The sequence below is a fragment of the Loxodonta africana genome, chromosome X (genome assembly GCF_030014295.1).
Source record: "Loxodonta africana isolate mLoxAfr1 chromosome X, mLoxAfr1.hap2, whole genome shotgun sequence".
NCBI lineage: Eukaryota > Metazoa > Chordata > Mammalia > Proboscidea > Elephantidae > Loxodonta > Loxodonta africana.
In genome coordinates this window covers 53,676,246-53,745,350 of record NC_087369.1, presented here as the reverse complement: position 1 = coordinate 53,745,350, position 69,105 = coordinate 53,676,246, and the positions used below count along the sequence as shown (strand labels likewise).

Sequence of the window (69,105 nt, the reverse complement as noted above, 5' to 3'; positions counted from 1 at the left end):
TACCCTTTAAAAAAAAAAAAAAAATTTTTTTTTTTTTTTACCCTTACTCACTTTTAATTTACATGTATTATTACATATGAAGTGAGTCTTTGGTAGACAGCATATCGTTGGTTCATATTTTAACTTTCATTCTGACAGTTTCTGTCCTTTTTGTATTTAGACTATTTGAGTTTAATGTAATTATTTATCTCTACCATTTTTTACTTTCTGCTGATTTTCTCTTTTTTGTGTGTGTTTCCTGTATTCTGTCTTTTTTTGAAGTATTTGAATTTGGTGTGTGTGTTTACCTCTGTATCTTTTTTTTTTTTCTTTAAGTTGCTTGCTGTAGGGATTACAATATACATACTTTTCACGGTCTACTTAGAATCAATATTTTACCATGTGAAGTGAGTGTAGAAGCCCTGGAGTCCATGGGTGCCGCAAAGGGTTAAGCACTTGGCTGCTTAACCCAAAGGTTGGTGTTTGGAGTCCACCTAGAAATGCCTCACAAGAAAGACCTGGCAAACTACTTCCTAAACATCAGCCATTGAAAACCTTATAGAGGACAGTTCTACTCTGACACGCGTGGCGTTGCAATGAGTCAGAATTGACAGCAACTGGTTTGGTTAGGTAGAAACCTTACCACCATATAGGTTCCTTTGTCTCTGCTTTTTATGTTATAATTATCTTATATGCTTTATCTGCATATATTGAAAACCTCATCAGACATGTTATAACACTTGTTTTCAAATGTCAAGTGTGCTTTAAAGAACTCAAGAAGGAAATACAGTGTTTTACATTTACCTTGATTTTTACCATTTCTGTTGTGTTTTCTTCATACCCTGTGTTTCAAGTTTCCTGTGATATCAGTTCCCTGTTATCTAAAGAACTTTGTTTAGCAGTTATGTTGGAGGAATTCTGCTGACAACGAGTTCTTTTTGTTTTCCTTCATCTGAAGTTGTCTGTATTTTACATTCATTCCTGAGGGATATATTTGCTGGATATAGAATGCTGTGTTCACAGTCCTTTCCCTTCAGTACTTTAAAAATGTGCCACTTCTTTCTGTCCTCCATGGTTTTTAATGAGAAGACCATCACCATTTTAACTTTTTGTGCCCCTCTATGTAATATGTCATTTTTCTGTCACTGCTTTCAATATTTTTTTTTTCTTTTTCTCTTGTTTTCAGCATAGTTTTCTTTGGGTTTATCCTAGGTGGGGTTCACTCTGCTTCTTGAATCTGTAAGTTTATGTCTTTTGCCAAATTTAGGAAGCTTTCAGCCACTATTTTCTCAAATACATTTTTTTTTTCTGTACTGCACTCTTTCTCCTCTCTGGGACTTCAGTGACACAAGTGACAGACCTTTTGTTATTGTTTCTGGGATCCCTGAGACTCTGTTTTGTTTGAAATCTTCTTTTGTTCAGATTGGCTAATTTCTGTTCATCTATATATTTTTTTTTTTATATTCAAGTTCACTGACTCTCATCTTCATGCTGCTATTGTGCCCATCTAGTGAGTTTTTAATTTTTTTATTTTGTTTTTCAGTTCTGAAATTTCCAGTAGTTTTTCATATCTTTTATTTCTTTAGTCAGGCTTTCTGTTTTTCCGTAGGTTTCAGGACTGTTTATGATTGGTTGGAGCATTTTTTTAATGGCTGCTTTAGAGGTTTTGTTGGATAATTTCAAGCATCTGTGTCATCTTGTCGTTGGTGTCTGTTGATTGTCCTTCCCCATGCTGAGTACTTTTACATTTTATCTGGGACATTTTGAAAATTATATTATTAGACTCTGAGTCTTGTCTAAATCTTATGGAGAATGTTGATATTTTTGTTTTAACAGGGAGTCAACCTGGGTAGCTTCAGACTGCTAGTTCTAACACGCCTTCTGTGGCTCCAATGTTAGTTCAGTTTTCAAAGCCTTTGCAGTGCGATTTGAATGTGTCATGTGTGCATGCCTCCCATTGGCCAGTGTGGTACCTGGGCGATTCGGACCTCAGATCTTTGGTATGCTGTTTAGGGTGAGATCTATGCATGCAAAGGTTGGAGGAGAGCCCAAGAGTTCGTGAACAAATTTATGGGGTCTGTTTCCTGAGCTCCTCTCTCTCTTTCTGTGACCTCTCTGGTACTTTCTAGTGCCATGGGGCTCCTCTTACTAATAACTTAGCCAGAAAGCTTGGGCTTCAATTATTCCACTCTGCTGTGTACTTCTACAACTGTGTCCACCTCTAAGGCCAAGTAATGAGAGGACAGAGAGACTTTGGTCCCACCTTCTTGGAACCCCAGATCCACTGGCTCCCTCCCTGAGTTTTGGTCGCACAAGCTCCCATTGCCACTGGCTGCTATTGGATCACTGTGTGACAGAGTTGAGAAAAGAAAAAAAAAAACATGGGGATTTCTGTCCTTTGTCTGAGGAATAGAAGTTCTCTTTCCTGCTCCTTGAGCCAGAACTTCAGAGCTTCTCCTGGATCCCTTTGTGCCCCAGTGCCACTGACAGTGTGTTAAGTTCAGGCTTGGGGATACTGGGGAAAAATGTAATGGTAATCTCACCAGTAGTTTGGAGGTATTTTGAATTCATAACTTCTTACCTAATCTGTCTGCTAATATTTACTTCCCAGAGTCCTCAAATAGCTGCTGCATGTATTCTGCTCAGGTTTTATAGTTATATTCACTGGGAAAGACAGGATGGAGTGTGCTGACTCCATCTTACCAGGACCTCTATGTCTATTTTTGAATATGTCAAATAGTATGAGTCTAAACAATGGATGCATTAACTTTTCCTTTGGTGTCACTCTACCTGGCTTTACATCTTTGCTTAAAAGCCATCCTTCGAACCCGAATACACATTTTAGGAGGAAGAGAGGGATTAATACTGCCATTTAACAGCATTTTTTTCCATCTTCTGATGAAACAAAAAAAAAAAAAACTAGCTGCTTTCTTGATTTTACAACTAAAATGAAATTGGAAATGATTTTTTTTTTTACCTAGGTGTTCATTAAAATAAAAGGTTTTTTTTTATCAAATGCAAGAGTTATGTAAGTCAAAGATTTCTGAATTCCTTTTTGTCCAACTAGAAAAGGACAACAAAGATAAATGCTTAAGTAAATCTGATTCCAATAGGCACCGTCTCTACTTAACTGAATTGGTTCTTCTTTAATGAAGAAAGTGTTGTGCAGATTTTTCAGTGACACATTTTGGATTCTAAATATTTCTGTGTGTTTATAATTACCGTAGAAGTGATCGTTGTGGTAATAGAAAAATTGGAGAACACACTCCCATGAAAATTTGAAGTGAAGTAGTGACTACCTCCCTTAATAGCGAAATGGTTAAAGGTATTCCCAGGGCAGTGAATGATATTCAAAGACCTGTTGTTCAGGAGGGGTGGAGAGCAGGAAGCTCTGTTGGTGTTAGAGGAGAATGGAATGTTTTAGGGAGTGGGGGTTTGTCATTTCCAGGAGCAGGGCGGGCTGCACGGTGGGAAGGTCTGGCTCCAGCTTGAGCCCACTCACAGGATGTCAGGGGGAAGTGTGACTAAGGTCACGGCCATGCCACGTGGTGGGCCAGCTGGAGCCAGAGCAGGAGCCGCTGTAGCCACACATCCTGAGTTTCCATGGTCTAACGCAGTGGGCTTGAAAGAAAGGGTGGATGCAGGATGCTGGCTAGGCCTGCGGAGTGCGTGGGCAGTATGTCTTAAATGACAGTGGGTGGGGATTACAGCATTTCATCTTGCTTTTCCTCTGACACCTTTTAAAGATACAACCCATGATTTTCAAGGATTTATGCCAATATCTGCTAGAGGGATCTTGCAGTCCATCTTAAACCCTTTAGCGTTCTTAGGTGCACAAAGAAAATTTCTAAGTCCCATTTACAACAAATAAAGGAGTTTAAAGTTAGTTCTAAGAATTTGCAATGCTGTTCATCTTAAGCAGAGTTTATTAGGTGGTTATTTTGAAATCATTCTTATATAATTTTCAGATGTTTGCACATCTGAAAAATAGATATACATTTCTCTTTTCTTTGGCTAAGGGCTGTTCAGGATGTTTAGCAGGTTGAGTTTCAGAATTACAGCAGGTTTATGGTGTTGTCATTCCAGTTTGACAGATTGAATTTGCACTTAGAGGAAATGGAATGTAATTTTAATCACTGGAATGTATTGTACCTAAGAAACATGGGAAAAAGTGTATGTCAGGTTTCAGCTGTGATTAAACTTTTACTGATAATTTTTCAACTGCTTAGTATGTTTAAACTCTGCTTCTACTTTAAGAAATTCTAGTATTTCTTGATTTTAAAAAAGTAGAAAGATTCTTAGAAAATAGGTATAGAATTCTTACCCTTGGGCTATTAATATTTGAGAAGGTCTCGGGTGAAATTTTTCAATTTGTTGAGTTTAAAAAATTTTTTACTATTAAAAACTATGAAGTATTAATCCTTACCCTCACTCAACAAATCATAAAAAATGCTTGAAGGAACAAGGAAAGGGATTTTCTTCACATCTGCTAGGTAGTTTGAATTCAAGCCGTTTTATTTCAAGTATCACCAAAAATACTTGGGTCTATGCCTGGCAATAATTCATCAAAGTATAAAAGGCATTTCCTTTAATGTGCTAAGTATTTTTTAGTTCAGGTGTTCTTCCTGAAAATTAGCACTTGCCTTCTTCCTGTGGATAGAAAAGACAGAGAAATCACAAACTTTATAGTATTTTGAATGTAATGTCATATTCCAAGTATGTGGACTTACTTATGGAAAAAAAAGTGCTGAGAAGGGACAGCTACCTGCTTCAGAAGCCACACATTCCTTACCAGAGAGGGAGAGTATGAACCAATAGTTCTTGAGTTCTTGTTATGTACCTTCCTTGAACCCAGTTACTGACTCTGCTTATGGTTTCTTGTACATTTTTACAATGTTCATTCAACTAAAATTATCAATTTTAAAGAAAATTAATTCATAGGTTAGCGAGTTTGGCTTTTTTGGGTGGGTGGGTATGAAAGAATGAATAGAGGGTGTATATAGGTGGGTATATTTGGTGATTTTAAACAGTGTTTCTCAAATAGGGGCCACTTTGCCCCCCAGGGGACATTTGGCAATGTCTGGAAACATTTTGGTTGTCACACCTTTGTAATGGGGATCCTACTGGCATCTTGTGGGTAGAGGCCAAGGGTGCTGCTAAACACCCTGAAATGCACAGGGCAGCCCCCCATAACAAGGAATTGTCTGGTCCCAAATATCAATAGTGCCAAGGTTGAGAAACCCTGATTTAAAGTAAAATTATTGCAGAAAAGAAATTGAAACCAATGTCTTCCTTGTCTCACTAAGATGTAGGGAAGAAATTTTAGCCTAATTTACCCATCCCTGCAAATAACCATGCCTACATATTGCTAGACATCTCAAGGAGAAGAAACAAAAGGATTTACATGGGATTTCATGGGTCCAGTGTTTTTTAGGTTTTTCTTTTCAGGATGTACTTCTTTTATCCAGCCTAAATTTCTCAGTTTCTCATAGTATAGTTTTGGCTTCTTTCACTTGATCTCTCCCTCATGGAGATAATAATTAGCAGATGACCATTCTGCATAAAGAATACTTTTGTCCAAGGTATTTAGAGGCCACTTTGCCCCTTAGCTTTAGATATCATCAACCAGTAAGGAATACTACAGTGTATTAGCATGATTATTACTAAGTGTAAAAATAGTGGGGTGGCGAAATTGGAATATAATGCACCATAAAGATACTGCTTTGTTAGCATTAAGTTGCATTAATTTGTGGTTCTTGTTACTAGACTTAAAGTTTATTTTTGACTGTTTAGATTTGCCTAGAGACTCAGAGTTTGAATTGCATATCTCAGCAGTTTAGAGGTCCTATGTTTTTTTTTTTTTTTTTTTTATGGCCTCTCCTGCCATCCGAATAGATTCCCTTCTACAGCATTCCAAGTGGTCATAGATGTATATCTAGTACAATACATCATTTAGACATTTCAGAATATTTATCACTTTTAAATATCAGAACACTAAAATCAGCAAAGAGATTGGATGGAGCTGGTACAAAAGAAAGCTGGAGAGTCCAGAAAGGTGCTTACCAGGAATGGCACAGTAGGGAAGAGCATCAGACAAAACCAATACTGGTTCATTCATGCATACCAGAGATATTTTTGAGCACCTACCAAGCGTACTTGCTTTAGGTCCTGGGAATGCAGCAGAGAATAAGAGAGGCAAGGGCCTTGCCCTTTTATAGTGGTTATATTCTACATAGAGTTATTATCAATAGGTAATAACCATGGTTAGTAAATGAAAGAAATAAAAGGTGTGTTGTGAGAGAGTAACATTGGGGAGGAAGGAGTATGCTGTTTTAGGAACTTCAAGGAAGGTGATATTTGAGACGAGAATGGATGGGGTTTAGCCAGAACTGAAAAGGGCAGGCAGAGGGAACAGCAAACGCAGCACACTAGGCTGCTGATTTTATGCAATAAAATATTTTATCATAGTCCTGGGAGAAGATCAGATGTCTGCTTCTCAGTTTTAATTGCTAAGTGTGCTTTAAAAAAAAAAAATTTTTTTTTTTTTTTAGTCACCTGGAAAAGAAATGGTCTCTGCTCTCTTAAACTTATACTAAAATATATACCGCCATCATCTCCACACACACACACACAAAATTATGTGAGCATAAATAGAAATAACACAACACTAATTGAGGTATCTTCTCAATGATAGACATTGAAGATAATTTTAGAAAATACCAATTTTTTCTCCCATATTACTTTATGTAGAACATGGCAATACAGGTGGTATTGTGGTGGTAGTGCACTAAATATGAACCATTCATCTGCTAACAATTTAAATTTCACCAAAAAATGCAAACAGCCTATTTGTTTACAATAATGTTTTAGAAATGTATCTCTTGGCCTGGAAAGATTTGCATATTATGTTGCTTATCCACTTTGCTACTGATTCTTTTAACTTCCCGAGGTGAGAAAATCTACCGAAAAGTGTAGTAAATGACTCTCAATCTGTCTTTTTAAATTTTGTTTCCCCTGGGTTTTAATTTCTCAAAAGGACCTTTTACAACATTGCAGCTTGCCCTGAGTTCTAATCTTATATCTGTTCCTAGGTGGCCCTCAGTGAGGCATTTATTCTCTTAATACCAATTAACTGTTTAAAATTATTTTGTTGTTGTTGAGAATATAAACAGCAAAACATACACCAATTCAATCATTTCTACGTATAAAATTCAGTGACATTGATCACATTCTTGAAGTTGTGCGACCATTCTCAACTCCTTTTCTGAGTTGTTCTTCCGCCATTAACATAAACTCATTGCCCCCTAAAGGTTCATATCTAATCTTTTTGAGTTTCTCTTGTCACTTTGATCCAGTATAGATAGTTCTTAAAAGAGCATAATGCTGAAGGCAGACATTTTTTACTAGTTAAGCTAGACTATTGTTTGGTTTTAAGAAGACTTCAGGGGATATGTTAACTTTTAAAATGAAGGAGAAAAAAACAATGGAAGAGGGGATAAATGAAACAAGATTTGCAAAATGATAATTTTTGAAGCTTGATTAAAGGTACATGGGGTTCATTATATGATTGTCTCTACTTTGGTGTATGTTGAGAATTTCTGTAATGAAACATGTAAGAGGCTGCAGAAATAGGTAAAACTAAAGTCCTGTTCCAGGACTACCACTGGAAGTTCTTAAGAGGTCAAGGGAAAGATGAATATCCCTAGAGGCCAAGTACAGTAGCAGGCACCATATGGGGCCAGCTCAGAATCTGTCTGGGGTGATTGATAGGTGAAGGGAGTAGATGCAGATAGAAATTTCTTAGCTGTGACCAGTTATGCCTGATCTACCTAGACCTGGCTCATAATCATAAACCCTCTAATGAAGTAGATTCTCCTATGCAGCTTGTCCTCTGCTCATCCCCCTTAAAAAAAAAAAAAAAGCCGTTGCCGATGAGTCGATTCTGACTCATAGAAACACTATAGGACAGAGTAGAACTGCCCCATACAATTTCTAGTGAGTGCCTGGTGGATTCGAACTGTCGACCTTTTGGTTAGCAGCCATAGCTCTTAACGACTACGCCACCAGGGTTTCCACTCATCCCCTTTACACAATTTTTTCCCTCTCTCTCTAAAAGTTGGCCCAAACCTTCCATTGTCTTGAATGGCTACTGAATATGGTACCATCTCCAGTCTTGTAGGATGATCAAGAAATTTCTTCAGTCCTGGCAGTTCTAGGATATGCTCATTTCTGGGACACTGGTCTTTGCCCTGAAACTTTGATTAAGCATCTTACTTCAGTGGTTGGTTCCTACTCCATGAGCCATCTCCTTGTTACATAAGAGTTGGTTTGTTCTGAGCTGCAGAATCTATCTCAGATAGAGATTTTACACTGTCCATCTTATAACTCACTGACGCCTCACTTGGCTTTCTGTAAAGTTCAACCAGAGATACTGAGAGTAAAGACTCATACATCTCAAAAGCTCAGGAATGCATTTTGACCCAAGACCACCAGAGATGCTCCTAGCAACCGCATTAGTATGTACACATCCCTTCCAGTTCGCCGGCAAGGACCAGAAGTGCAGAACCCTGGGTCTTACTGCCCTTCTGAGACTGGAGATAGATGTGGCGCCACCTTGCACCCTGTTAGTGAACTGCACGTACACTCCCCATTTAATTTGTGATTTTTTTCCCCTTGGTAAAACCCTGAGTGAAGTCTTTGAAGAAAGTGAGAAGGGAAAAGAGGAAGAAAAGGACTAGTGTTGTGGTTAGAATTGTGTCCTCCAAAATTAGGTGTTGTAAATCCTAACTTCTACACCTGTGGTTAAGGAGCCCTAGTGAGCAATGGTTAAGTGCTTGCTGCTAACCTAAAGGTTGGAGGTTCGAACCCGCCAGTGGCTCTGAAGGAGAAAAGACCTAGCAATCTATTCTCATACAGATTAGAGCCTAGGAAACCCTAAGGAGTAGTTCTACTCTGTCATATAAGGAGCCCTGGTGGTGCAGTGATTAAGCATTCAGCTGCTAACTGAAAGATCAACATTCAAAACCCACCAGCCACTCCACTGGTAAAAGATGTGGCAGTCTGCTGCCGTAAAGATTACAACCCCGGAAGCCCTATGGGGCAGTTCTGCTCTGTCCTCGGTGGTGTCACTAGCGGGGTACGGGGGTTGAGGAATGTATTGGGTAACAGTGTCAGAGGGGGTGACACCAAAATGACTGTCTATAAATTTTTTGTGCAGTGTTTCAGCAGAAATGTATTATTTTTAATAAAAATATCCCTATAGTAGTTAAAACAAAAAAAAATTTCATAAGGCCAGCTTACATGTATCAATATACTTACAAGGCTAAAACTCTATGCTATTTTACTTTTTAAACCTTCTAATGTGTTACTGTCAGAGCTGTCATTATTATTACCTAATTACACTGATGCGTCGAATCAAGTGGTTTTGTCTGCATGCGCTATATGTGCTACACGCGTGCACTGTTGTTTTCGCAGCTGCCATTGTTTTTATAGTCACTGATTTTGTCAGATTTTCTGGTGTTTTAGCTACAATATTGTGGTAATTAGCATGGGAGGATGACACCAACACAGTGATACCACTGTCTGTTCTATAGGGTCGCTTTGGGTTGGAATTGACTCGATGGGCCACAACAACAATACTTGTGGATGTGATCCCATTTGGGAATTGGGTTTTCTTTGTTATGTTAATGAGCCCATATCCGTGTACAGTGTGTCTTAAACCTAACCACTTTTTTAGATATAAAAACAGCAGATTAGGCACAGAAGTAAGTAAGCAAGCACAAATGAGAGAAAGATGGCACGTGGAGATCTCCAAGGGATGCCAGCAAGAACACTGGAGAAGCTTGAGACAAGAATTCTCTTCCAAAGTGAACAGAGATCACCTTCCCATAAAGCCAGGGCCCTGACTTCAGACTTCTAGCATCCTAAACTGTGAGGAAATAAATTTCTGTTCGTTAAAGCCACCCACTTGTGGTATTTCTATTTTAGCAGCACTAAGACAATACGATAACTAGTTTGAGAAACTGTAAGCTAAAGATAAACAGAACAGCATAACAAAAGAGCTTCAAGAAGAATTGAAGTGAGATGAACAAATGAAGTAACCCTGGCACTGTTAATAGATAGTGACTCAGTGAATAACTTATACTTAAGTTTCCCTTTTTTTAGAATCTGCTACTCTACCTCCACTAAGCTGCGGGTGTTTCTCTAATGGAGGAAAGAAGTCGATTTACAATTTGCTGCCTAATCTAATATTTAATTCCCAGGTACTCATTTAATATACATGTGTTGAACACATACCTGCATTAGACCTTGGGCAAAATCCTGGGGCAAGACCTACCAAGGCCCCTCTTCTTTTTTTTGGCTTTAACAAAGAAAAATTTATTCTCTCACTGTCTAGTAGGCTACAAGTCCAAATTCAGGGCATCAGCTCCAGGGGAAGCCTTTCTCTCTCTGTCGGCTGTGGAGAAAGGTCCTTGTCATCAGTCTTCCCTTGGTCTGGGAGCATCTCAGCGCAAGAACCTCGGGTCCAAAGGATACTCTCTGCTTCCGGCACTGCTTTCTTGGTGGTGTGAGGTTCCCACATCTCTGCTCGCTTCTCTTTTATATCTTAAAAGAGATTGGCTTAAGACACTACCTAATCTTATAGACCTCATCAATATAACTGCTAATCCATCTTATTACATCATACTGATACGATTTACAACATGTAGGGAAATCACATCAGAAAATAAAATGGTAGACAATCATACAAGAGAATCGTGACCTAGCCAAGTTGACAGATATTTTAGGGGGACATAATTCAATCCATGATACCAATGAAATATATTTGGACCATACAGGGGAAACAGTAGTTTGGTGAGGAAATTACAGTAGCAAGAGCCTGTGTAAAATGGCTGGCCAAAGAACCTAAGGCTTGAGGAGGGGTAGGGGGGACTGCTGCCAAAGGGGTGGGGAATGGAGACATCTTGTGAGTTTCAATTAAAAGTCAACTCCAAAGAGCCCATGAAAATATGTTCTAGAGCATAAGCTTTAAAAAATTTGCCAGTCCCAGAGGGCGTGAAGATGATTGTGGCAGTAGCAATTACTAGCCAAGTAGGTGCAGACTTACTCTTTAGCTTCATCTCTTGTTCTAAATTCACTTTGATCGTTTAAGTTCAAAACAGTAGCTAACCAGTGGGGGAAGGAGGTGTATGGAAAAGCCAACCATGCCTAAGAATAGAGAAGTCTTACTTTTGAATGAAGATTCATATATCAGTGATCATCTTGAAGTGATACTTAATATTTCTGAATTGAAACTGTATGCTTTAACTGTAGAATGTCTACACTGAGGAGTGAACTGAAAAACCATGAGGCTTGCTTGAGTTTTCATCCAATGACTGAGGGAAAGCTTCTTCCACTAGACGCATTTTAAAGTGGCAATGGAAAACCAAAACACATTTGCATTTGGATATCATCTAATGTGAAATGCTAGTTCAGTATTACACTAGTAAGCTATAGTTAACTCAGTCATAGTTAACTCAAAGTTCAATATGGCATCAGGGTCAGAGAATGTGACTGAGATGGAATGTATTTCTCAGATTGTTAAAAATAAAACATATAAGCAATGAAATGTAATGTGATAAAAGGAGTGGTCTGGGAGCCAGTAGACAAGTTCTAGAACAAGTTTTCTCATGGAGAGGGGAATGCATAAGTAGTCATTATTATTTAGTCTTTTTCAATTTTAAAATTCTAGGCATTTAGTACAAGAAAATTTAAACAGGGCTGGGTTAATCTGGTCCAATTGGGGACTTTAGTAATAAATAAACACTTTTACTTAAATGCATACTAACGAAATATACTTAAGAGATTTAAACCTTAAATAGACTACAAAAGGGACTTTCCAAGTATTTAATTTTTTTTATTAGAAATAAGCGCACATGCAAGAAATCATAATGATTTGAATGTTCTTCTTTTACAAAGATATAGTTTTATATTCTGATTTATTTTGAAAGTTATCTAAAGAACTTAGAATTATGGAGTTAATAGAGACTTTGTAATTTATGCCCACTACAAGTCCAATTTAGAAAAGAGTAAACTGAAATGCAAAACATTTAAAACGATTTGTACAGGGTCACACAGCTAATTTATGGCACAACTACACGAGCAGGCTAGATTTCCTGATCCTTGAAGGCCTGTAGGCATGTTCTCTTTGATCAAAACTGTGTTACAAACCCAAAAGCTGCAAAGATACTCCTAGCAATCCCATCTTCATGTGGCACACTTCACAGGTATCACCTTGGGTGCCCTGAGGGAAGATGAGCCTTGGGTGACGGCTGGCACAAGAAGCTGGGTTGTAATGGGACATGTGGCTCTCTGTTCTCCCTGCCAGTAGGTGATGGCCCTGAGCTATGCCTTCATCCAGACCATTCCAGGCCACCTCTGCACAGCTCACTAGTGCTGCTTCATGATCTTCAGGATTAGAATTTAAGTCAGAAAGCGGAAGTCTTGGCACCATCTTTTTCTACCGCTTCCATCCATGAACCCTCCATTCCTGACTATTATGCTGTTAGTCCCCTTGGACATTACTCCCACCTCCATACCTGTGTCTTTGTGATTCTTCTTGCCTAAAGTGGGTTCATTGCTACGTGGTATCAGAATGCCGCCCACCTTTGAAAGCAAACACTATCTCCCCTTCTTGAACTGCTCTGAAGCCTGGGCCCTGTGAGGGGTTGAGGGTGGAGGTAAGAAGTGGAGAACAGAGCTGGTTAACAGGGGCTCTTCTGGCTTCTATCAGAGCACTTGCTATTATCTGTTTTACATATTTGGCTTTCTCGTAAATTTCCTTTGAAGAAAGCATTCCAGAGTTTAAGGTATTGTCTGCACCATTAATTTGGAGCCCACACATTGCCTTATATTCTTCATTATCTTTCCTAGTCTTTGTGCCTAGTCTCTACATTTGCATCATGAATTCTGGAGGGCAGAATCTCTGTCCTGTATGTCTTTACTCTCCCAGAGTCCAGCTCACTACATTGCACATAAACAAACCATTTGCTGTAGCGTCGTCTCTGACTCATGGAGACCATGTTTGTGTCAGCAGAACTGTGCTCCTTAGGGTTTTCAACGGCAGCTTTTTCAGAAGTAGATTGATTGTCAGGCCTTTCTTCCAAGGCACGTATGGGTAGACTCAAACCGCCAACCTTTTGATTTGCAGCCAAGCGTGTTAACCATTTGCACCACAATTTATATCACCTATAATTCTGTGCTCTGACAACAGTAATCGAAATACTAATTTTCTTATGCAATAAATATTTATTTTGGCACTGTACGGTCAAAATAAATATTGCATGAGCAAATTAATATTTCATTTACTGATTGCCAGAACACAGAATTTATAAGTAATACAAATTTAAACTCCTATGCCCTGAGACCTCTCTCTTTTTGAGGGCACACTCCTTCCCTGAGAACTTTTTCTCCCCACTACTTGCTCCTCTCAAAATGTGTGCAGTTTTGAAAATGGAAGCCATCATACCATTGTCTTTGTTTCACTCATCTGTCAGGTTCCTTTTACCTGTCTCTTTAAGTCTGGAGCTAAAAGTGTAGGACAGGTCACCAAAGGCCTGACTGGAGCATCCCTGGGAAGCCTGAGTAAGCAGGGCTGGGGCTTTGATAGGGTCAGGGTAGACCCACACCTTCTTCCACAGTCCTCTCAGAAATATCCTGGGGGTTTCTGGAGGTCATGACTCTCCCATTAAGAAACACCAGACTTAAAACATGGTATCTCTCATTGGACAAGTAAATACCCTGTAGGGGTTACTTTGGACCAGTCCCTGGAGAAGGACATCTTTCTTGGTAAAGTAGAGGGTCAGTGAAAAAGAGGAAGACCCTCAACGAGATGGATTGACGTAGTGGCTGCAAAAATGGGCTAAAGCGTAACAGTGGGCTCAAGCCTAACAATGTTTGTGAGGGTGGTGCAAGACCAGGCAGCGTTTCTTTCTGTTGTACATAGGGTTGTTCTAAGTTGGAACCAACTCAACAGCACCTAACAACAGAAAAAAAAAAAACAACCATTAACATCGAGTCAATTTTGATTCATAGCAACCTTATAGGGCAGAGCAGAACTGCCTTATAGGGTTTCCAAGACTGTAATCTTTTATGGAAGCAGACTGCCACATCTTCCTCCATGGAGCAGCTGGTGGCCTTGAACCACTGACTTTTAAGTTAGCAGCCTAACGCTTAACCACTGCACCACCAGGACTCCATAGCAACAACGGGAAGCCCCAAACCCCGAAGTGGAGAGGTGACTGAACTTGGAATTGGAGCCCTGGTTTACTAACTCCACTGCTTGCTATTTGTTTAACCTTAGGCAATTCTCTGAACTTTGCTAGGTCTGTTTCATCTACTTCTAGGGATTAAATATGGGAGCGCCCTCACAGCACAATTTACCTGTAGCTTGTAGATCTCCTGTTTTACTCAGGAGACAGAATGCTTTATGACAGTATTCCTTTTAAGTTTTCAGAAGAGGACACCAAACCTCAGAGAGTGTGAGGGTAAAAGAGCCTAAGGCAAGCACACAATTTATTTCAAGACTGTTCTAGAAATTCATGTGAATTTTGTATTCTGATCTCCACTATGTCTATGTTTCATATTAAAACATTTTAAAAAGTAATTTTTCAAATTAAGCTATTTATTGTCTTCAAATTTTAGAGTACAGTGGCTGACCTAGGGATATAAAAAATATATATATATATATATAACATGTTTATGCCCTGGTTTTGTGAATTCCCTAGAGGATCCTCATGCTACTTCTAATTTTTTGTGGTCAGTTTTAAATTCCAAGATGGATGGAAATTATGACGATAATAATTATTGCACACATCAGTTCACTTAACCCTCCCAATAACCCTATAAAATAGGTACTATTGGCTACCTTCATTTTACAGATGAGAAAACTGAGAAACACAGATGTTAAGTATCTTGCCCAAGGTCACACAGCTTGTAAATGGTGGAGCTGGGATTTGACCCAGTCAGCCTGGCTATAGAGTCTGTGCTCTCTTAACCTCATTATGCTGTCTGTCTCTAAAGTACCTAATTCAGGTAAGCCAATAGACTTTTTTTTTTTTTGTCATTGATAGTAGTCTAAATATCTTGGTGCAGCTTTTTACAGTCGATACCTGACTCATAGCATTTATACAATAAATGTCTAATTTGTCTAGAGCTCAAGAAGCTCGGTGATTGGGCCTGATGTTCTCAATTACCCAAAATTTGATCAGGCTTAGTTCTGTGGCCATAGACTCTACTTGATTATCCCCAACCTGTTAGCTCCTAAGAGATACCACAGACAGCATGCATCTGGGGTGATCAGCATTACTACTAGAGAAACACTCAGTTTGCAGTTTGTCTTATGCTTCCATATGCTGGATCTATATCAGCCATGTCGTTGGGTGTTTTCAAACGACATGACTAAGATACAAAAGGTACAGATACTATAGTTGCTGTTGTGGCTTTGGAGTATAATTTGGTATTGATGCACTTTGATTAGAGTTCATTGTGTTTCTTAGCTGTGGAAACAAAAACAAGCACCATTTATTACTCTCCGCTCTTTTGAATGTTTGTGGTTTAACATTTACCAGATATTTCAATATATAGCCATACATCACTCTGGGTGACATCATCAACAACAAAGTCTTTCTGTTTCTTTAATTACTTTTTAAAAATTTGGATTGGGACTGTGGGCTTAATATGTCCAATGTGACAACAGCAACAACAAAAAGTCAGTGGAGAACGTACTATCCCATATCTAAAGAGAAGGTCTTAAACACAGACGCATGACATAGAAATTAGACACAATTGGAAGAAGAAGCCCTCGTGTCCCTCCCATGGTACCTATTGGTGTGCTTTTGTGGGTACTTATGTAGTTATTTCCCCATTGAAGGCCACCCTCTCCATGGCACACTGGATCCCCTTATCACTGAATCAAGGCTCTGGCGATTGTTCATGCATTCCCCAGCATCATCAGCTTCTCTCATCTTTGTTGTCAGCGCCCCTTGAGTCGGCCCCTGACTTAGTGGCTACCCCATGCACAGTAGGATGGGACTGCTATGGTTGATTTTTGGAAGTAGATCGCAATGCTTTTCTTCCTAGTCTGTCTTGATCTGGAAGCTCTGCTGAAACGTGTTCGGCATCCTAGCAACACGCAAGCCTCCACTGACAGATGGGTGGTGGCTGCACATGAGGTGCATTGGCCAGGAATTGAACCCAGGTCTCTTGCATGAAGGATGAGAATTCTGCCGCTGAACCTCCATTGCCCTCAATTTAAAAAAGACAAAACTCTTCACCCACACCCATCTTTAGCTACTGTGCTTTTTCTCGTTGAGAGAGTTGTCTGTATCTCCTGCCCCTAACTCCTCTCTTCCCATTCCCATACTGTGTATCCTCACTCCATTTAGGCTTTGTGTCCTCCAACTCTACCGAAATGACTCTTGTCAAGGGCTCCCAGAACTTGAATGTGTCGAATTCAGTGGGGACTCCTCAGTCCTCACCTTGTTCAGCCTGTCAGCAAGATATGACACAGCGAATCACACTCTCTTACTTGAAATTGTTTTCTTCATCTTGCTTTTTTGATGCTACTCTTACGCTTTGCCTTCCTTTAGGGTGTTCCTTGCCAGTCTCTTATATTGGTTCCTTTTGGCATCCCTTTACTTCTGAGTATTCAAGTACTTTCTCTATTTGTCCTCGTTCCCAAAGTTTAGTGATCTAATCTTTGGATTTTAAATGCCGCTTAAACACTGATGATTCCATCTCGGACCTCTCTGTTCAATTTTACCTACCTTTTCAACATCTCTGCTTGGATGTCTAATTGGCACCTCAAATCTATCACAGCTAACACCTAACTCCTTATTCTTCTCTATGCCCCTATACCAGTCCTGCCATGCCCAGCCTGCCCCATCTCAGTAAATGGCAGCTCCATTCTTTGAGTTGCCCAGGCCAGACACCCTGGAGTTACCATTGATCCCTATCTTTAGCCCACACTCCACTTGCAGTCCATCAGCAAATCCTATCAGCTCTTCTTTTAAAACATCTCCAGAAATCAGCCATTTGCCTTTATCTTCACTGCTTCACTGCTACCACCTAGGCCAGGCTGCTGTCATTTCTCATCTGGATTAATCAACTGGGCTTCTTTTTCCACCCTTGCCTTCAGAGCTACCTTTTTTGATATGTAAATCAGATCATTCCACTGTCTTCATCATTCTCCTCATAAAATTTTCCATTCCCATTTCTCTAAGAGTAGAAACCATAGTACTTGTAAAGACAGTGCCCTAAAAATGCCCTATGTGATCTACTCCCCAAACCCTGCCCAACATAATCAATGTCATCTTCCTCCTCTTTTTCCCTTGCTCATTCTTCTGTAGTTGCATTGGCCTCTTTACTATTCATGTAACTGACCACTTGGTCACTCCCACCTGAGGACCTTGACACATGTTCTTTCCTCTATCTTACATCCTCATTTGTTGCCTAGATGTCCATGTAACCTGCTTTCTCCTTTCCTACTGATCTTTGTTCAAATGCTTACTTTATCAGAAGACCTTCACTGATCACCTTAAGCAAAATAACAGCTCTCCCCTCCACCCCCATCCCAGGGCTCCCTACCTTCTCCATCTTGTTATAGCACTCATCAACACCTAGCATATTATGTACTTATGTGATTGAATGTCCTTCCCCTCTAGACTGTAAACTCCATTCAGGCAGGGACTTCATCTCTTTGTTCATTGCTATATCCCCTGAACCTAACCCAGTACCGGAATTCCATAGGTACTCAAAAAATTTTTGAATGAAAGAGAGAATGACCTGGACAAGGTGGTCAGAAATAGGGTATAGGAAATAAGGATTTACCTAGTCTGGAAGAGAACTTAATATCATCTACAGTATTCCGTCTATTCCAAAACATATTCTCTCCCTTCCCCTCCTTCCTCATATTTGGCCATTTCTAAAATTGGGGTGCATGGATGGCATCTTCAGTCACCGTCCCTCTGCCAGGCAGTGGTCAAGATGCAGTTGTTGATGCTCACGTGGTCAGAATTGGTCATGTCTGTTCACATGGACAACAGTTTAGCTGAATTGCTTATATTGTTGGTTCTATATATGATGAGTATACCTGCCATTGATAGGTGCTCGATGACACTCACTGAAATAAAATTTTATTGACATCAAAACAAAATGTTATTGTATACACAGAATGGCATAGCAGGGAGTAAATTTGATGTTAGTGAAGCAAGTGTTCATTATTGGAGAAATGACTGAAATTCCACATTTTTTTTTCCCCAAAACAACTAGGAAGATACAAGTGGTTGGAGCTGTGTTATGTTTTGTTACTGAAATACATGTAGAAAAACTGCCTATCACTTGCCAAGCAGTGCAAGTGAAAGCAGGAGAGATTGGCAAATTCCCCAGAACAAAGCAATGAGAAACTAGTTTGATTGTCATGCAGGGCTATCTTTAAGGCATTGTGCCATAGTTGTTTCTTTCCTAATGGTTCATAAAATAATGGATGGTCTGCACAATCAATGACATTTCAGGTTAGATGAAATAGGGTTAGGTCTTTTCCCTCAATCTTAGAATTGTAAGTAAGATTAATTCATAAATCTTAATTTGTCATTAGCAGTTATTAGTTTAAAATTTAATTTTTAAGATAACAAATGTTACTCTTCCATATGAATTAAACAAGATTGTAAGGAAGGGAGTGGCTTGGCCAGGTACTTGTCTCAAAGTTTCTTGGTTTTCTTACTGAGTATCTTTATGCAGCATTAAGCAGAGAACTGACATCATTGGGACTAATTAGCTAATAGTGGGTGTTGATTTTTGTTTGTTGTGATTAGTTTGAAGATAAATTTTCCAGACAGTTGCAGGTTTTGCTTCTTAACTTTTTATTTTGGAATAATTAGAGACACCTAAGAAGTTAGAAAAATAGTACAGAGAGGTCTCACATATCTGTCACCCAGCTTTCCCCAATGGTGACATCTTACATAACTCCAGTGCAGCTACAGTTTTTAATAGATCATCTTGTTCTCTTCTAATGACCTGTTGGGGGTATGAACAGAAAAAGTAGTTATGCCACAGAGAAGCTGTCAGATGCCTTTGGTGTTACGAGAACTCAAGGTAAGCGATAAGCTCAATCAGGACTAGACTAGTGGGGTGTACCGAGGGGGACAGGCTTTGGACTTGGATGTCCCTTGACTGAAGGCTGGGGTGAATGAGAAAGCATGAGTTTTACCTAATCCCATTACCACTGACAAACATTTCCCACACTAGGAAAATTTGAGCTGTTTGAGTCCCCCTGTCTCCCATAAGGTAATGGCCAAGTGGCCTAAATCTTCAATAAAATCTTCCATCTTTTTAGACTCTCACATGCCCATATTGCCAAGTTAGGTGCTTGTCATACTGTGCAACCAACCACCTCACTTTTGGAGGGTTCCTGGTCACAGAAGGTAAGACCAGAGGCAGAGATGCTATAAAAAAACCCAGAGGCAGAGATGCTATAGAGGGATTAATCTGTTGATTGCCACTACGCAGAGGAAATAATCACTTCAGGTTAAAACATTTTTAAGATTTAATTTGTGGCCTAAAGCTCTCCAACAGAGGAACTCTTCATTGATTTGTTTGTTCTTTAGCACCAGCTTTGCTTTGAAGAAATTGGTGTGCAATTTAAAATGCTCTAAAAACTCCTGAAATAGAGAAACATGGCATTTCTAGAATCACAGAGTCAGAAGGGACTTTAAGGTCAACCATCCATTAGATCTGGTAACTTTCTCCTTAACATCCCTGCCAAGTGCCTATTCCAGCTCTTTTTAAGACCCTTCTCTGCCTAGCACTAGAAACCTCCTCTCAAATGTGTCTGTTTTCAGTTTTCACATGATAGGACTTTTCTTATCCACCTACCAGACAGCAAACAGGTACCTCTGCTTTTTCTTCCTCCTTCAGGTTAAATGGGTCTAGATCCTTTAATCCTGCTGTCATTTCAGGCCCCCTTACAAGCCTGCTTGCTGCTTCTCCACAGGCAGCAGTGTTTTGATAGCCTGGCCCTTCCTGGAGGGTGGATAATAATGGATTGAGGAAGTTAGGAGGTGAGCTAAGAGGTATGTTACAGGAAAAACATGATAGAAGGGACCTGGTGCAAGATTGAACACTAAAGCTCACCATGTTTTGTACCTAAAATCATATTCTTCACTCGAGGTGGTGCCTTTCTTTTCTTGTTCTCCTTCCCATTTCTATTACTTACCCCCTTTCTCTTGCTCTTTTGGACTCCCTGTGCTTTCCTCCATTCCCCTTGAAGCCAGACTTTGAAGATGTGGTCTGTATTGTGAGGGGCCCTGATAGTGGTGTGTTCTGTACCCCTTCTTGTCAGCCCCTACCTGCTGCTCACCTCTTGTTTTCTGCCTTTGCTGACTCCTTTACCACATCACCTGCTCAGCCGAGACTACCAAGACTACCACCTCCACTTTCACATTCACCTCCACCACTGTTCTTGCTCAGATGCCTGGCTTCCAAGTTGTGTTAGCTGCTGTATTTTAAATACTTTCCTTTTTGCTAGAAGCGAACTAGGCCACTTCAGTATAGTGACTGATTTATAAACAGTCTTCAGTTCATTTATACTTAGCATCAATAATGCTTGCAAAAATTCTTGTTATGAAAAACCAGAATGGTAGCTATCCCTCCCCATTCCCCCAAATGCTTTGGTATATTGGTGGGGGAGAGGGAGGGGGACAGGAGAAACCCATACAGAGTACCCAAGGTCTCTCCTATTCAGAGGGTCTCGAACTCTGGGAATATATACAGCCCATTTTTCAGTGTTTTCCCTTGTAGTTACTGTTTAGAACATAAAAGAGAAAACTGAAACATGAATTGAGAATTTCTGGAAAGTTCTTCTAGCTCTTTGCAACAGACACAGGTCAGGATATGACAAAGTTGGGGTTAGGGATATTATTTCTACTCATAAGAAATTAGAGAGAGTGCTGACATGAAAGGTATACACTTTGCTATTGAGTTGATTCTGACTCATAACAACCCCATAGGACACAGTAGAACTGCACCATAGCGTTTCTAGGGAGCGGCTGGTGGACTCGAACTGCTAACCTTTTGGTTAGCAGCTCTTAACCACTGTGCCGCCATGGGTCTGACATGAAAGGTAGCAAGTCAAATACTGCAGTATCATTACCTTAGTTGGGGTGGGGGTGGGGCAGGAACTTGAGGGTTGAGGATAGAGATATCCAAGCCACCCAGTCCAAAAACAGATCTGGCCCATTTTGTGTGACCCCCACTTCGATGTATCCTTGCAGATTATGTAAATATATCTTGACTAAACTCCAATACATTACTGTTTTGGAAATGTGTAACCTGAGGCATACAAATTGTCGTCCCTAAAGAGCTCATCATTACAGATTAAAATTTCCAAATTGAGGCGCACATAGAATAGAGAAGGTAAAAGCTTTAGCTTATTCAGTGTGGTCTTGAAATAATTTCTTTGGAGACCCCGATAAAGATTGTGCTAGCACAAAAAAACACTGTCCCATAAATAGAAATGAACTTTGGAAAACCTGACAATATGGTAAAAATGCTATTCTCTTTGAGCTCCTGTGTCTGGAATATTCCATAAACTCTGTTGCCATCAAGTTGATTCCAACTCATAATGACCCTATAGGACAGAGTAGAACTCTGCCCCATAGGGTTTTTAAGGCTGTAATCTTTACGGAAGCAGACCACCACATCTTTCTTCCACAGAGTAGCTGGTGTGCTCAAACTGCCCACCTTTTGGTTAGCAGCTGAGTGCTTTACCACTGTGCCACCAGGGCTCCTTCAGAATATCCATACTCATGTTTAAAAGGAAAAAAAAAATCACGGTAGATAGCCAAACCCATTCCCCTTGCCATCGAGTCAAAGGGGCAATGTATTCTAGCTCTATTGATGTAGTACAAAATGTAACTGAGCTCTTGGTAGAGTTCAGAATGCGCCCTTTAATTTCCTAATGCATAGACTTGCCTGGGAGTAGAAAATAATTTGGTTATTAAAGCCTTTCCCGTTGCATAACCAATTTTTCCCATGGTAATGCTTATAGTCCATGAATTACTAAATAGATTGAGTTAAATATGATGGAAAGGGAAATGTGTTTCTATAAGTTTAGTTAGATAAGCACCCCAACTACAAGAACATGTTATTATTTAATATGTAAATTCCAAGAAACTTCTTTTATATTTTTGATCCATCTTTCTCTCATTATTCCCATCGAATTAAGTTGATGACCCATTTATTTCTGTGTAAGGTGACTCAAAAGTTTTGTATGACAACTGTATTCTCACCTAAAATTATTATGAAAGGAGTGCTCACTTTTTTCTGAGGGTTTGGTTTTGCATGCAACACTCCCATTGGAATGCTCTTAAGAGATTAAACTCATTTTCTGAACAATTGTTTTCATAAGCTCATTATTTTGATTCCAGTGCTCGTGGCTAGACAGTGTGTAACCTGGTCTCTCTTCCCAATGTTAGCCATGTTGTTTTCACACTTACCTACAAGGGCCAAAGATTATCTCACAGAAGCTCCAAAATAATTCCTGTTTCTGGAATTCATGTGTAAAAGGACATTTTTAACGGGAAGAGGGTGAGAATTGAGTTCAAACTCTTAAGAATTTTTTTAAAGGATTATATTGATTAACAAAAGATCTCTGGCATCTTCAGGCAAATATGTGAGGGAAAAGTAGTGATTGTAATTAATTTTTAGTGAGTGTCACATATTTGATAATTGCTCTGATTCACGCTATTATATTTCTCTTCCTTCATCCACAGCAAAACAAACTTAATTTGATTCATACCCTTAGGAAGAAAAAAAAATAGCTTAAGATTACTCACATGGCTGTGATTCAGCTCTTGGCTCTCACCACCACCTCCTCCTCCTCCTCCTCCTCCTCCTCCTCCTCCTCCTCCTCCTTTCTTTCTCCCACCCTGCCCACTCCCATATTCACTCCCACCCAGTGGCGTTGCCCTTGAAAAACTGAGTCAGTTCGTTCTTTAAAATGGGTGGGGAAAGAAGACGACTAATAAAAACTTTTCTGACCAAAGTATACTGCTTAGATTTGAAATCATTGCAAAAAGAAGGGCAAAGTGGCTGCTTATATAACATGAAAAGCTTGGAACAGAGGCAAGCACTCATAAATAAATGTTCAGATTAGTTTATATAAGTCTAGAAACCATTTGTGTGCATGTCTGTAGAGGCATACACATAGCCATATAGGCAGCTTTCCATTAAAAATCTCTAATATTGAGAAATACATGTACAACTAATCTTCTGTTCTCAGTAGGATAATTTGTAATGAAAAAGTGAATCTAGCACTATCCGAAGATTTTGATTGTTATAAAACACAGGTAATAAAATCACGTTGTCAACTTTCAAACCAACAGCGTGGCTTGGAAGCCTGAGATTTTTGTTTCTTCCTTTCTTTGTTTTTTTTTTTTCCAAGCAGTTAAGAGATTGGTACCGGGCTGGCAGCTCACACTTAGTGAGATGATCGTGGTGGCAAATATTATCGAGGCAGTGATTTGTTCCTTCCTTGTATTTTTTTATGAATCCCCATTCTCCAGATGAAACAAAAGCTTTGGGGAAATAAGGTGACTTTTCTCTGTCTCCACAGGTAATAGTACTAGAGCCAGTATTGAAACCCAGGCTGTTTCCTGACCTGTAGCCCTGGCTTTTGAAAATTTGCCATAGTTGGATCATTTGGTGTTTTAGACGTTGCCCTGGGACAGGAATGGAGGATGAAAGGAATCTCCATGGTGAGCTCCCAACCTGTCTTTAGCTGGACTATTGAATCCTCTCTTCTGTGCATCTTCCAACTGACTTCCCACGTGGAGGGGAACAGAATCAAGCCTTCCCCTGAAATGCTCATTTGCAATCCTGACAACTTCCTCTCAGTTTTGCTGGCCTTTCCCCCATTATGTTACCATCTGTCTCAGAAACAATGCCTAGGTAAAGACAAGTTGAAGCAATTTTTCCTCCTCTAATAAATAACAACTACTTCTCTTCTCCCTCAAAGCAGCACTGAGCACCATCTTTAAGGAGTTCCGTATTTGTAAAGCTGGTCTGTGCTGCAGAGATGTCTGCTTGCTGTTCTTTTTATCATTCTTCAGATATTTCATATGCTGCCTAGGAGTGATTAGCTTTTTTGTTACTGAAGTGTTTGTGGGATGCTTGAGAAGGAACTCCATGTAGTTTCTCCTTTAAAACAATGAGAGAGTAGAGCAGAGAATGCGTACTGAGGTTTCTTTTTGCACCCCCCTTCCCACTCACACACATGGCACTCCCTGGGGTTCCTGTAGTGTAGCTCTGGTGTGGTTCTATGTCATGATCCTATAGAGAATAAGCAGTAGACCTCAGGGACTGTTTTCTGGGTCTGTAACTATGCCCTGGCACCTCTGTTTGGGAGCCCCTTGTTGATGTCATGGAGTCCCTGGGTGGTTCAAGTGGTCAGCACCCTGGGCTGTTAACTGAAAGGTTGGAGGTTTGTATCTACCCAGAGGTGCCTTGGAAGAAAAAAATCATCCACTGAAAACACTGTGGAGTGCAGTTCTACTCTGTCACACGGGGGGTTGTCATGAGTCAGAATCTACTGCGTGGCAACTTTTTGTTGTTGTTGTTGATGTCAGGGGCATGCTCTGCCCCCAGAAGGGCAGTTGTGTTTCCCATAGGCTTTGACACATTCACCTTATTTCCTGCCTGATAATGGTTTCCACATCTTGAAGCATCTGGCCCTGGACCAGCTGGAATGGGAATTCTTCTTGGATGTCCTCTCCACTGTCCCCGGCATGATTTTGCACTGTCCTAGGGAGACTCCAGAGAGTATGGAGGGAGAGGCCCTGTCTTAGTTATCTAGTGCAGAAATACCGCAAGTGGGTGGCTTTAACAAACAAATTTATGTTCTCACAGTTTAGGAGGCTAGAAATCTGAATTCAGGGTGCTTGCCCTAGGGGAAGGCTTTCTCTCTCTTTCGGTTCTGGGGGAAGGTCTTTATCTCTTTTCAGCTTACGTTTCTTGGTTCCTTGGAGATCTCAAGTGGCGTGGCATCTATCTTCCCCAACTGTACTTGTTTCCTTCATCTGTTCTTTTATATCTCAAAAGAGGTTGACTTAAGACACATCTTATACTAATACTTCCTAATTAATATAACAAAGAAAACACTCCCAAATGGGATTATAGCCAGTATAGGGGTTAGGATTTACAATATGTATTTGGCGGGGGGGGGACACAATTCAATACATAACAGGCCCCAATAGATCTCAGATGTAAAACCAGATGAGTAAATTAAACCACTGCAACGTTGGGAGGAAAATGTGGATTGGTGAGGTGTTTGTCATAATTACAAGTGATTTAAAATTTTATGTATATATATGTATATGTATATATGTACCACCCAGTGCTGATGAGCCAATTCCAACTCATAGCAACCCTATAGGACAGAGTAGAACTGCCCCAAAGAGTTTCCAAGAAGTGCCTGGTGGATTTGAACTGCCGACCCTTTGGTTAGCAGCCATAGCACTTAACCACTATGCCACCAGGGTTTCCTATATATGTACATACATATGTATATGTAATTGGATTTTTCTCATTCAGAAATGTTAACTTAGGGAATAACTAAGATGTGTGTGATTCCAAAGTGGTGATGCAAAGAGCAGTTACAGGGTAGAGGCTGGAATGATAATAGTAATAGTAATAGTAATAGTAATAGTAATAGTAATAGTAATAGTAATAGTAATAGCCAACTCTTACAGTGCTTTCTTATTTGTCAGGCACTGTTCTAAGTACTTATGTATTTTAGCTTTTTCACTCCAGGTGTTACAGCCAGGAATGACAGAGCCAGTATTTAAACCCTGGCAATATCAGGAAGAAAAAAAAAAAAAACTTTTTTTTTTTAATCTGGCTCCAGAGTCCATGCTTTTAACTATGTTATGGATTGTTTTAGATGCTAAAGTTTTCAGTGCTTGATTTGATTAATATTCTGTTTCCATATTATGTGTTTGTTTTAATTGAAAGCCGTATAATTACGGGTTTTTATATTCTTTATGTGTCTTTGTGTCATCTCTGGGGCTTGAGAGCAACTGGTTTTATGTGTCTTTGGAAGGTAATTTCTGCACAAAAACGAGTGACTAGTTTAATACATCCCTGTTGAAGTATAAATAATTTTTAATAACTGAAAAATAATGCACATATAATTAAAATAGACTTCAAAAACGTAATTCAGAAAGGCACTTCTAAATAGCTTTATGTAAATTTAATTTCTGAAAATCAGTTCTACAGGTAAATTAGTGTGGGGGTTTATTCCAGCAAAACCCTTCAAGGAATCTGTCTATAAAGTGAATGGTCACCTCCTGAATTATCTCTTTTACATGGTTTCAGTGTGTATATGTTTTCTCTGCCCTAATCTACCCATTTGAAAATGAAATATTTGAACATCTTCTATATTTAGAAATAGAATGTATTTTCTCTATTATAACAACGAATTATCCATCGAGGCATATGTAACAACAAATTTCAGGACTTGGTTAGAGCAGTTGCTGACTTTGGTCAAGGTTAAAGGAAGTATGCTGAAAAGAGATAACTGTAATTAAACTGCTCAGACCTAGCCTTCCAGATTTTTCATGTGGAGAATTGCACTTCTTCTTAGTGCATTCTTCCTGACTGTGTAATAAAACCCAAACCAAATCCACTGCCGTCCAGTCGATTCCAACTCACAGCAAACCTATAGGACAGAGTAGAACTGCCTCACAGGGTTTCCAAGGCTGTAAATCTTACAGAAGCCCACTGCCACATCTTTCTGCCACAGAGCAGCTGTGGGATTTGAACCACTGACCTTTTGGTTAGCAGCCAAGCACTTTAACCATTTTGCCAGCAGGGCTCCTGTATCTGCCTAATAACTTGAGAACAATTTACTTCATGTAATGCCACCCCCATCTTGGTAGTAAACTTCTTACTGAAAAAAAAAAAAATATTGGGCATTAAATAGTTTTATTTAATCGGGATATTCATAGATGACTTTTAATGAAGTTTCAAGGTTTTATTTTGCAGTTTTTAGGCAGGTTGGGATTAAAGGATTGTATAGATTTTTTTTGTGACCTGTTTGTATTGCATGCACGCCTATGTGTGTAGCTCAGGTTATAAGTGTGAATTGAAGTAAATGCAAAAGTGAAAGCTACAACATGGCTCCCATGCTCCCGACCACTTCCTGAAAAACCCGCCATGTGTGCCCCAGATTTAGAGACTTACACTTCAGTCCTCAGGACAGAAAGAATCCAAGTCCCTCATGGTAAAGGCCTCAAGTAAACCTAAACCTAAACATTTAAAACCTGATTTCTGCTGTTGTGTGATCTCGAATGTTTGGTTGCCTCAGTTGTAAAATTTGTGATGTGCAGTTTTGAAATTTTAAATATTAAAGAATAGAGCCGGAGCTTTGCCATACCTTAAAATAATCTTAAGACTTTCTCTTTTACACGGTCCAATTATTAGAAACCATCTAGAATGTGCATTCTGATACTGAAATGTACAAATTATAAAAGAAAAACGTGAGCTTGTCAGATCAACTACAACCACCGGTCTTATAAAACTGAGTCACATTCAAATGGGCTGTGCTTACGCTACCCTCCCATTCTAGGCAAAGCGTGGCTGGGGGAGGCAGCCTGAGTCATCACCTGGTTTGTTTGACATATGCTTCCTTCCATAAATTGGGAATGGCAAGCAGCACAGTGTTCCAGGCTTGCCGTAGAGAAGGAGCTGTTGCAGCTTTGCACGATCAAAATAGGGCTTGATCAAAATGAAGTTTAGCTCATATTTTGACTTAAAATGTCAGGGCAGGGGGAGAAACTGACAGACCCAAGCAAGGAACATTTGTAAGTATCATTTTTTGATGTAAAAAAATATAGGGGTGTGTTCATAGTTTAAATTTTTTTCCTAAGGCATAACAAAAATTTAAGAAATAAATTGGGGATGTTAAAATAAATTCAGAGCTAATTCACCAAGGGGGCTCATTTACTCAACAAGACTGTTCTTGATGTGAACAGACCAGAATGATTGCATGTGAGAATCACATATGATTTGGTAGTAGCCATAGGAATTTGTCCTTATAATGTTTAATGCCTGAATTATCGAACCATTTTTAAAGAAATGTATTTCATTTAAGAAACTTTTTAATGGCAGACTTTGCATCTCTTTAGGGACCTTTTGAAGGTATGGAGGAAGGTAGGAGGCTCATGTCTTGTACATTTTTGCTACAGTGGTTTTGCAGAAGTTTACTGGAGCTTTCATTAAAATAAAGAAGTTTAAAAATGTAAAATTTGGGGGGAGACTGTAGAGGAAGGGGGAGGAGGAGTAGATTTATAGCTGAAGTGGGTTTGTAAACTCAGCCTCAGCTTTGGGATTATTTTTTAATATGTGCCAGACATTCCACTGATTTTCATCCTGGCTGGGTTGTGGCTCTTTCTCTGTCTGTGAGGCTGGGGTGTTCCCTGTTTTAAAGCTGGAGTTGTCGCAGCCTGGGCGTTTTCTGTTTCGGCTTATGGCTTCTTTTTTTTTTTTTTTTTTTCTCTCTTTTCCTGAATGAGTGTCCTTTGTGTAACCCCAGTAATTCAGAAATCCTGCAGTCATAGGGACTGCCCTGTCATGTGACTTAGGTACTAGGTGCTGGCTGCTATTGGTCAGCAGCTAATTGGCGGGTCCCTATAAGAGGTCCAGGGCCAGGCGTCTGGCCACTCTCCTGCCTGGGCTGCTTGCTCAATGGGGGAGGGGGGCGTCCAGTGTTTGAGCCACATGTGATAGATGACCAAGTGACCTCTTCCTTGGAGTCCACACACCAGTGGAAGACACACAAACTGGTTGTGGCCGACTTGATCAAATGCTGGCATCTGAACTGGTAACTGTCACTTTAATATAGCTTAATGATTAAACTAAGAAAAATGCAGCTGTAAATCTATGCCAGGAACTTGTGTGGACTTACTCCCTGTCTCCCCCCCCCCCGCCCCCTTGTTCTTACTCGTTTTGTCACAGGAATGAAATGCAGATAACTCTTTATAAAACTTGTAGGAAAAGCGGCTCATGTGATGTGGAACAAAGACATTTTATAATCAGATTTATCAAGCTGCGAAGTGGGAGTTTTAGCGAACGGAAGCAGCAGCATTCTGTCACCAGGAAATACTGCTTTATCCAGAATTGGTAAGTGAAAAATGGCATTGCTCCCTAATAGATATCATATGGTGTGTGGGGGAATTGTAAAATTGTTCACAGACCTCTAACAACTGTGCTGAACCAGAGAACACATAGAGTCAGGAATTCTAAAAAAGAGCTGCCCAAGAATATAGTATAAAGGCTGAGAATGAGGCCAGGTAATTAACAAAAACGAGCTACGTGTCACTCATTTAGCTGAGCATATGTAATGCATTTAGTTTTTTTTTTTTTCCTTTTCCTTCCTTTTTAGTGGGGGGAAGCATACCATCAAAATAAGTCGTTTGGTAGTTGTGGCTTTAACTTTCCATGGATATAGATTTCCATTTAGTCTGTAATAGCATGTATGGTGTTTGAAGGGCTGCTTTCAATGCCTGTCTCCTTGCTTTCCTTTCCTTCTACCCAAGGGTGTCAAGCATTCAGTTAGAATGTTAACAGAATGAAAGTTCGAGTAATGCATTGGAAACATTTTCTACTGGTTGGGAATAGATTTTTCTTTTTTACATTTGTGCCATGAATTCTAGGATTGTTCTATTTGATTACATTAGTACAGCAAATGGGTGGTTATTCTTGTATGGTCCATTACATTTTGAGAGATCATGCTTAGCAGTTTTTATCGTGTGTGTGTGTGTGTGTGTGTGTGTGTGTCTGCCTGTCTGTCTCTGAAACCTTAAATTAAGTTTCCTAATTTCAAATCTGAGCTGCCCCTATGTTTAAGGTTTCCAGAAAAATACAATAAAGCTTTGAATGCCTGTGTTACATACAATGGGTTCTTGTTCACAAATTGTAAAGAAAGACAGTTTTATGTTAGGAGTGAATGTCACATTTCTTGATCTGGTTTCTTAAGAATGATTGTGTCAAAAAGGTTAAATCAAATAAGAAAATAAAATTAGAATGGTGGGGGGTGGTTGCGTGATTTTACCAGTTTCTTATTGGTTAATAGAAGCAATCACGTGATGTCTACTTATAGAATCAGATGGAAAAATATTTTTGTTCTTTAACTGCTAGCAATTATGTAGGTAATTTTGGTGCTCTCCATTTATAAATGTGAAAATACACAACTCAAACTGTTACTGACAGTTGTAAGTTTTGGCTTATATAGGATATACTTTTATGTATTTCTTCCTAAATATCTTAAACCAAACTGAAAGTTGAATCTGCATTTCTGACTTTTGGTTCCCATTCTGTTACTTTTGAAATCTTAAAAGGAAAAAATGTAATGAAACAGGATAGCAATGCTGCAGTTTCTCTTTGTTGGCAGTGAAGTGGAATGAAGGTAGAGGGGGAGGGAGATGAGTCTAGTGGGATATATAATTGGTCTTTTTTTTTTTTCTCTTATATACTTTGAGCACTTTTAAGGTCATTTTTCTCAGACTAATAACTTTCAAGACTTCGGTATAAGTATTTATTTTTAAATAAATAAATAAAAAGACAAGGTAAGCCTGACTGTTAAGAGCAAGTCTTGCAATAAACCAGGAAACTAGGTGATCCAACCTTGTGAATATTACAATTTATTTGACTTAATTAAGGTGTGGCCGAGGATGTGGAAAAACACTACTTATTCCCCTGATGCACGTGAATTTATAGGTTTTAGAGTCTTAAAGATAGAAAAATGGTGACAAAGTATTAAGAGGTAATTTATATCAGATTGCTTATTGTGTTCAGAGAGTTAAAATTATTTTCAGCTCTGTATTTCATCTAAGTACTTGGGTAAAACGTGATGATTTAATAATCTGGCTAAACACTGTCATGTTTAAAGGGAAAAGGAAAAAATGTTAAAAACCTCTATATAAATTTTACTTTCTACTCATCATTTAGAAGCCATTCTTTTGAATGTGTGATATAAGCAGGTTGAAATATTAAATGCTAGAAATTATAACCCAGAAGATCCCTTTAGGTCATCATATTTTCAATTCTATTTGCCATTCACTGTTGTCAGTTTGTTAATTTTAAAAGTGTCTTTAAGATGCCCTGAATTTTTCCCTGGAGTCTTTGAGAGTAGTATTAGCATTTTTGTATCCTCTGTTAAGAAAAAAAAAAAAAATTTTTTTTTCCACGTTAAGAAGTACTAACAGTGTGCATGTGTGTTTGTGGGTATGCAAAGCTGCAGACTGAAGGAAATCTCCTTTATCTGCCTTGTTTGCCAAGTGACCTCAAAATAATTTTCTCAAATGGCATTTGATATTCGCATATTTAGAAATATGAACACGTTCCCTTTGGATTTATTTCTTGAATTTTTGGTATGATATACAGTTTTCCCCAACTGACTGTTTTTTTCCTTGAGGAATGTATGTGTGTATATATATATATATATGTGTGCGTGTATATATGTATATATACACATACATATGTATATATAATACTTGATTTGAAGGGAAGCTTTAGTCACTAGTGAAACAAGTGGCTATTTGTTAGAACCCAGATAAGCCACCCAGTGTTGTTCCTATGACAACTGAGTAGCTGGGTGTTGAAATGTAGCTTTAAGTTCTCAGTTTAGAAATGTCATTCAGACCTCCCACTACAGTCTCATTGAGTAGGAGGATAATGAGAAGGGGAAAAAGCATAAAGCAACGTAAGCATCTCCATTTGTTTCATGTCTTCCTGACTTGTTTTTGTGTACAGGATTGCCCTGGGAGTGGTAGACATAGGTCTTGAACAAAACAATACCTCACTATAAAATAGTAAATGTAAAGGGGTCAGAAAAGATGGGGGAGATAAGTAACAACATATGGGGTAATAAAGAGGCAGGAGAAGTCTGCTTCCATGGGTTTTTGTAGATCCTTTTGCCAGGGCTGACCATCAGTGAGAACATCTTGAACCAGTTATTGTATAGCTCTTCAAGAGCTGCAAATATTTCCTTAAAATGCAGTGTGGGGAAAATTCCTTTGGTAGCAGAATGGTTTACCACTTTTACGTAACATTTATCCATCTCCCCGAGGCTGACTACATGGAATACTGTGTTCTTTTAAGGTACATGTTTTTAAATCAACTGTCATTTAATAGCTTTTGTCTGTTTTCTATGGAAAAGACAAGGCCGTGCTATTAAAATGGTGATACAACTTAAGTATTTTACCCTATGTTCGAAAAACAACTTAAAAAAAAAAACCCTTAAAGGTTGTTCAAGACCTAATGCTTATGGAAATGAATCAGTTGATTCAGAATGCTATAAAAACAAAACAGTTGCCATCGGATTGACTCTGACTCATGGCAACCTCATGTATGTCAGAGTAGAACTGTGCTCCATAGGGTTTCCAATGGCTGATTTTTCAGAAGTAGATTGCTGGGCCTTTCTTTTGAGGTACCTTTGGGTGGACTCAGACTTCCTTCCAACCTTTTGATTAGCAACTGAGAGTGTTTTGACCATTTATTTGTTCATTACTACCCCCAGAAATTAGAAAGGAAGAGTTCAATGGGTTTGTCCCTTTCTTAATATAGGTCTGCCATCTCTTCTGAAATCCAAAAAGCTCTGAAAATTAAAAGATTTTAATATAAGTAATGTGGTAGCAAATCTTGACCTGAACTGATGTGGTTATTTATACTCTTTATTTATCGAACTTATTATGGATATTTGTATATTTTACTCAGGGATTTGAACTGGTTCTGCCCAGATCGGTCATGGCCAAGGAAGCAGCACAGGAACAGATCCGAATTTTTGAAGTTACAGTTTACTGGACAGATAGCCAGAACGGGAAAAATTACAGGTCTAGGCTCTGCTAGAGACGTAATCTCCCTCTTAAAGAACAAGGGCAGCTTATTCGTTGCATACCAACCAAATCTCTTGCCCTCAGATTTTCAGCACAGGAGAAAGCAGCGCTGTCCCACTCAAAGATGGTGGTGCCCTGCTCAAAGATGGCAGCACTCTGCTCAAATATGGCAGCTGACCGTACCACATTGAATGTGTGTCTCTCTCCTACAATCCTGCCAATAATCCAGGCTCATGTATCAGGCTCCTGAAAGGGCTCTTTATACCTCTTCGGAGTCTCCCGTTCCAGGGCTTCAAGCCACAATTTGCCAAATCTGCCAAATTGTGAAACTTCTGGTCTGTTCCTATTTTACTTCGTTGGCCATGACTGAACTGGTTCAAACCAGTTTGAAGCCCTGGTTTTACTTCTACTTAGAAATTTTAATGTGTTTGATCATAGAATGCTGCCTCAGACCTCCTGGGGTTTTATATATATGTAGAATAATAACCCTATTTCTTTTATAAAATAATAATATTCAATCTTAGTGTCAGATGAGGGTTTGTAGACCTCTAATTGCTGCCGTATATTGAGATCATATTGTGTGCCAGGCACTATTCTAAATGAATCACTAGCATCTAAAACAGTGCCTGGCATGTTGCTGTAAAAAAAAAAAATTAGCATAGCAAGCTTACAAAAATACCTTGCCCGGGGATGGCACGGCTGGCAAACAAACAGAAGGTACATGTTATTTGCTTAAAAATACAGTAATCCTCACAAAAACTGCCTGTGGCCAATATGATTGTTATCCCCAACGTACATGGGAAACTGATGCACAGAGAGGTGAAGCAGCTTGCCTAAAGTGAGACAGTTAGGAAGTAGTGGAGCCAAGATTTGAAAGTGGTTTAGCTGCAGTCTGGTCTTATTTAATGAGCCTGCTTCAGTTTTTTTTCAGGTATGAGAGAGGACTGAAGATGTGGCACTGAATCTCTTGACTGAGGCAGAGGGACGTTTCAGTTTGTTTTATTCCTAATCACCCTGTGCCTGGTGCCATCACAGCTAATGGTCATTACCAGGGCCCTACTGGGAAAGGGTTTTAATAGTTTCTCCTGGGTGGAAGTGTGAGAGTTCCAGGGATCTGAGAGGCTCTTAATCGCTTCCCAACATGATCTCTATCATGGAGATGACTTCTTTATTTTGAGAGTTAGACGAGTAAAATAACTCTTTTCTTAGCCACAAAGAAATTAACTTGAATAGTGAAAAATGCCTTTTTGTAGACATTTTCTGAATCCTTTACATGGCAGGAGGTTTGGGCTCTGATGAGGGAGGGCATGGGTCATCTCGAAGGGGAGCCACACTGGGACAAAGCAAGGCCTGTGGGGGGAACTGTAGGTTTATGGCACTCTTTGAATCCTTAAAAGGATACTTCTAGCAGTACTTGTCAAAAATATAGATAAATATTAGTATATAAGATACCTCTGCAACCCTTATATATTTCTAGGGATAAGAAAATTCATCCCAAGCTGGTGGCAGCTTGCCCACTCTATACCTCAAATTCCCTATCCTTCTTACCTGTATTATTTTTCTTCTTGGTACTTATCTCTGTCTGATACGTTTTACTTATTTGTTTCGTCTTTTAGTCACACACTAGCAGTAATGTTATCTTTGAACAGATTTAAAGGTTCTACATTTATGCCTCGTTAATGTCATCTTCAAACTCATTCCCATCTGTCAATCTCAGACTGCTATAAATAATTTTTTTGCCTATTAGATTTTCCTTTTTTTTTTTTTTTTAATTTTTATTAAGCTTCAAGTGAACATTTACCATTCCAATCAGTCTGTCACATATAGGTTTACATACATCTTACTCCCTTCTCCCACTTGCTCTCCCCCTGTTGAGTCAGCCCTTTCAGTCTCTCGTTTTGTGCCATTTTTGCCATCTTCCCTCTCTCTCTATCTTCCCATCCCCCCTCCAGTCAAGAGTTGCCAACACACTCTCCCATGTCCACCTGATTTAATTAGCTCACTCTTCATCAGCATCTCTCTCCCCCCCACTGACCAGTCCTTTTCATGCCTGATGATTTGTCTTCGGGGATGGTTCCTGTCCTGTGCCATCAGAAGTTCTGGGGAGCATTGTCTCTGGGATTCCTCTCGTCGCAATCATACCATTAGGTATGGTCTTTTAATGAGAATTTGAGGTCTGTATCCCATTGGTCTCCTGCTCCCTCAGGAGTTGTCTGTTGTGCTCCCTGACAGGGCAGACATTGATTGTGGCCGGGCACCAACTAGTTCTTCTGGTCTCAGGATGATGTAGGTCTCTGGTTCATGTGGCCCTTTCTGTCTCTTGGGTTCTTAGTTGTCGTGTGACCTTGGTGTTCTTCCTTTGCCTTTGCTCCAGGTGGGTTGAGACCAATTGATGTATCTTAGATGGCCGCTTGTTGGCATTTAGGACCCCAGGCGCCACAATTCAAAGTGGGATGCAGAGTGTTTTCATAATAGAATTATTTTGCCCATTGACTTAGAAGTCCCCTCAAACCAAGTTCCCCAGACCCCAGCCCCTGCTCTGCTGACCTTTGAAGCTTTCATTTTATCCCGGAAACCTCTTTGCTTTTAATCCAGTCCAATTAGGCTGACCTTCCTTGTATTGAGTGTTGTCTTTCCCTTCACCCAAAGCAGTTAGATTTTCCTTGTTATTAGTAATCATTTTTATATCAACATCCACGAGAATTTCTTTTTGTAAACAGACTTCTAGATTTGTGATCAGAATTTGGAGAACTGATATCTTCATTCAGAAGGGGAAACAACCAGATTTTAATATAATCATTGAGTTTTTTTTTTAAATCATGATTCTGAATTACTAAGAAGAACATGCAAAGTAAAATACTTTTACATTTTGTGAACTACCCTCAGTTTAGGTAAGGATCTGTAGATAACATTTATTCCAGCTAAAACATTATCTTAAATCTACCCACTTGCTACCCTTTCCCCTTTAAAAAAATAAGAAAATCAATGTAAAATACTTGTTCTGCATATTATACTGAAGAAAGTAAGTGATTTTATCTTGGATATTTCCTGCCTCAAGTTCTTGAATTCTCAATTTTAACCTATTGTCTTTCAATCCTGTATTTATTCTGGTTTATACATTCTGAAGTATTTAGGATAATCTAAAACTTAAAACTAAAAAATTCATATCGATTATTCATTGTAAACAATGTGGCTGTATAAATACATCATTCATCTTTGTATTAATTCTTAAAGGAACAGATTAGATGCACATAAAAGTTGAATTTAGTATGCTTTTGTACATCAGTATAACAGTAGACATTTTTTCTTAGCCATATTTAATAGATTTTAGTTGCTTTCTTTTAAATGGCTAATTTATTGAACAACTTTAAGAAAAAGAAGTGTAGCTATTTACTTAAAGGTATAAAATGGAATAATTATGAAAATCAAGCTAAAGTTTTACGTTAAATGTTAACCCTTTCTGGCTCAGAAGAGTTTAATTTCCTTGAAGCACCTGTTCTACTGAAAGCCTGTTGTGGTGGTGTTATTGGAAGAAGGCTTAGTTCTCCTGCCTTTCCTAAAAGGAGATGGATAAAAGATTTTTTAAATGAAAATTCATAGATTTTCTCAATTAGGGTTTATGTGATACATATAAAATGAGATGAGTTCTTAAAAATGGGACAAACTGAATGAATTTATACAGAGCCTGCAAGATTCGCAGGTAGCTTTTTCCTGATTATCTGAAAAAATCTCCTCCATACCTCCAGATGTTTCCCAGTGAGCATCAAGTAAGTGGCAGTGGTCACACCACCTCAAGAAGGTGCCTATTTATAACATCCACTGAAATGTTTACTCTCTGAGAGGCACACACAGGCTTTGGAAACAAGTAGAGTTGTGCTGTCAACTCCATTTTGCACCTTACTAGCTGAGAAAGCTACTCCATTTGTTTCCGTAAGCCTTGGAGAGTAGAGTGTCAGTATTAGCTCATACGGTTGTGGCATGAAATGAGATAACACGTGTAAAGCACGTGGCGTGGTACCCAGATACAATGGTGCTTAATACAACTTTAGTTTTCTTCCCCAATTCTTTCAGGGACAAATTTAGTCAGTTTAGTCCCAAAGTCTGTAGATCCATGCTGAGTTACATGACTTTTTTTTTCCACATCAGATGAAGCAAATTGATGATGATGATGCTGACTGCCGTTTATTGGATACTTACTATGTTCTAGGAGCCCTGGTGGTGCAGTGGTTAAAGCAGTATGAACCCGCCAGTCGCTTTGTGGGAGAAAGATGTGGCAGTCTGCTTCCATAAAGATTTACAGCCTTGGAAAGCCTATGGGGCAGTTCTGCTGTGCCCTATAGGGTCACTATGAGTCAGAATCAACTTGATGGCAGTGGATGGGGTGGGTACCATGTTCTAACCAGGTGCATTGACCCATTTAATCCTCATGACAACCCACTGGTACAGTTATTGTGCCCATTTTATAGATGAGGAAACTGAGGCACACAGAGGTTAAAGGAACATTCTTAGGGTCACTCAGCTGATCAGTTATGGTGCCAAAATCCAAATCCAGATAGACTGTTGCCAGTGCAGATGGCAAGTACTTAGGGCAGAAAAGCAGAATAAAATTTGACTGAACCTGAAAGTCTCAGAAATGGTTTTCTATAAAGTGTCACATCTTCCAGGCCTGGACCTCTCAATATTGAAATACATAGTTGACTTTTCTGCTTCTTATTTCACAAATCATTGGGAGCAGTTTTAGTCATCTGTGTTTTATGAGTTTTAATGAGCCCACTGAAGTATAGGAGGGGAATTCCTTGTTTTCAGTTAATCTCATGCACTAACAAATTTACTCATGCAACTTCCCCTATTTTTTTCTCTAATGTTTTCACTTGAAAGTGGGGGTAGAAGGGAGAAGTATGTGAGCGTTTGAGCCCTAGGGATGTACTTTCATTAACCCTTCTGGAGATTCTTTCTTCTATTTGGTATAGAATTAATCCATAGAAAATTAAAATGAATAAGAATCTATGTTCACTAATATTGTTCTCCTTTATCTCCATCTAGTCTGGGTGCTATCTAGTGGGACAAAACCTCTAAACAAAGAATTACAAGAAGCCGTCTGTATGCATAAAACATTATGTTTGGGCGAAGAGTTAATTTTCAGAATATGGGAAAGGGTTTTCATATTTAAAGTTTCCTTTTTCAAATGTAGATTGAGAATTTGACTTAGAGGGTAAGGGCAGGCTGCCTGCCTGAGGGTTCAGAGTGCCAGGAAATTAGGAAAAAAAATCCTCTGGCCTTAGATCAAGCCTACCATTAGGAAGATAAACTAATTATGTCTACCTTCCTTCTTTTATTTCATCATTCATTCATTTATTCATGTTCTCATTTAACACCTGTAGGACAAATGAAAAAAAAGGACAGGGGTGAGAGTCCTTTAGGGGACTAACTAATTCTTAATTCCTTTCACCTCAGGCAATGACTAAATCTTTTATTTGATCTTTCGCCATTTTCGAGACAAAGAACATTCAGACTGATACTCATAAAAAGTCTTTAAGCATCTTCCTTTGGCAGCCATGCCTCCTCTTTAAGGTGTGTGGGAGACAAGGCTTGTGAGGGGAAAACAATGTAGAAAAATTGTTTGTTTTTTTTTTTTTTTAATTTTTTCTTTAAATGGCGGCAGAGGAAGGGATCATAGTAGGGAATGGGTAATTAAATATGGTCTACACTTCTTTGAGCTTTCAACTCATTTGCTCATTTAAAGAAAAATTCAGAGAACATTCAAGACTACTAGAAGAATGTCTTGCAAAATAATTTTTAAATAGAACTTAAACCAATTTAAAGGTTAGAAATCTTACTCTGCCCTCAAGCAAATTTGTTATGAGTTTTTAAAAATATTTCTAAATAAATATGTGAAAAATGAGAACTACCCTTTTTTTCTTGGTGGTGGTGGGGGAAATCAGAGGATAGGAGGGAGCGTTTATACAATTACTGTTTTTAAAAAGTGTTATTTGTCACCATGCTGGAGTTATGAATACTCTTCCTTAAAACAGCCAGAGTCCTTATCTTTACTTGTGATTTGTCATTCCCCATAGTTTCTGAAAAACACATAACTAACCCTTCAAGTTCTTTTCAATGGTACAAACTGCGTCTGTGTGTTTCCTGATACAGGTTTGACCACAGCAGCAAAAGCAATGAAAATGTTTTATGGTTTTCAGCATGAAATATGAAGTCTACATTAATAGTAGGTATGTTAATGGGCAATGGATCGAAATGTTAATCTAGATTCAAAAATAAAAAATAAACAAACAAAAAGCACACTTCACCAGAATGGCTTATTATCTCAGGGCTCTTGTCTCAGAGAGAGAGAGAATCAAATAAGGATAGTCAGGGCCAAGTTTAGGTTGGTGAAGACAGTGAATTTCAACCTTTCTCCCTGTCTTATTTGACACCCATGCTCTAAAAGACCCTCCCTTATCTTCTACCCAGGGAAACTGTTCTTTCTCCTGCACCCCTGCCCAATTTGTCTTAATACTGGGGAAATGATTACTTTTCTACAACTTTGTCCACCTGGCCCTTGAAGCATGGGGTGTTTGGGCAAGGTGTTAACAGAAGTTGTCTTGGGTGCCAACTAGACTTCATAAGCTTGAAGCAGAGACATTGAAAATATTTCATGTGAAAAGTATTCATTTTACAAAAATTTATTGCACATACACTATAAAGCAGGTAACATTCTAGGTCTGGGAAAACGGCAGTGAACAAAGTCCCAGCTATTCAGAGAGTGCAGGTGATTTCTGTATGGATCCTTGAGAGTTGAGCCCATGATGCCTCATAACTGGACTGTATACAAGTTGGATATAAATGTCTTTGGGTAAGATACTACTTTTGTAATTTAAATTAGTGTGATATGACAGATAAAGTATAGGCAGTCCCTGGGTTACAAAAATCTAACTTACGTATAACCCATAGTTATCAACCAACCCCCATAAAGCTTATTATGTTAAAAATTTGAGGTACATGCAATGGTTCGTAATAACAAATGGGCGCTACTTTGCGATAGGCATCAAAACATTATTACTGTATTATTATGTTAAAGATGTTTTAGTGTATCTGGAAGTGTTTAATTTTTTATTCGTAGAAAGGTATACTATATGCTAAGACAAACATTTGACTGATGTTGGGAACTGTACCAAACTGTTTTGACTTACGTACAAATTGGACTTAAAGACAGACTTAGGAAACGAACTTGTTTGTAATCCGGGGACTGCCCGTAGAGCTATTTGAAATACAAATGCAGCTAAGGAGCCAAAAGTGTATAATTCTTCCTGTCATTTCTATTCATCAGGTAGGTTTGGGACCCCGAGTATCTAGCAGTGGGATGTTTCGATTCAATTTATTAAATTTTCCAAATTTCATCTTCCATGGTGTATGTCTTTCCTGATTTGGCAGCTGGCAATAATAATTGAAAAACAAGACAGTTCAGAATTTTAAACTATGTGGTTTTTAAGTAATTTGATGTTAAAAATGTCTTTGTTTCTGTAGTCCTGAGTTTTGTGTTCACTCAATTGAGAAATTCCCTCATATAATTATATGTGAAAATTTACTGCTTGATACAAGTTGGAAAGATGTGTTATATAGTACTTGTTTTACAATTGGAGGCAGATAGGGAGCATGGAGAAAAAAAATTGGTTAAACAGTCGGCAGGGCTTCAAATCGGAGTTCTAGTTTCTGCATTTCTAAGAAGTTATACATAAGAATCACATGGGGATCTTGTTAAAATTTAGGTTCTGATTCAGTATAACTGGGGTAGAAATGCAAATTCTCAACAAGGATTCAAAACAGAATGAACTGGTTCAAAGCCCTGCCAACTGGGGAGGGTGGGCTAATATGTACTTTTTCTCCTTTAAATTTTTGCTAAAAACTTCTTTGAAATTTCTTAAAGGTAGGGTTATTATAAATGGATTACAGCTCCTTGTCATTCTCTTATTATCGTAATCTGATAGTAAAACTCCTACCCAAGTGTGGCTATTTGATGTTTTTTGTGTAAAGTCCATGCAATTTCTGTCATCTGGGAGTTTACACGTTAAGAAGCATGACGTCCTGAAAGCAGACATAGCATGTGCGTGCACATCATTCTGTTGACACTGGGCCACACAGCCAGGCCTGGCGACATACAGGGCTTAAAGCAAAGGAGCTTTATTGCTGTTTGCAAATTATTGCCCAGATTTATCTTACTCCACACCACCTGAGATGTTAATTTTTGTTACCTTGCCTGACATTCTTCATTTGGGTTAACAGAGATTTTTTTTTGACGGGGGCTACCTGCAGGAAAGGGGTATCGGTTTTGTTCTTTTTTTTTACCTGCAGGAAGGGGGTATCGGTTTTGTTCTTTGTAGTTTAGGTCAACTGAACCTGAATTCCTCACTGCCTCTGACTAAAAAACCCACTGGAGGGACCTAAGTCTTATGTGTGGGGAGCAGAAATTAGTAATTTAGGAACATAGAGTGTTTTGTGGAGTAGGGCCTAGTTTGTTCCTTTCCATCCTCCCTGAAGGTAGGAGCTCTGCACTGAGAGGAGGGAGAGGTGAGCACATCATGAGAAAACTGACCCCCTTGGGTGAGTGGCATGGGGAGCTGAGAGATAAAGATGTAGAAATGGATAAGGGAGGATGGAGGGAACCTCAGCGTAGCTGGCAAATCTCTAATCCTAACTCCAGGCATCCTTGGGCCTCTGCCTCACTTCTTCCTGGTATCCTGGACATGATATCTGTTCCTGCTCATCTCTAGTGAGACAAGGGACATGCTCCTGATAGACTGAGAGTCCCTTTGCTGAGGAGTCGACAGCAAGAGGAATTCAGGTATGGGCGTTCAATCCACCATCTTCCCAAAATCCTTCATATAAATCTCTCTACTGAATCTACTTTCTAGGTATAATATAAAGAGCTAGATATATAAAGAGCTAGACATAGATATTCCTTTTCTACAAACTTTCTGACTTTTTTGCTTTGAGGGAAGCACATGGAATGTCCATGTAGCAGTGTCCTCTATTTGGTCCTTCCGCTAAGGCCAGTCACCTCTGATGGGCTCTCAGGGCTTAAGCTGGTTTGCCCCGTGCACCTTGGGATTTCCCCCTTTTCTTTCCCCATGTAAATAGACAATTTGCAGTCTGTGTTCTTAGACCTTGATATTGCTGCCTTTGACTGGAGTCTATTCTGGAACAACTGTGTGGTGGCTGGGCACTGCAAAATGAGTCAGTTCCTGCAGTTCGGTTACAAGTTCTCAAAAAGTATTTCAGAATGTGGATGTGGTCAGCAGAGTCATTTTCCAGGCATCTAAAAGGAAACCCACATCAACTGTAACAATTGAGCTGTGAACTGATGGCCATGCACAGAAGAACCAGGCCTGCTTTTCCTCAAAGGAAAGCCTGTAGCTGCCCTCAAATCTAGCCTACTCTGCATCTTAAAGGAGGATTCATCTTTATACTTGAAATCACATTTTATTTTTCTGTTACTTTTTGCACAAACAATGCTATAGATGTTTTGGTCTTCATTGCTTCTTGAATGAAGGTAGACATTTGATATAAAAAAAAATTGTAAAATGGAATCTATAGGATTAGAGTATGATTAGTACAGAGTGTGAAATGTGATAATTTAGCTGATTCACCAAAGAATGACTAAGATGATTTAGGTACCACTAGAGTACATGGGAATGTGATTATTTTGTTTACTAATTAAGTTCTGAACCTATGTAGCACTTTATAGTAACACTGATAAAAAATTAAATTCTTTTCAAGCTGTGGAAGAATTTCAAGTTTGGAATAACATTTAGAGAATATTTAGTTCATCGTTTTAAAAAATAATCATTGGGATTTTTTAAATCTTTTTGGGTACCCATGAATTATGTAAAATTTTGATTGTTCTTCATTATCAGCCTTGTTTATCACTCATTAAAACTGAAGGAGTTTTTAATAATAAAACAAAACTATAAAACAATGGGCAAATGATTTGAACAGACACTTCACCAAAGATATGTAAATGACAAACACGTGAAAAGATGCTCAACATCATTAGTCATTAGAAATATAAATTAAAACCACAGTGAGATACTGTTCCATACCTATTTGCATGGCTAAAATTAAAAAGGCCAACCATGCCACATGTTCGTTGTGATACGGAGAATCTAGAAATCTCATACATTTTGGTAGACAAGTAAAATGATAACTACTTTGGAAGATAGTTTGACAGTTCTTAAAATGTTAAACATATGCCTACCATTGATCCAGTCATACCATTCGTAGAGAAAAGAAAGCATATTTCCATACAAAGACTTGTGCATGCATGTTCATAGCAGTTTTATTAGTAATAAATAGCTAAAAACTGAAAGCAACCCTAGTGTCCGTCAACAGTTGAATGAATAAACAAATTGTAGTGTATCTATTCAATGGATAGGATACTACTCAATAATGAAAAGGAATGAAGTGTTCATACATTAAACAACATGGATGATCCTCACCCACGTTATGCTGAGTGAGGAAGCCAGACAAAAAAGAGTGCATACTGCATGGTTACATTTGTAGAAAATGCAAAGAAATCCATAATGACAAAGCAGATCAGTGGTTGCTTGCAGTATAGGGTGGGGGGGCGGGGAGTTGGCAAGAGGGAAGGATTACAAAAAGGCAGGAGGAAACTTTGGGAGTAGTGAATAATTTCACTATCTTGATTGTGGTGATGGTTTCATGGGTGTATACGTATGTCAAAACTTATCAAATTGTGCACTTTAATATGTGTAGTTTCTTGTATGTCATTTGTTTCTCAGTTTTAAAAAAAATCATTGTTGTAGTAGATGAAGGGTTTAAAAATGTCCTTATTTGGCAAAATAAAAAGCCAACATCCCTTGGGTGGAAATAATCTAATAGAGTTTTAATGGTTTGGGAAGAGAAATGTAACCTAGTGCCGTGAGAAAGCAAAGTTAAAATGTGAACATAATAAATGTGACATCTTTAGTTTCTACTGTTTAAAAGGCATTTAAACAAGTAGTTCAGGAAGTATCTTGCCCACCACTGTGGGGCCAGCTGAATCCCTGGTTTTAAGCATTTGCCCTAAATGCAAGTACTGTAGCACTCATTGTACAATAAGGATTAAAGCACATGAAGCTGAATTCAGATTGCAAAAACAACACATTTAAAATACCTACCTTCAGATTCTACTATTATTAGAGAAATATATCTCCTATATTTGTAAAGCACATTGAAATTATAAAGTACTTTTAGAAACCTGATGTGATCCTCTCAATAGTTTTAGTACAGTCAGTATTATTAGCCTCATTTCCTTGGGGAGCAAACTAAAACCCAGAGAAACAAAGCTACTTGCCTGGATTACAGAACCCCCATCTTCTTGGTTAGAGATCACCATTATTCCCACTACACCTTGCTGCTTCTTCACACTCACGTCATTGAGGCAGTGTGATCCCCTCTAACCCTCAGTTGCCCCATCTGTAAATGGGTAATAATAACACAGCCACCTGCTTAGCTATAGCTAGGCTGTTGTGTCAAAGGCTTATATGGAAAGAACTGTGGAAGCTGGACAGCATTGTGTACACAGTGGGTATTGGTATTTACTGGATTACTGATGGCACAGTACTGAGTAGGCGCCTTTGTAAAACCAACAGGGTAGCACAACAGCCTAATTTCATTAGTCCCACTTTGGCTTCCATTACGATTGGAAAGTTTCATGATAAATGAAATCTTGTACACTGGATTATTTAAAATTCTTCTTTAAAAGTTAGCAAACGACTAAGTTGAGTCCCAGCAGCTCCAACTGCTGGTGTCTTTTGAACGAGACAAAACAGAGCTAAAAGCAAGTTCCATTGGGGTTGACCTAGCCAAGAAGGTTGGCCCATGACTGGTTGGGGGCAGCTGCCTTTTGGAAAAATTCCTGACGGGCCTGTCACCACCCATGCTTTTCTCTGCCCAGCATATGTGATAAACTGCATAGGGCCCAGTTATAGCTCTCTAGTGTTCTCTAAGACGGCATTTCACAAAACACGTTCTCAGGAGACAGGAAAAAAGTTCTGTAGTCAAATAAGTTTAGGAAAAGCTGAGTTCAACAACATGAAATGGATTTCTTTCCTGTAGGACTTTTCAGAACTGTTTATATTGGTAGTGAAACTTCAGGAGGGGCATATAGTGCAGCTACAACATTTCTCAAATTGTTCAGTGCTCGAAGGAGTACACTTTGGGAAATGCTGTTTTATAACCTCTTATCTGAGGTATTGGTAAATTGACGATTTTCCTAAGAATTTTCTGTCTGCCCTGTCCCCACTGGCACATCTAAAACAGCAAATGTGACGTTTTCATTTCTTGAGAGTTCCAGTTTCTAAACTTCTTATTCTTGATTTAAAAAGTTGTCCACATTTATTTTAATCTTAGAAAATCAGGGGTTATAATAATAGGGGAGCACAAAAGATTGTAAGGTTTCTTTAAGAATGAAATTCAATCAAGGCAATCTATTTTTTGTTTTGTTTTGTCACCAGCTCCTCTAGATTCTTCCCTTGAGGTGTCTCCAGTTATTTCATCCCTAATGCTGTTTGTCCATTCAGTGCCCCGTCCTGGCCTCTATAGGAGTTTACCAAACAACACTCTCCTGTTGGCATATAGTTTGGTTTAGCTATTAGTGATCCCAGTAGTAGGATGATTTTGAACTTTTAGTGTGAAAAGAATTATATATTATGGACTTTTTTGTATGGTTTGTTCCCAGACTATAGAAACATCAATGATCAGGGTAGCACTTACAGGAGAGGTAATGTCAGAATGAATATTAATTGTAAGTAAGAAATTTGAATAGTTTGCGTGACATTCGTCACAAGCTGGGAATGGGGGTGGGGGTGGGCAAGAGAACAAACATGAGGTTAGCAGCAGTGAGTAAGGAAAGGGGATCAGGCGATTCTGGACTGAAGTGAATTGGGGTCATTCCTGGCTATTCGAATGTACATAGGATGTTTAGGCAGTCCAAGACCTGGATTCCCCAGGAAGGCTGTCTTCTCAATTAGTTTACTTTTCAGGCTCTGAGGTTTACTGTGCTTCCAGCGTTGCCAACTTAAATCTAGTATGTTCTTATGAGAAGGTGAGGCTTGCCCTTCATTTCTGAGCTCCTTAGACTCTGCCGTTTTCTCTAAACGAGAGGTTTTGCGCTTCCTTTTTTTATTGAAAATTGCTTCTACTGTACATTGCCATTCACACCTCCAGGGACCTCCCTCCCCCACACTTTCTCTTGTCCTCCCTGAGCCAGTCCTTTTGAGGTTATACTATCCTTTAGCGCCGAGTACCTCTCTTGAACTCTTTTCTGCAGTCACAGAAAGAGGAACCAGATTCCCCCTGTGTTACTTACCATCAATATAAACAGAAGTTTTGTTTCTGTTATTTCCCCTTTCAACCTAGTGATAAAAGTTTGCCACTGTTCTCCTCCCACCAACACCCGCAGGAAGAAAGGCTTCCTTTCTTCATCTCTTGACTTTACCCAGGCCTATGAATAAACTTCCTTTTCTCCAACTTCAGATGCTCACGTTTTGTAATATATTTTTTTAAACTTCTGAGAGTCATTCCTCCTGCGTCCTTCTCCTGACCTTCTAGTTTCCTGCATCTCGTAAAATTCCTCTTGTCCAGAGATAATAGTTGACACCTCAGTGTCATGGCTGAATATTGGGCTCCTTTTGCACCTCTTTGCTCCAACCCCCACCCCCCGCCCGAGCTGCATTGATAGACATCCCTCCTCCGTGCTCTCTGTCACTTGAAGTGGGCCTCTCTCTTCGTTATCCTTCTGCCTTTTTGCATTCCAGATTATGCTGTTGTGGCCCATCTCAAAAATCCAGCACTAATTGTAAGCTGAGAACTTGATCTTTTGATGTTTTCCTCTTATTTTAAATTCTGTTTTTGAATCTAACTTTTAATTAGTTTGCTAGTATTTTTTTAATATTTGCTGTAAAACCAAACCCATTGCCCTCGAGTCGATTCTGACTCATAGCGACCCTATAGAACAGAGTAGAACTACCCATAGGGTTTCCAAGGAGCGGCTGGTGGATTTGAACCACTGGCTTTTTGGTTTGCAGCCAAGCTCTTAACCACTGTGCTACCCAGAGTCCTATATTTGCTATACAGAACTTAAATTTCCTATGCAGAACTTAAATTTGCTATACAGGACTGCCCATTAAGCTGCCAGTACCCCTCTTTTGTGAGCACAGACACTGTCCAGCATCAACCAATAAGGAGAGAAGGCAGGAGAGAAAAATGCTCTCATCAAGACTTTGTATAGCCCTTGGCTTACACTGAGTTATTACCACCAAAAACACTTGGTTTTCTTAGGACCAAAGAACTAGTCACATGTCCACCACGTGGCAACCACTCTGAGAGCAAGTACTTGACTTGTAGGTTAGAACTTTATTCTACTGCCTTTCTTCTAGTCTCTAGAAATTTAAAAAATATCCCATCCTACTTTTTTCCTTCAGTTAACACATTTCAGAGCAGCCTATAATTTTCTTTAAAAATCTCAATTAAGGTTCCCATGTTCTCTTTGTTACGCAAGTAGAATACACGTTTTCACCCTGTTCTTCTTTGCTAAAAGTTGTATATGTGTTGTAGTGGTAGGTCATAACAGATAGTATCTGTAGGTATGAGGTATATACATTTAACTCTCCATCATTTTCAAATCATTTTTATTAGCCCCATCAAATCTTGTCATTTCATCTGTTAGCTATCTTCCCTTCTCTTCCTTTGTGATGTGATCCATTTACATAAACCACATAGATTTAAAATCCAATATACTACCGTATGTATGTATAATACCTCATAATTATAACGCCCAGTGTGGTTCAGCTTTAGTTTATAACTATCACAAATGAGAAACAGCAGCATATGGAGGTTCCCTTTGTTCTTTCTTCTGTCTCCCCCTCTCCTCCCCAAATTACCTGTTTAATCATACTGGTTTTTCACTTTACCAGGGTAGATCTTTTTTCCTTATGATATGAAATGGAGGAGGTTACGATAGCCTTCCTGAGCTCCAAGGACCTTTCTGTGCTAAAAGGTTATGACTGTATGTAAATGCTCACTCCAAGGCAATGCTTTCACTAGCCCGCACTTCTGGTAAGAGGAAAACACACTCCTTTACAAACAGCTTTATCCTCTAAGCACCCAAAAAATCTAACCAAAAGGTATCATCAATCTAAGATGGAAAGCAAGAAATGGCTAAAGGATAAAGAAATACAAGAGTTTTCCTGAAATGGAGACACTGTCCTCCCACTGTTTGTTTTCTGATGTGTCTTAGTATAGATAATAGGCACTTTAGTGTCTGTTCACTCAGGTTTATTTATTTGACAAACATTTATTAAAAGATTACTATGATCCAATATACTATGCTAGGACCTGTGAAATCTGAAAAGAATAGGACTCAATTCTTACCTTCAAAGAGCTTAACGTTCTCCTAGGAAAACAAGTTTATAAACAAATAACTGCATTGTTATGTGGCATGTGTTTCTGGTTGAAACCCGAACCAAGTGATCTGGAAGGCACCCTGAGTAGCATGCAGTTAATTTTCCAAAAAGATGCTGGGAAGGCCCCTTAGAAATTTAGGAGAGTCCTTTTGAATAGGGCCCAGCAGAGAGAAGAGGAGCTGGCAGGCAGTGCATAAAAGCCAAATATCTGTCCCTCCTTCAGTCCCTCTGAGCTGAGCAAAACTTGATGGGAAGAATCAAGGAAGACAAAACATGAAGAATTTCGTACCGTGAGAACAATTAGTGAGGAAAGGAGTTCTGTACAGTGAACGCAGAGACTTGGTGGAGATTTGATTATAAATGTAACCTGCAGTGTCATGCAGGTGGGCCTTTTTTAGAAAATGCCTTTTAGAAAGTTGCAGGAGTCTTAAGAAATGAGACTAAATTTAAAAAGACGCTAGTAACAGTATAGAATAGTGATAAGTTAATTATGACTGAATACAAATCTGAAACTCAAGAATTTTGGGGGGAGCTGATTGTTTTTTCTATAATTTATAGGTTCGGAAAACATTTACCTTATTTTGCCATTCTTAGTTTTTTTTAGCTTATCTTTCATGGCTTATAAATTATTTTACTTACTTTTGTAATGCAAGAATTCCTCAACATCATTGCATACGCTAGACGTTACATGGAGAGGGTGCCATAAGGATTTTTTTCAGAGAGGGGGAGAGGAACAGAAAGAAATGTATGCATATGGATTTAGTGTAGTTAATTTCTGGAACTTGTCCGTAAAAAGCCTGTACTTATGTTAAAGCTACCCTTTTTCTCTGACTGTTTTTAATGGCTGAAATTATTCATCAAATGATTGTTTAAATTTTTTTTGTTTTCATTGAGAAGAATTAAAGGCATTTGCCTAATTTCTAAATATTATTTCTAACAAACTAGTCTGAGTCTATCTTTATGGGGCTTGAGTGGTTTTGCCTTCAGAAGCTTGTTTTAGGATCTCCTGCCAACCTCTTCCCTTCCCAGGCCTGTTCAGACTAGAATTATCTGGCAGGGAACGTCTTTGAAAAAATGTCTTGAGCAGGAACGTCCTGGAAAATGTTCACCCCAATCCTCAAGTTGACTTGCAGAGCAATTTACTAAATAGAGAGATGTGAGAATCAAGTGACCATCAGCTGGTATAAATGTTTTTGGTCAATGTGGTCACAGGATCTCAGGTATGCCAGAGCTGGACTTGCCGCACCCACGTGCTTGGTGAGGGTGATACCCTGGCTTCTGTAACATAACACAAAAGGAATCCAAGTTCCCAAGACAGTACTTTAATTAGACACCTGTACTTAAAAGGTTGGTTTCTCCTCTGGCAAAGTTTCACCCCGTGGCACACTATATGTACATGCGTGCATTTCTTTCCTGTGCCATCAAGTTACAGTTAATTAAGCTTTTTGTTCTTAACCATGTGGGAGGCAGTTTTTGTTCACTTTTAAAGTTTGACTTTGTTAGAACTGGGTACTGTGTGTGTACTGTCAAACTGCACAAATATAAGTACTCCCGTTTAGTTATAGAAGGATACTGGCACATTCACTAAAATATGTGAAACGTCATGATTGGGGGTGGGAGGACATCTGGAACTAAACTTTGTGGAATAGAAAACTGTAGAAAATTATGGAACCAGAAAGGATTTGGAAGATATTTTATTCAAAAAGTATAGATTTTCTCACTTTTGAGTGAAAAAAAAAAATCATTTAGACAATGTTGACTTGCTAAAGTTAGTGTTCTGATAATGGTATCAAATTGTTCACCTCTATTTACTTCCATGTACAGTCCTTGAGGTCAGAATTTCTTTCCAAAAACCACAATTTCTAGAGTTAGAGATACATTTTTGGGAAAAAAAGAGTTGTTTTGGTAATGTCAAAGTAATCCTACTCCTCCTTTAGTTGCATGACCCATGAAGCAGCATTTCTTTCATTTTGAGTGAAACTTTGGTAACAGCGTCATTTCATATCTGTCATTGTGGCTTTAAATAATCAGTTCCTTTCTTCTGGGTTTATAGGTCACCTTTGTTCTAATTATGGAGTTTGAGCTGTTCAAATTCTAGGTTAACATTTCAAGAAATGTACTTCATCCCAGTTCCAAACAGGCTTTTTCAACAGCAGGTGGCAGGCTTAACTTTTAATCAGTCTTTTCTCTCCCTCTAAACACTGGGTTCTGGGTTAAACTCCTTTTGCCATTACACATATTTCACATGAATGGTCTTTAGCCAAAATGGATGGACTTTTTTGTTTGGTACTTTTTGTTTGTTTGTTTGTACTGTGAATAGGACTTGAGCAGCAAATACCTTAGTTATAGTTCTGTTGCCCACCCTTGGGACTTAGTTGTCTTCTTAATTGTTAGTTAATGGAAAAATGTAAGTTGACATTTTTGGCTTGACCCTTTTATATTTATAAACTTCAAAATGTATTATTAGTTAATATACTATGCTATTGCATATTCTATTCTTTATATATTCTGTTTTCAATGCTTTTAATAAACTTTAAACATTTATATTATTGGTTAGTAGTTGAAACTAATCTACAAACCAACCTTTAAGACATTTTTATTAACAGTTTTTCCTTGTATTACCTAGGTAAACTTAAAAGAAGGAAGAAAAACACTTTTAGAGATTTAAATTTAGGAAGTTTTGGAGGATAGATAGGGCAAGCTATCAGAATTAAAAAAAAATACTATTCTTCTAATCTAAATGTATATAAGAGTTAAAGAAAAATAATCCTTTGAATTTTGGTATTGAAACTGACCAAGCTAAACCTTGCCTCACTTAATTGTCAATCTTATTCATAAAAATAGATTCCTGAACATTTACTTTTAATGGCTTATGAAATATAAATCTGTGTGTTCTATAAATGCTTTATTATACATTGAGGTAAGATTCAGCCAAACTTACATAAACAGTCTTTTTTCTCATTTCAGTATGCATGCCCTGGCTTGTAGGCAATGCCAAAATATACTTCATAGATGGAGTTGGTTTTAATTTATTTGAAAGGAAAAGAAAAACAAGCAGTCAAAAGCAAAAACCTACTTCACCTTGTAAATTCCACCCGTATTCTTCTTCCAAGAGCTAACCACATTGGTGAAGCACTATTATTATAGCTTGGCAAGTGAGCTCCCTCTTGAAATTAAGCATCCATCATTAAATAATTAAATAATCCCTTGAATCTTTACATATTTAGAGCTTCCAGAAAGCTAGTCATCTTTTCTTACAGCTAACACATTGAAAAAAAAAAGCCACTCCTCTTGGTAAATATTTGCCTATTATTCTGTGGTCCAACCGAGTGTCCAGTATTAATCTAAAAGTTCTAAGAACAGCGTTTCTTCTAATTGATGGTAGCTTTTTTTTTTTTTTTCCTAAGTAATAGCCAAAGCATTTTAAATTCATAGGAAGGAAGGATTCTAAGACAGTACTTGGAGCAAGGTTGCATAGCCATTTACATTCTAGCATACTGTAAATCTAAAAGTCTGACAATAATAGGTGGTTGTCTTAGTCATCTAGTGCTGCTATGACACAAGTGGATGGCTTTAACAAAGAGAAATTTATTTCCTCACAGTCTAGTAGGCTAGAAGTCCGAATTCAGGGCGTCTGCTCCAGGGGAGCTTTCTCTCTCTCTGCTCTGGAGAAAGATCCTTGTCATCAATCTTCCCCCGGACTAGGAGCTTCTCTGTGCAGGAATCCCGGGTCCAAAGGATGTGTGCTCTGTTCCCGATGCTTCTTTCTTGGTGGTATGAGGTCCCCCATTTCTCTCTTTCATATCTCAAAAGGGATTGGCTTAAGACACTATCTAATCTTGTAGATCTCATCAATGTAACTGTTGCTAGTCCATCTCATCAATATCATAGTGATAGGATTTACAACACATGGGGAAATCACATTAGATGACAAAATGGTAGACAGTTGCTCAAGGCTGAGAATCAGGACCTAGCCAAGTTGACAAATTTTTGGGGGGGACACACTTCAATCCATGTCAGTGGTCATGTGCTAATAACAAGAACACTCCTTCTCCAAGACTTCAGACTCATTCTTGCTTTGGGCCTTTGTTCTGACTCTTGCCTCTCCCAGCAGTGCTCTTTCTCACTCCAGGTATTTATGTGATTCTTCTCCTCCTTCAGGAATCTGCTCAAATATTATGCCTTTAATGAGACTTTGCCTGACTTCTTTATTGAAAATAGCATTCCTCTTTGCTATTTCATTACTCTATGTATCTGTTGAGTTTCTTTTTTGTCTTTCTGTAACTTCACCTCTTTTTTTCTTTTGGAGTCCCTGGGTGGTGCAAATGGTTAACACTTTTGGCTGCTAACCAAAAGATGGAAGTTCAGGTGCACCCAGAGGCACCTTGGAAGAACGACCTGGTGATCTACTTCCAAAAAATCAGCCATTGAAAACCCTATGGAGCACAGTTCTACTCTGACACACACAGGTCGGAATTGACTCGGCAGCAACTGGTACAGATAACCCTCACCTTAATCTTAGACTGTAAGTTCCATGAGTGCAGGGACTTTGTTCATTGCTATATTCCTGGTGTCTATTTTTTTTTTTGTTTGTTTGTTTTAGAATAAAGAACAGTGTCAAGTATATAGAAGGCACCCATTAAGTATTTTTGGGGTGGATAACTGAACAAATGGATCAGTGGAGAGGATACCTATCCTGTAACTTTTGTATTATGGGTGGAAAGATTGCAACTGACCCACTGGTGAGCTGCTGCTTTAAATACTTAGTAGCACACGTCTTTTTACAGTTTTCTTTGATCTTTTAGACATTTGGTAGAAACAACTAGATCATCCTCAATTTCTAGCAGGAAACTGACTTTTTTTTTTAACTGCGATTTTATTCTAGAGACTTTTTACATATGTGCATCATTGCTAGATTACCCAAGTTAAACCTACACAAAGCAACACTATTAGGTCACAATAAAATGGTGAATTTTTGTTTGTTTTTTCTTTTTTTTTCCTTTTTACATTTTACTTCAAAAACGTACTAATAATCAGTTGTAGATTTTCTCACAAGGAATCATGCTTGTTCCAGAAGGGCAAAGGTTTTCATCTTTTTTGGTTACTGCTCAATCTCCAGCATCTGAGATAGTTATCTGGCACTGAATATCACTTAATCAATATTTGTTGAGGAAGTGGATACATCGACGAGTTTTTTAAAACTGTATGCATGGGATTATTATCAAACTATCAATTCGTGATTCAAAGAAAATATGCAATTAGAATCTCTTGAGACAGTTTCCACATTAGTTTCCTTAATGGACGTCTTCTCTTTTCCTCCACAGAACCCCTCTTCAGAAGGTTGTAGATCCGTCCATGTGCTGGAATGTGTAGTTGCCCCTCAATGGCTCAGTAGCTAGTGTAGATCCTGTCTTTTGTAATCAGCAGCTACATCTGGCTACTGGGTCTCTGATGGCATCTCCTAGCTTCTGTCACAGTGTCCTGAGCAAGGGTATTGGGCAGTCCTTAATAATGAAAACTTTGATTTACACACACGCACACACACAGAGTCAAGTTCTGGAATGGTAAGTCTTCCATTATTAGTTGGAGTTTGGGATTCATCAAGGTTTTATGGGTAATGAGGTATATTTGATTTCAGTACCACAGTGGGGAGGAATCTGGATATTTTATCTGTGGATAGTTTTTCCATTTTATCTCCCTTCCTCTGTGGAAGGTATCATTTGGTCAAAAAACCATTGTTATCCGTGTGTGTGTGTGTGTGTTTGTGTGTGTGTGTGTGTGTGTATACACATATGTGTATGTATGTATCTATATATGTATTTAGTCTTCATCTTTTGACATTTAGATGGCATTTTTCAAAATAACATGGTAATTAACAGCAACTTGATGGCATGATTGTTTAAAGAAATTTCACTTGTAATAGGTACATGCCAGCAACGCATTCTGACTTTTTGGTTTTCTCTTCTTTCTCTGGAAGACAAATACCAGAAATCTTGATTGCAGCAGGCAGTGGTACTAAAGGAATATGTGGGATGACTCTTGCAGACAGAACATCCAGGTCTGGGGCGTGAACCTGGCATACAATGTAGATTTCTGTGTTTGTTGGGCAACAGCTACATTGTCTGCTGGGTTTCAGGCTACCTGGAAACACATTCTTCATGGCCTTCTCATCAGTACCTCACTTACAGTGTTTCTGACTGTTTTCCAGGAGGCATACCCATCAGGACATATCATTAAACAGAGTGCAGAGAAATGGACCCCATAAAAACTGATCACTTTTAGCCAAGAATGGTTTCATTAGGATTTCACCCAAAGTATTCTAACACACCAGCCTAGTAAATGGAATGAACCAGAGACAAGTTGGAATTTTATCCTTCCTTCTTGCCAGCTACAATTCTCAAAGATTGACTACGTGCATGTTATTAATTACTATTTTGTTTATATACATAATTACTATCAAAAGGTGTAGCAGAATGGGCCTAATCATACTGCCTTGCTACCTCGCTTGTTCCTTCTCATTTTGGCTTCTCACACACCTGCAGGAACTTTTTAAAGTAGAAAATGAATGTAAGGAATTAAAAGGTAAATGTATACATGTGAATTGGAGCAATAAACTGTGTTTTTGTCAGAACATGCTGAATTCAATAAAAATAAAGCTCACTACTTGGAGCTTTTAAAATGTACTTTTTTTGTGTGTGAGTTTTTTGGTTTCTTGTCACCATCAGTTCCATCATCCACTCTGTATCTGACCCACTAGCCTTTGTACCTTGGGAAGAGACAGTCATTCTATTTGAGATGTTTCGAAGCCTGTGGAGAGTGGTAAAGGTCTCTAGGCAGCAAGGTTATGTTTAATAAATCATAATTATAAAGAGATGATTTTTCTTATCCCCATCTCCACTCCCATAATTCCCACGTTCTTTCAGTCTATTTGCCTAGTTATTAAAGGTGAAGGTGTTGGCAGTGAGGCCAGGTGTGAAGAACTCCTAAGTTCCATGGCCAAATTTCATTTCCCTCTCAAGTCAAATGTACCGCTATTAGATTGATCCCCAAAGAAAGGCTGAAGGCGCAAACAACCAGGAGTCTTTTTCTTTTTTCCTTTCACTTCGTGGGGACCCAGGAAGGGATGTACCTTGATGTGTTGGCTCTTCCTGTGAGAGAAATGACACCCTGGCCACATTCTGTTTATAACTTTTCACTTTGAAGTGATTTAAAACTTTTAAAAAGTTGCAACAATAATACAAAGACGCAGTGCTGGTGGGAATATAAAATGGTGCGGCTACTTTGGAAAAGTTTTTTAATTCCTCAAAAAGTTAAACATAGAGTTACCATAAAAAACCCAAAGTTAACATATGACCCAGCAATTCCACTCCTAGGTACACACCCAAGAGAAAACATGTCTTCACAAAGACTTGCACACAAATGCTCAAAGCAGCATTATTCATAATAGCCAAAAAGAGGAAATGACCCAAATATCCAACTGATACAATAGATAAACAAAATATGTTATTTCCATATAATGGAATACTATTCAGCCATAAAGAGAAATGACATTGATTCATGCTATACCATGAGTGAACTTTGAAAACATTACACTAAGTGAAACGAGCCAGACCTAAAAGAAATATACATGATTCTATTCACATGAAATATCCGTAACAGGCAAATCTATAGAAGCAGAAAGTAGATTAGTAGTTGCCAGTTGCTGGGGGGAAGAGGAAATGGTGCATGACTGCTTATGTGTACAGTGTTTCATTTTGGGGTGATGAAAAAGTTCTGAAATTAATGTTCTGGCAATGGTTGCACAACTCTGGATATTCTAAAAACTAAACTGTACATCTTAAAAGGATGTATTTTATGGTATATGAATTATATCAATAACAGTAATACAAAGAATTTCCATATATTCTTCATTGATTTCCCAGATGTTAATTATGTAACTACAGTATAATTGTACAAATCAGGAATGTAGCATATCATAGTTCACCATTTGCTCCACTATTATCCCATTTCTGGTTCAGGAGCCAATCTAGGAGGACACATTTAATCACGTCTCTTTAGTCTCCTTTAATCGGTACCATTCCTCAATCTTTGTCTTTCAGTGACTTTTACAGTTTTCAAGAGTGCAGGCTTGTTATAGAATGTAACTTAATTTGGGTTTCTCTGATGGTTCCTTATGCTTAAATTGAGGTTACACTTGTTTGGCAAGATTATCACAAAAATGATGTGCCCATAGTGCATCATATCAAGAGGCATATTATGTCAGTTTGTCTCACTAACGGTGATGTTCGTTTTGATCACTTGGTTATATTGGTATCTGATTACAATGATAGCTTCGTAGATGAGGACCAGCGAGGACCAGCGTAAAGCCGATTTCCCAGAAGGCGGACATCAATCACACCCCTTCTTTCCCACTTCATCATTTCTGACACCAGCCGCGCACACAACACTGTCCCTAGCCACCTAGGCTAGCTCAGACCTTAAAAGTTAAGAGGGCACCATCCTTGGGTTCACTAATTCTCTGGACTGACTCACAGAACTCACAGAAGATAATATGCTTAGCACCACCGATTTTATTAATACGAATCATCATAAGGAAGAGATGCGTGGGCAAGGTTTGGGAAGGTTCCCAGTGCAAAGCTGCTGTGTCTAGGAGAGGGTACCTCACTCTCTGTCAACCACTAAGCTCTCTGAGCTTCAGTGTTCTGGGCTTTTATTGACCAGTCCTGAATGATAGACTAAATCGTGCTTCCTGAGGCTAGTTCATATCGGCTTCCAAGGTGAGCCTTCTCTGGCCTGACCAGGCCCCACTCACCAGCACAAATCCTCAGGTGTGGCCTAGAAGTCCAGACCAAGGCACCTCAATTACTCCAACGATTATTTCTCCAAAGTCAAGGACAAAGGCCACCTTACTTAGGGTAAAACTAGGTCCTTTAGCCCACATTGACTGGCTATTTATACTTTTCTTTCTTTCTAAAAAATTTCTTTTAACATCATTATATTCCCATTTCCCTCACTCCCCACCCATAGCCACTATTCTAATGTATTTAATATGTGTCATTTGATTTCTGTGTGTTCTTGAGAAATGTATCTCATTTTGGAGTCCAGGTATTTTTAATTTACATAAGTGGTATTGTGTTGTATTTCATTCTATTTCCTTTTTCATTAAGCACTGTGTTGAAGTCCATCCATGCTGCTATCTAATTTGTCGCTTCTAATTCTACACAGTGCTTCATGGAGTGCAACTACTGTATCATACCTATGCCATTTCCAGTGATGGACCCCAAATTGGAAACAATCTCTGACCACCACAGTAAACTTTATAATGAACATGTCTCCTCATGGATCTGTGTAGGAATTTATTTGGAATATATAATTAAAAAAAAAAACCAAACCCACTGCCATCGAGTCGATTCCGACTCATAGCGATCCTATGGGACAGAGTAGAACTGCCCCGTAGAGTTTTCAAGGAGCACCTGGCGGATTCAAACTGCCGACCTACGCCACCAGGGTTTCCAGAATATATGATAAGAAATGAAATTGTTGGGTTGGAGGAGATACACACACGCACACACCAACTGAGAATGGCCTGATGAGTCTAAGCTCCCAACAGCAGCAAATAAGGTTTCCTACACACATCCCAGCAAAAATTGATATAATGAAGCTGTTTTCTCTTGGCCAGTCTAAAAGTGATATCTTACTGTTTTAATCTGCATTTCTCTGATTACTAATGATTATAAATGTCTTTTCATATGCTTCTGAGCTTTGGGGATTTTCTGCATCTTTCCTGTTCATATCCTTTTTTCATTTTGTAACTTTTAAAATTGTGAAATATAACACACAGATGGAAAAATGCACATAAAATAAATGAACAACTCAGTGAATCTTTGTAACTACCACCCAGGTCAATAAATGGAACATTGCCAGCACCTTAGAAACCCTACCCCTGAGCCTTCCTAGTCACTACCATCCTCCCCACCGAAGGTAACACTACCCTCAAATCCAGATATATAGTTTTGCTTGTTAATAAAGTTTCTGTAAATGGAATCATAGCACATAGTCTTTTGTATCTGACTGTTGTGTAAAACTGTGAGATGTATCTGTCACGTGTAGGTATAGTTTATTCATTTTTATTGCTTCATTTTAATCCATGTTAGTAAACATTTGGATGCTTCCAGTTTTGTGCTTTTATGAGTAACCTTGCTATGAACATTATTTTACATGTAGCCTGATGCACATATGCACTTGCTTCTGTTGGCTGTACACTCAGGAGTAGAGTTGTTAAGAATAGGGTATGAATACATCAGCTTTAGCAGATAATGCCGAACAATTTTACATGGTGATTGTTAAAATTGACACTTCCACCATCCGTGTACGGGAGTTCCTGTTGTGCCACATCCTGACCAACACGTAGTGTTCTAAGTCTTTTTAACTTTAGCTACTCTGCTGGTCATGTAGTGGTATCTTGTGGTGCGTTTAATTTGATGACTAATGAGGTTGAGCACTTTTTTATATGTTTCTTAGCCATCTAGATATACTCTTGTGAGGTTCTTGTTCAACTCTCATTTTTATATTGGATTGGGTTTCTTGTTGGCTTGTAGGAATTCTCCATATATTCTGGAAAAATTTTGCCTTTTGTTATTGCAAATATCTACTTTCATTTGTCTTTTCATTTTCTTAATTGTTTCTTTCAGTGATCGGGTAATCTTAATTTGAATGTAATCCAGTCTATCAGTCTTCTTTCATAGTAAGTGCTGTTTTGTGTGCCCTGTGAAAATCTTTTCCTACTCCAAGAGCGTGATATTATTTCCCTGTGTTAACTTCAAGAAGTTTTATTGCTTCTCTTAGCAATGTTTTACAGTTTTCAGAGTAGTGATCTTGTACATATTCTGTTAAATTTATTCCTAACTATTCTGTTTTTCAATACTATTCCTATTGGTATTTTTAATTTCAATTTCTAATTCTGCATTGCTAATATATAGAAATACAGTTGGTGTTTGTTTATTGACATTTATCCTGTGACATTGCTAAACTTACATATTCTTGTAGATTTTTGTAAATTCCTTAGGCTTTTACTTCTTCCTTTACAATATTTTTTTTTCCTTGCTGTATTACACTTGTTAAGACTTCAGGTACAATGTTGAATAGAAGGGGTGAGGTCAGACATAGTTGCCTTTTTTCTATTTTCTTCATGCATTGAATTGATTATACGGCATTTCATTTTTAGTTTGTGGATATGGTGAATTACATTGAATGATTTTCAAAGGTTAAACCAACTGCTTACTACCTGATGCTGCCTTAACAAAAATTCCAGAAGTGGGTGACTTTAAAGAACAGGAATTTATTGTCTTGAAATTTTGGAGACTAACCGAAAACCAAACCAAACCCATTGCTGTCAATTCCAACTTAGAGCAAACTTATAGAGTAGAACTGCCCCACAGAGTTTCCAAGGAGGCTGTAGTCTTTATGAAAGCAGACTGCTACATCTTTCTCCCATGGAGTGACTGGCAGGTTCAAACCACCGACCTTTAGGTGAACAGCTGAGCGCGTTGGCAGGGTTATGCTCTGTCCACTCTAGAAGATCATTTCTTGTCTGTTTCAGCCTCTGGCAACCCCAGGCATTTCTTGTTGTTCCTTAATTTGTAGATGGATCTTCACATGGCCTCTTCCCATGTGTGTCTAACTTTCTGAGTCTATTTCCCCTTTGTATAAGACACTATTCGGAAGAGATTAGGTTTGAGGAAACCTTATTCTAGTATGACCTCATGAACATGTTGTTGCTAGGTGCCATCGAGTCGGTTCTGACTCAGCAACCCTATGCACAACAGAACGAAACACTGAGGGGTCCTGCGCCATCCTTACAATCATTGTTATGCTCGAGCCCATTGTTTCAGCCACTCTGTCAATCCACCTTGTTGAGGGTCTTCCTCTTTTCCGCTGACCCTGTACTTTACCAAGCATGATGTCCTTCTCCAGAGACTGATCCCTCCTGACAACATGTCCAAAGTTTGTAAGACACAGTCTCACCATCCTTCTAAGGAGCATTCTGGTTGTACTTCTTCCAAGACAGATTCATTCATTCTTTTGGCAGTCCATGGTATATTCAATATTCTTTGCCAACACTACAATTCAAAGGCATCAATACTTTGGTCTTCCTTATTCATTGTCCATTTTTCACATGCATATGATGTGATTGAAAATATCATGGACTGGGTCAGGCGCACTTTAGTCTTCAAGGTGACATCTTTGCTTTTCAACGCTTTAAAGAGGTCCTTTGCAGCAGATTTGCCCAATGCAATGAATCTTGATTTCTTGACTGCTGCTTCCATGGGTATTGATTGTGGATCCAAGTAAGATGAACAACTTCAATCTTTTCTCCATTTATCATGATGTTGCTCATTGGTCCAATTGCGAGGATTTTTGTTTTCTTTATGTTGAGGTGCAATCCATACTGAAGGCTGTGGTCTTTTATCTTCATTAGTAAGTGCTTCAAGTCCTCTTCACTTTGAGCAAGCAAGGTTGTGTCATCTGCATATTGCAGGCTGTTTATGAGTCTTCCCCATTCTTCTTCATATAGTCCAGCTTCTCAGATTATTTGCACAGCATACAGATTGAATACGTATGGTGAAAGGATACAACCCCAACACACACCTTTCCTGACTTTAAACCAATCAGTATACCCTGGTTTTGTCTAAATAACTGCCCTTGATCTATGTACAGATTCCTCATGAGCACAATTAAGTGTTCTGGAATTCCCATTTTTTGCAGTGTTATCCATAATTTGTTATGATCCAGAGTCAAATGCCTTTGCATAGTCAATAAAATACAGGTAAACATCCTTCTGGTATTCTCTGCTTTCAGCCAGGATCCATCTGACATCAGCAATGATATCCCTGGTTCCATGTCCTCTTCTGAATCTGGCCTGAATTTCTGGCAGTTCCCTGTCGATTTACAGCTGCAGCCACTTTTGACTGATCTTCAGCAAAATTTTGGCTATGTGTGATATTAATGATATTGTTCTGTAATTTCCACATTCGGTTGGATCACCTTTCCTGGGAATAGGCATAAATATGGATCTCTTGCAGTCAGTTGGCCAGGAAGCTGTCTTCCGTATTTCTTGACATAGACCAGTGAGCACTTCCGGCTCTGCATCCGTTTGTTGAAACATCTCAATTGATATTCCATTGATTCCTGGAGCCTTGTTTTTCGCCAGTGCCCTCAGTGCAGCTTGGACTTCTTCCTTCAGTACCATCGGTTGCTGATCATATGCTGCCTCTTGAAATGGTTGAACATTGACTAATTCTTTTTGGTATAATGACTCTGTGTATTCCTTCCATTTTCTTTTGATGCTTTCAGCACCGTTTAATATTTTCCCCATAGAATCCTTCACTATTGCAATTCGAGGCTTGAATTTTTTCTTCAGTTCTTTCAGCTTGAGAAACGCCGAGGGTGTTCTTCCCTTTTGGTGTTCTATCTCCAGCTCTTTGCACATGTCATTATAATACTGTCTTGGTTATCTGGTGCTGCCATAACAGAAATACCACAAGTGGATGGCTTTAACAAAGAAATTTATTTTCTTGCAGTCTAGTAGGTTACAAGTCCAAATTCAGGGCATCGGCTCCAGGGGAAGGCTTTCTCACTCTGTTGGCTCTGGAGGAAGCTCCCTGGTCGAGGAGCTTCTCAGGTGCAGGGACCCCGTGTCCAAAGGATGCACTCTGCTCCTGTGCTGCTTTCTTGGTGGTATAAGGTCCCAAACTCTCTGCTTTCTTCCCTTTCCTTTTATCTCTTGAAAGTAAAAGGTGATGCAGGCCATACTCCAGGGAAACTCCCTTTACCTTGGATCAGGGAAGTGCCCTGAATAAGAGTGGTGTTACAATTCCACCCTACAATCACAAAATGGAGGACAACCACACCATACTGGGAATCATGGCCTAACCAAATTGACACATATTTTTGAGGGGACACAATTCAATCCACAACATTCCACCCTTTAGCCCCCCCAAAATCACATCCTTTTAAAATGCAAAACATATTCACCCCATTATATCGTAGCAAAAGTCTTAACTCCAAGTTTAAAATCCAAAAATTGCTCTTCATCTGTGAAATCTAGAATACAAGTTATCTGCTTCCAAAGGTACAGTGGCAGAACAGGCACAAGCTAGACATTTCTGTTACAGATGGGAGAAAGTGGGAGGAAAAGAAGGCATAACAGGTACCAAGCAAGACAGCAGAACACATTACTTTAGCTCTCAAAGTTTTGAAAATAATCCCCTGTTCTCTGAGAAAATTTACACAGTGGCCCTGCCCTCCAGACTCTAGGTATTGGCCACGCTCTCGGAATTCTGAGTGGAGGCCCCTGGGCCCTGGGCTTCAGCTCCGCCTTCCGGGCCCACTGGGACAGCAACTCTGCTGCCTCAGCTTTAGGCACACCATTCTCCTAGTCCATCTGAGTGGCAGTTTCACCCTTAGAAACACCAGAGGCCATGGCTCCACCCTTTGAAGCCCCTGAAGTCGTGGCCATACCTTTTGAGACTGAGGCAGCTCAGCTTCTTGTGTTGTCTCTATTTCTTTAGCTTCTGCTTCATGGTTTCTTGGCCTCTCAGCTCCTAGGGCCTCACTCCCACATCTACTCTGCCGGGGCAAGTGTTCCAAAACTTTGTAGCTCCACTGTTAAGTGCCCGGAGGCACCCCATTCTGCCTGGAAGCCTCCTGCACATAGGCACTCAGCTCTCTCACTCTGTGGGTCGGCTCCAGTGCCCTCTAGCACTGGTCTCCTGGTTCTGCTGCTTCTGGTTCTCTGCCGTTGCTGCTCCTCTGCCACTGTACTTTCTCTGCTGCACTGGTCCTCTGCTGCTGTCGCAACTCTATCCAATTTCAGAACCGCTTCCACATTTTAGTTATCTGTTAGAGCAGCACCCCACTCTCTCGGTACCAAATTCTGTCCTGGTTATCTAGTGCTGCCATAACAGAAATACCATAAGTGAATGGCTTTAACAAAGAGAAATTTATTTTCTCACAGTCTAGTAGGTTGGTTTTTTTTCAGTGGTTACAAGTCCAAGCTCAGGGCGTCAGTTCCAGGGGAAGGCTTTTTCACTCTGTTGGCTCTGGAGGAAGGTCCTCGTCCTCAATCTTCCCCTGGTCAAGGAGCTTCTCAGGCACAGTGACCCCGTGTCCAAAGGACGCGCTCTGCTCCTGGTGCTGCTTTCTTGGTGGTATGTTGTTGTTGTTGTTAAGTGCCGTCAAGTCGGTTCTGACTCATAGCGACCCTATGCACAACAGAACGAAACACTGCCCGGTCCTTCGCCATCCTTATAGTCGTTGCTATGCTCGAGCTCATTGTTGCAGCCACTGTGTCAATCCACCTCGTTGAGAGTCTTCCTCTTTTCCGCTGACCCGGTACTCTGCCAAGCATGATGTCTTTCTCCAGGGACTGATCCCTCCTGACAATATGTCCAAAGTATGTAGGAAGCAGTCTCGCCATCCTTGCCTCTAAGGAGCATTCTGGCTGTACTTCTTCTAAGACAGATTTGTTCGTTCTTTTCAGTCCATGGTATATTCGATATTCTTCGCCAACACCACAATTCAAAGGCGTCAATTCTTCTTCGGTCTTCCTTATTCATTGTCCAGCTTTCACATGCATATGATGTGATTGAAAATACCATGGCTTGGGTCAGGCGCACCTTAGTCTTCCAGGTGACATCTTTGCTCCCCAAAGCTCTAATTTCTTCCCTTTCCTTTTATCTCTTGAGAGATAAAAGGTGATGCAGGCCACACCCTAGGGAAACTCCCTTTACACTGGTTGAGGGATGTGACCTGAGTAAGGGTAGTGTTACAATCCCATCCTAATCCTCTCAACATAAAATTACAACCACAACATGGAGGACAACCACACAATACTGGGAATCATGGCCTAACCAAGTTGACACATATTTTGGGGGGGACACAATTAAATCCATGACAAATACTTTGTCTTCTCAAGCCACCATTTGAAATCTTCTGTTCAGTTCTTTTACTTCATCGTTTCTTCCTTTTGCTTTAGCTGCTCGACGTTCGAGAGCAGGTTTCAGAGTCTCCTCTGACATCCATCTTGGTCTTTTCTTTCTTTCCTGTCTTTTCAATGACCTCTTGCTTTCTTCCTGTATGATGTCCTTGATGTCATTCCACAACTCGTTGTGTCTTCGGTCATTAGTGTTCAACGAATCAAATCTGTTCTTGAGATGGTCTCTAAATTCAGGTGGGATACACTCAAGGTCATTTTTTGGCTCTCAGGGACTTGCTCTGATTTTATTCAGTTTCAGCTTGAACTTGCCTAGGAGCAATTGATGGTCTGTTCCACAATTGGCCCCTGGCCTTGTTCTGACTGATGATATTGAGTTTTTCCATCGTCTCTTTCCCCAGATGTAGTCAGTTTGATTCCTGTGTATTCCATCTGGCGAGGCCCATGTGTATAGTTGCTGTTTATGTTGGTGGAAAAAAGGTATCTGCGGTGAAGAAGTCGTTGGTCTTGCAAAATTCTATCATTCCATATCCAGCATTGTTTCTATCACCAAGGCCATATATTCCAACTACCGATCCTTCTTCTTTGTTTCCAACTTTCCCGTTCCAATTACCAGTAATTATCATTGCATCCTCATTGCATGTTCGATCAATTTCAGACTGCAGAAGCTGGTAAAAATCTTCAATTTCTTCATCTTTGGCCTTAGTGTTTGGTGTGTAAATTTGAATAATAGTCATATTAACTGGTCTTCCTTGTAGGCATATGGATATTATCCTATCACTGACAGCGCTGTACTTCAGGATAGATCTTGAAATGCTCTTTTTGACAATGAATGCAACACCATTCCTCTTCAAGTTGTCATCCCCAGCATAGTAGACTGTATGATTGTCCAATTCAAACTGGCCAATACCAGTCCATTTCAGCACACTAATGCCTGGAATGTTGATGTTTATGCATTCCATTTCATTTTTGGTGATTTCCAATTTTCCTAGAGTCATCATACTTTGTACATTCCACATTCCGATTATTAATGGATGTTTGCAGCTGTTTTTTTTTTTTTCTCATTTTGAGTCGTGCCACATCAGCAAATGAAGGTTCCGAAAGCTTTACTCCATCCACATCATTAAGGTCGATTCTACTTTGAGGAGGCAGCTCTTCCCCAGTCATCTTTTGAGTGCCTTCCAACCTGGGGGGCTCACCTTCCGGCACTATACCAGACAATGTTCTGCTGCTGTTCATAAGGTTTTCACTGGCTCATTCTTTTCAGAAATGGACTGCAGGGTCCTTCTTCCTAGCCTGTCTTAGTTCAGAAACCCAGCTGAAACCCATCCTCCATGGGTGACCCTGCTGGGTATCTGAATACCGGTGGTATAGCTTTCAGCATCATAGCAACATGCAAGCCCCCACAGTACGACAAACTGACAGACAGGTGGGGATCATTAACATAGGAAAAGAAAAATCCCATTTTCAAACAGGTTCAAATTCACACATACAGGGGTAGGACATCAACATATATATACATATATATATGTGGAAACCCTGGTGGCGTATATATATATTATATATGTATTTTATTATTGTACATTAGATGAAGGTCTACAGAACAAACTAGCTTGTCATTAAATAATCAGTACACATATTGCTTTGTGACATTGGTTACCAATGTCACGACATGTCGACACTCTTCCCTTCTCAACCTTGGGTTCTCTATTACCATACCAGCTTTCCTGTCCCGTCCTGCCTTTTCTAGTCCTTGCCCTTGGGCTGGTGTGCCCCTTTAGTCTCATTTTGTTTTTTGGGCCTGTCTAATCTATGGCTGAAGGGTGAACCTCAGGAGTGACTTCATTACTGAGCTAAAAGAGTGTCAAGGGGTCAACATATATTTTTGAGGGACTCAGTTTAGTCCATAATACCGACTTTGCCTACCTGGGATGTACTTTGATTGGTTGAGATGTATTATCCTTTTTGTGTATTACCAAATGTGACTTTCTAATGTTTTGTTAATAATGTTTGTGGCTATGTTCATGAGGGATATTTTGTTTTTCCCCTTGAGTGTCTTTTTTCTGGTTTTGGTGTCAAGGTTATGCTGACTTCATAAAATGGGTTTGGTAGTACTTCTTCCTTTAAATGTTTTATAAAATTCACCAGTGAAGCAATCTGAACTTTTTGGGGGGGAAGGTTTTTAATTATTAATTCAATTTCTTTAATAACTATCAGTCTTGAGATTTTCTATTTCTTCTTGAGGCAGTTTTCATATTTGTGTCTGAAGGAATGTGTGTCTTTTTTTCTTGATCAATTATTTCAACACTTTTTTTATAGTGATTTGTAGAACAAAAAGACAGAAAATTATTGATGATATATAAAACTTGGATAACACTATCTACCAATTTGACCCAATTGACATTCATAGAACATTTCACTCAAGGACAGCATAATACATGTTCCTTTGAAGTGCACATGGAAACTTAACCAAAATATAACATATTTTGGAACATAAAACATATTTGAAAGGATTGAAAACATGTAGAATGTGTGTTTTGACTGCAACAGAATCAAGTTAGAGATGAATAGCATGTATTTGGAAGATCTCCAAAATATTTGGAAATTAACATCCTTCTACATAATTCATGGGTAAAAAGAGAAGAAGAAAATGAGAGAATATGTTGAACCAAATAAAAATGAAATAAAACATATCCAAATTTGTGAAATACAATGAAAAGCAAAGCTTTTATGAAAATTTATATCCTTAAACATTTGTATTAGAAAAGATGAATGGTCCAAAGTCATTTATCTAAAATTCTACCCTAAGAAGCTAGAAAAAGAACAAAGTAAACCAATAATAAGTGAAACGAAGGAAATTAAAAAAAAAAAAAAAGGGTAGAAGTCAATACAATAGAAAATAGACAAACAGTAGACAAAAATCAGTGAAAACAAATGTTGGCTTTTGAAAAAGTCAACAAAATAGAAAAACTTCCAGCCACAAATTAACTGTCAGAAATGAAAGGGGACAGCACTGCAGATCCTATAGATTTTAACCCATCGCCCTCCAGTGGATTCTGACCCACAGCAACCCTATAGGACAAAGTAGAACTGCTCCGTAGGGTTTCCAATGAGTGGCCGGTGGATTTGAACTGCCAGCCTTTTGGTTAGCAGCTGACCTCTTAACCATTGTGCCACCAGGACTCCTTATAGACATTGGAAGGATAACCTTATAAACAATTTTATGCTAATGGAGCTCGGGTTTGGTTTTATTATTATTTTTTTGTTTATGCCAATAAATTTGACAACTTAGGTGAAATGAACAAATTCCAGTTTTCAAGATAATGGGATTGGTTCCTTAGTATGCTCCAAATGTGACCAATGAGAAATTTGTATTTTGGTTATTGTGTTTGTTTTAATATCAATTAGAATATGTGAAATACATCTTTAATAGTTTTCCTCAAATAGGTTTGGAACATTTCTTGTGAGTATTTTAATTTTTATTATTGCAAACAGAGTCTTCTCTACCGTTATAATTTCAAACTTGTTTTTGATTGTATATATGAAGGCTATTTTATAACCTATGTTATTAAATTCTCTTATTGTTCATAGCATCCTGCCATTGATTATTTTGGGTTTTCTAGATTATATGATTTTTATCATCTACAAATAAAGTTTTACCTCTTTACACTTTTTGTGCTTGTAATTTCTTTCTCTTGTATAATTTCGTTCGCTAATACCTTCAAGAAAACAAGAAGTAGTAAAAGAAATAGTGGCCATAGTTTTCTTGTTCCTGACTTTAGGGTAAAAGAAGTATAAAACCAAACCCATTGCCATGAAGTCGATTCTGACTCATAGTGACCCTATAGGACAGAGCGGAACTATCCCATAGGGTTTCCAAGGCTGTAATCTTTATGGAGGAAATGCTGGTTAAGTGGTTAAGAGCTATGGCTGTTAACCAAAAGGTCGGCAGTTCAAATCCACCAGGTGGTCCTTGGAAGGCCTATGGGGCAGTTCTGCTCTGTCCTACAGGGTCGCTATGAGTTGGAATTGACTCAACGGCAACAGGTTAATCTTTATGGAAGCAGATGGCATGCCACATCTTTCTCCCATGGAGCGGCTGGTAGGTTCTAACCTCCAACGTTTCAGTTAGCAGCCAAACACTTAACCACTGGGCCACCAGGGTTCCTCAGAAGAAGTATAGTTATAAGCTCCATAGACACATTCAAACTCCCTGAGGGACCACATTACTGGGTTGAGGGCTGGGGACCATGGTCTTGGGGAGCATCTAGCTCAATTGGCATAACATAGTTTATAACGAAAATATTCTACATTCTACTTTGGTGAGTAGTATCTGGGATCTTAAAAGCTTGCAAGTGGCCATCTAAGATACTCTGCTGTTGTCACCCCATCTAGAGCAAGGGAGAATGAAGAAAACCAAAGATACAAGGGAAAGATTAGTTCAAAGGACTAATGGACCACAGCTATCACAGCCTCCACCAGACTGAGTCCAGAACAAGTAGATGGTGCCCAGCTACCACCATCAACTGCTCTGACAGGGATCGCAATAGAGGGTCCTGGACAGAGCTGAAGAAAAATGTAGAACAAAAGTTTAACTCAAAAATACAAAAACAAAACAAAACAAAAAACAGACTTATGGGTCTGTCAGAGACTGGAGAAACCCTGAAGTATGCCCTCCCAGCTCCCTTTAACTCAGTACTGAAGTCACTTCTGAGGTTCACCCTTCAGCCAAAGATTAGACAAACTC

The 69,105-nt window shown here is 39.0% G+C and overlaps 1 long non-coding RNA gene across 5 annotated transcripts; it reads left to right on the top strand.

The window, feature by feature from the left end:
* The first annotated feature begins 28,599 nt into the window (after positions 1 to 28,599).
* On the top strand, positions 28,600 to 55,047 carry LOC111752782 (uncharacterized). 5 transcript variants are annotated; one of them, XR_002787692.2, is made up of 6 exons: positions 28,600 to 28,894; positions 29,029 to 29,193; positions 39,057 to 39,133; positions 41,602 to 41,742; positions 52,968 to 53,106; positions 53,689 to 55,047. It is a non-coding gene; the product is annotated as an uncharacterized LOC111752782 (long non-coding RNA). The 5 variants fall into 5 exon arrangements; XR_010319767.1 differs by lacking the exon at positions 52,968 to 53,106 and adding an exon at positions 52,674 to 52,889 and having other exon boundaries at positions 28,602 to 28,894; XR_010319766.1 differs by lacking the exon at positions 53,689 to 55,047 and having other exon boundaries at positions 28,607 to 28,894; positions 52,968 to 53,682.
* The last annotated feature ends 14,058 nt before the right edge of the window (positions 55,048 to 69,105 follow it).